The sequence below is a fragment of the Pelobates fuscus genome, chromosome 1, assembly GCF_036172605.1.
Source record: "Pelobates fuscus isolate aPelFus1 chromosome 1, aPelFus1.pri, whole genome shotgun sequence".
Classification (NCBI taxonomy): Eukaryota; Metazoa; Chordata; class Amphibia; order Anura; family Pelobatidae; genus Pelobates; species Pelobates fuscus.
In genome coordinates this window covers 329,633,880-329,705,968 of record NC_086317.1, presented here as the reverse complement: position 1 = coordinate 329,705,968, position 72,089 = coordinate 329,633,880, and the positions used below count along the sequence as shown (strand labels likewise).

The window sequence follows — 72,089 nt, the reverse complement described above, 5'->3', positions numbered from 1 at the left end:
TTATGTTATAATGTATATACCATTAAGCAGTATGTTATATATAGTATGTATACTGAGTGTGGGCCCACCGGACTCGCCCTATTGCCACACTGCTAGATATCTTTATTTTCTTGCCACTAATATCTTGCTAAATTATTATGCTGTAGTGCATCTCTATGTGTACACCACTGGTAACTATTTTGCTTTGCCTTATTGCCACACAGTTAGGCAGTTGTATATACATGTCACCAAGACCTTGCTCAGTAATCATACTGGTGTGTAACTGCATGCTTATACCACTGGTAGCTGCTTTGCCATTTGAAAATGCCTTTACCCCTGCCTCCTGTGTACAGAACTGCCCTGCAATCCGATCGGTTCACGATCGGCAGGTTGCCATGACAACGTGTAAACTAACACTGTCTCGCGTCCCGGCCGGTCACCATTGTAACGGCCGACGCACAGAGCGCACACAGCAGCAATCTGGACAGCTGCTGCATACATGATACGGAATCAATTTTGCCCGCGATTTTCTGGCGCCCAGGGAGATCGGTACACAGGCTGAGGGGTAACCACCAGGTGTTCCTTATGTACTGAAATTTTATTTTAATTTGATTAGAACTGTGTAATTTTGCTATATATTCTGTAACAATCACAATGCACTGTTATCCTGACGAAAGTCCTGACACAGGACTGAAACGTTGATTTTTCATGGCAGTTGCCGAATAAAGTTAAGTTATTTATTTTCAACATTGAAAGAAGTCCTTGGAGTGCTTTTCCTACATTTGATCTCTATGTATATTATCTAAGTACTTAATCAAAAAGAATAATCAAAAACAAAATTGAAAAAAATGAAAAAAAAGAAAATTTACAAAATAATAAAATTTCTCTATAACTGTATTTTGATATTAATATATATATATATATATTTAAATCAAAATACATTTAGAATTACGTTATAAATACATATATGTATCTATATATATATATATATATATATATATCTTTATATAAATAAAATAATATTTAAAAAAAATATATATATACATATTTATATATAAATATATATATATATATTTAAATTCTACATATATATTTCATTAATTACAATTTGAGGGACTTGCCTGACAACGCAGGCAGAAAGTCCAGAGAATATGGTTCACAAGCCCTATATTTTACCCTGTAACTTTCCAAGACACCATAAAACCTGTACATAAGGGGGTACGGTTTTATTTGAACACAAATATTAGTGTTTCAAAACCGTAAAACATATCACAACAATCATATTGTCTTTGAAAGTGCAGCTTTTTGCATTTTTCACACACAAGCAGCACTTTCACTGACAATCTAATTGTTGTGATAAGTTGTAATGTTTAGAAACACTAATATTTGTGTTCAGCGAAGTCTCTCGAGTATAACAGTAGCCACCATGTACAGGTCTTATGGTGTTATCCATTTTTTCATGTTAAAATTTGCCAGATTGGTTATGTTGCCTTTGAGACCGTATGGTAGCCCAGGAATGAGAATTACCCCCCCGATGGCATACCATTTGCAAGAGTAGGCAACCCAAGTTATTGCAAATGGGTTATGACCAGTTTTTTTTAGTAGCCACGTAGTCACAAACACTAGCCAAAATTATTGTTCAAACTTGTTGTTTGCATTTTTTACACACATACAAATTAGAATATGTGTATTTCACACATATACAAATTAGAATATGTGCATTTTATTGCAGTAACAGCTAGCAGTATTATGACATTCACAGTTAAAATGCCATGAAGTACTAAAGCAATAAAAAACTTAATATTTCACATATTTTTACATTTTATTCATATTAAATTATGTTTAATATATAAATATTTGATGTGACATGAAATTCCTGTTTCTCCTGAACAAAATGATATATAATAAGTGTGGATGCATTTAATATGAGAGATGAATTACGATTGGACAGACATATAGCGCAGATGCCAGGTTTTGTTTACGTTTTGTTTTGATCACAACTTGTACAACTGGCTCAGTCCTTAGGGGGTTAATTAGGCAGTTTTGGTGTATAGAACATGCCTTTGCAGTCTCACTGCTCAATTCACTGCCCTTTAGGAGCTAAATCACTTTGTATATGCAGTCCTAGTCACACATCCTGCATGTGACTTACACAGCCTTCCTAAACACTTCCTGTAAAGAGTCATCCAATGTTTACACTTCCTTTATTGCAAATTCTGTTTAATTTAGAATGTCTTATCTCTTGCTCTTTTCATAGCTTGTATAGACCATGCAGGAGCCTCTTTTATGTGTTTAAAGTTCATTTTAAAGAGCAGAAGATAAAAACCTTTAAAATAAGTTTACATGTGATTGAAAATAAAACCATTTTGTTTTCATACAAGCTATGTGAGTCACAGCCAGGGGAGGTGTGGCAATGGCTGCATAAATAAATAAACAGAAACAAAAGTAATTTAACTCTTAAATAGCAGAGAATTAAGCAGTTAGGCTGCAAGTGCATGATCTCTATGGTGGGAGACCTGTATGGTGGTAGAGGTTGACACAGTAAAGGATTTTAAACATGCGGGGGATAGGAATAAGGCTATCCTAGCTATAAGATAAGGCCGGGACTAATTAAAGTATTTAGAAAATTGGGCAGACTAGATGGGCCGAATGGTTCTTATCTGCCGTCACATTCTATGTTTCTATATTTCTATCTATACACCAAAACTGCTTCCTTAAACTAAAGTTGTTTAGTGACTATAGTGTCCCTTTAGGTATGAGAGCAGTAGCTTCGAACAGTGCCCCCCTCGCCCTCCATTTTGGACTACAACTACCATCATGCTCTGCAAGCCCTTTGGCTGTCTTGCAATAATGTAAGTTATAATCTAAAACTGGTTTGACGTTCGTGCATTAGAGCTAGATTTGTGGCATTAAAAGCCAGGCTTTCTGGCAGGAAGCTTGTGTTATCTGGAAAATGTTATATGTTAAATTATAATCATCAGCAGTGCCATTAAAAATAAATACTTGACAGGAATAAAAGAAACTGCTGCACGCACAGGTAACTCTCCCACAGGCAGTTATACTGCTAAACAGAGAGAAATATGGTGGAAGGGGAATGCCGGATGCATAATAGTAAATACTTATACTAATGCAGTCTCTTATGGTATTCCCAGACCATGAAAAATATAAGGTGAACTAGATATTTTTTTTACACTTTTATTAGTTTAAAAAATGTACAGTGTTCCAAGGTCTTGCTTACCTCGCTATCTGCTCTCAGTGGACACACTGCTGTTAATAAAAGTTAGCACCTTCCTGGTAGGCCAGCGTATAAGTTTGAAGACAGTATCATAGAACTGTACTATATTTTTTATTATTTATTAATAACAATCACATTATATTTAGTGGCAATCAATGTAATGCACATTTAGCTAATATTAATTAGCAGCTCTTTGAGTTTACAAACCGTCAGTGTATATTAAACCATATTAAAAAGAAACAAAATACATTGTATATAGTGTCGCTAAGGCCAATCGCAAGGTGAAGTATGCATGCATAGAGTGAGCTTTTTTTTACCATCAAGCAGGCCTAGCAATAATCAAAGTTTGAGCAAAAATAGCATCTGGTTTATACATGACCAAACTCCTCAAATGGCTCTATAATGTTAGTTAAAGGAAAAGTAAAGTCACGGGGACTCGGTCATGGAGGTGAACAGGTACAGGAGGAAAGGGGGATGGGGTATAGACACATGCATGACTGGGGGGTGGGAGAGACACATGGGTGGTGGGAGAAACACATGGGGGTGGGAGAAATACAAGGAGGGGTACATTAGGACCTCCCCATAGGAAAACATGTGTTAAGCTAATGTTGTTCTGGTTTTCAGTATCCCTTTAATTTGCAAATAATGTAATGTTCGCATTTAGCAAAAAAAGTGGGCTTGTAGTTGGAAAGAAGCTCTGGGTCTTTGCTCTCTTTCGGTGTGATTGTTAGGTGAACTAGGTGAACGAGGTAATGTTGGTGGATATTTGAGGGATATGGAGCTATTATTTATCACTTTGAAATGCAAGGTGATAGAAAGGAAGGAATGTGATGTTATCCCATCAAAGTCTATTCTTGGCCCATGCCCAAATAGATAATGAATTTCCTAATAACTTAATAGAAGGATGGTTAGTCTTCACTTGAGATCTCACATGCCTACACTCATCAGATAAGAGTAGCTTAGAGTAAAGTGGACCACTAGACTTAACTGTCTGGGAACAGATTAGCTTTGTAGCCTACTTCAAGGGTTATAAACTATGCAGTATGGTGTAATCAGAGTTTGTCGTTTTTATCTTGCTAGTACAGCAAGATGGGTCGGCAGGGAGCAATGACCTCTGTTATCCTGGTACTGTTATTCACTGCAATCAGATAAACAAGTCGGCCATATAGATAGAAATTTATTCAGAGGCATAGAGCCTAGGATTATTCAAAGGACATTTTACCAGTCAAGTTATTCAAAATCTATATCAAGGCAAATAAAATGAAACATACTAGGCAATAGATGGGTAGATTGCCTGAAAGCAGGCCTCAAGGGAGCTCCAGCGGAAGGAGAAGGGGGTAGAGGACAATTTGAGTCTAGGAATCTTTCATTATTCAGGGTACAAAAACATGTAAAGGAGGTGTGGTGGAATCTCGGTAAAAATAAATTTAGTAGGCCGAGATTACCACGTGGCATGTGTACGTGCATATGCTGACGTATCGATCAGTTGGTTGCACGAGGCAAGATACGATCAGTAGTGTACGGAGCATGTGCAAGAATACAGGATATAGTATTCCCCCTCCTCCATTGTGCTGGACAAGCCATGCGGTCAAACAGGAAGTTAATTCTTATTTGTGTTGATTGGTCAAGAGAATGTGCGGGTGGAGCTTAATATGGGAGGAGTTATATGCCTATATAAGGAGCCTGCACTATTGTCCGGGGCTCAGAATTTGCTGTATTTTGGTGACGCTAGTCCCTCTGAGTCCCGATCGGTGATCCAATAAAGAATCTCTTCCTTCCTGAAGAAACCTGTGTCCATCTCTCTGTGCTTGGCTTCCGTCAGTTTCTCCGGTATCATTTGGTGCATTGGCCGGGAAGCTCATCGTTCAACGGTAGCTGAGAGGCAGAGGCGTGAGACGGTCTATCTTTGCCCACGTTCTCTACGGCTGCACCCCTGAACTTCTGCGTGGACCTCCCTTCGTCTCGGCGCCACTGGTCTGTTGTCCAGGAGATCATCGGCCTCTACGTGAGAAGTGCTGGGGTGTCCCCGTCGATGAGTGTGAACTCAGGTTCAGGAACGAGGAGGTAAGACAACTGCTGTTTTAGACGGCAGGACCCACTAGGGGTATACCGATTGTGCGGTAGGCCCAAAGGGGTTTTGAATCTGTGTATCTGCCCCCTCTGTCGGAGGGAAGGAGCGAAGGCGCACCGCTCGATCGAACGCTCTTTAGTCAGACCGTTTGATTTGGTTAGTCAGGCGGGGCTCTGGTGTAAATAGCCCTAGCCGGACACCGGTGTCTTGTCTAGACTAGCGTTCTAGGGTGTATATTACGTTCGCTAGGTCGGAGGGACCGGGAGACTAAGCGGCGTCTGTGTAAATTCGGTTCGCTAGCTCTCATCCTATCTGGGCTAAGTGGGAAGGCGTGTAAATTTGGAACCCACTAGACTTTTGATAGTGCGACTAAGAGGCGTCTGTGTAAATTCGGTCCTCTAGCTCGCTGTATAGTGCGACTAAGAGGCGTCTGTGTAAATTCGGTTCTCTAGCTCGCTATATATATGTGGTGATTGGGCAGTGTGGCTAACCAAAACGTATGTAGATTGTTTTTAGGTAGTCCATTCAAGGTACTGGCCAATAGTTTAGTTGGGAATTGTAAATGTGTTAACGATTGTTTAGTAAAGTGTATATCTTGTTAGATAGCGCGAGCTCAGCCGTCTAGCGAGAGTGTTAATAGTGTGTTGCTGTATTATAGTGCACGGTACCATAACCCTGTATATTTACTGACATTGTATAATAAGTACTAATCATTGTCGTCCATTGCATGTTTAACACCATAACCACTAATAATTGTATTGTGACCTTAACTTGTGCTTTGACCTATGCTAACCGTACTGTAACCGCTATTTGTAAAAGACGATGTTACTGGGGTGTGTTATAGACGGGTAATTCGTATATAGAGAATTATAGCGTGGGTGACTGTATAGTTACGCCAAAGGGCATAATATTGATTATATAGTGACTGGTGTAGCAGCTGTGTGTGTACGGGAATTCCCTGAGTGTTTATTGTTATTGTGTACGTTTCACTTGGTAACCGTACCACGTGGTGCTGTTGCCAGAGGAAACGGGTGTGACTGTTGAATAGTACGCGTGTATAGTATTCGTTGTCGACGACGTTCCATTGTTAAGTATGGGTGCGTCGCAGTCAACGATTCCGGATCCCTTAGGTTGTATGGTGAAGAATTTTAAAAAGGGATTCAAAATTTGTGATTTTGGGGTTAAGATGTCTCCTGTACGTTTGGTCACTTTGTGTACTAGGGAGTGGCCTACTTTGGTTGCGGCATGGCCGCCACGTGGCAGTTTGGATCCAACTCTGGTACAGCGCTTACACGTGGCTGTATCAGGTAGGCCTGAACTTTACGGCCAGTTTCCTTATATTGACTGTTGGAGACAGGCCGTAAATGACTCGCCAAAATGGCTTCGGACATGCCACGAGGAGCAATGTCGCCTCATGGTAGCTAGGACTTGTTCGTCCACTAGGACTGGTGTTAGGCCCATTTTGGACACGCCCCCTGAGTCCGAGATCCCTTTGCCGCCCCCTTACTTTCCGTTAAGAGGAAGTGACGCAAATACAGGAAGTCCTGCAACCCTCCCCTCACTACCCCCATCCACTTCCGCTTCCTCCTCCAGTACAGGATCCATCCCCCCTCGTACTAAATCTCCCCTTCCGGAACCAGATAGACCAACCCCCATTAAAAACGAATATCCTGATTTGGCGCCACTTCAGACTTCGGTCAAGCTTCATCTAGCTCGGCTCGAAGTGTTTTATTTACCACCTTTTCCCAAAACCAAACTCCCACATCCCCACACCCTATTTCTCCCCGACTGGAACCTATGACTGACGCCCCTCCACGTAGCCCCATACAGACCCGACAGTTGACCGGTGCCCAACAATTAAGACACTATCAGATGCCTCTTCGTCTGAATCCCGGGTCAGCCTATATCGATGCCGCAGGCCAAATGGCACATGCTGACCCTGTCTTCGTATATGTCCCATTCACTACAACCGATCTTTTAAACTGGAAGACCCACAATTCCTCGTATACTGAGAAACCACAAGCTATGACTGATCTGTTCACCTCAATAGTACAGACACATAACCCGACATGGGCTGATTGCCAGCAGTTATTAATGACTTTATTTAACAATGAGGAAAGGACAAGAATAAATCAAGCAGCCATTAAAGCATTAGAAGATAAAGCCCGTACTTTGAACCAAGCTAATCCAGCAGCATGGGCCGCAACACATTATCCCAACACCGATCCCGATTGGAACGTAAATGGTGCTGATATGGTTCAACTCAGAGCCTATAGAGACGCTATAATTGCTGGCATGAAAGCCGGAGGAAAGAAAGCCATTAACATGTCGAAGACAGTTGAGGTGATTCAGAAAAGCGATGAAGCGCCCAGTGTCTTTTATGACCGATTATTGGAGGCGTACCGCTTGTACACCCCCTTTAATCCGGAAGACGCAGACAATTCCCGAATGGTGAACTCCGCCTTTGTCAGCCAAGCTTACGGAGATATTAAGCGCAAGCTACAAAAGTTAGAAGGGTTTGCAGGTATGTCAATCACCCAACTAATGGAGGTAGCGAATAAGGTTTATATGAATAGGGAAACAGAAAGCAAGAAAGAGGAAGAGCGCAAGATGCGTAAAAAGGCTGATATGCTAGCGGTAGCGATCGCAGGCGTAGATAGACGGGGCCCAGATAGAGGCGATAGTAGATGGAATGAGGAACCTCTAAGTAAAAATCAGTGCGCATACTGTAGGGAAGAAGGGCATTGGAGAAATGAGTGTCCTCGAAGAGAACAGTGTGAGAGAGACAGACCTAGGACAGGTTACGGAAACTTTAGAGGCAGAGCGAGAGGTAGAGGAGGCCCCGGAGGGAGTAATGGTTATAGAGGGAGTAATGGGAACAGAGGAAGTGTTAGGGAAGACAGGTATATTCCAGCAGCGCAAAGGTCCCGCGATAGAGAAGGTAGGGACTTCGTAGGATTGGCTGACACGGTCATGGAGGACTATTGATACCGACCGGGCTCCATCCCCCTTGGTCGAGCGGAGCCTATGGTCGATGTATCAATAGGGGGAAAAAGGAGTGCGTTCATGATCGACACTGGTGCTGAACATTCAGTGGTGACTAATCTAGTTGCTCCTCCATCTGGAAGGACTATTACTGTAATAGGAGCAACTGGAAGAAGTGCTGAAAAACCGGTTCTTAAAAGTCGACTCTGTACATTGGGAGGCCACGTAGTAAAACATCAATTCCTTTATATGCCTGAATGTCCAGCCCAATTGCTGGGACGTGATATGCTATCCAAATTACAAGCGCAGATTACGTTCCTACCAAATGGAACAACATCCTTAAAGTTTAATGGACCTTCAGGTATTATGACTTTATCCGTACCAAAGGAAGAAGAGTGGCGACTTTATACAGTGTTGACTAGCCAAAACCCTAGGAGTGATGAGACATTATTTAACATACCAGGAGTTTGGGCAGAGAACAACCCACCAGGACTGGCCCGCAATATTCCACCTATAAAAATTGAACTAAAACATGGGGTTTATCCAGTGAGCCTAAGACAATACCACATCCCGCAGAAGGCTAAGAAGAACATCCAATCCTATCTGGATAAGTTCATACGGTATGGTATCCTAAAATTCTGTACTTCCCCCTGGAACACCCCATTGCTGCCTGTTCAAAAGCCCGGTACAGATGAGTATCGACCTGTGCAGGACTTGAGAGCAGTCAATGATGCGGTTGTTAGTATACATCCAGTTGTACCCAATCCATATAACCTGCTTGCTTTAATTCCGGGCGGGGCTACTTACTTTACAGTCTTAGACCTCAAAGATGCCTTCTTTTGCCTCCGAATTGCCGCAGAAAGTCAATGTATTTTCGCTTTCCAATGGGAGAACGCTGTAACGGGCTCAAAACGCCAGATGACTTGGACAAGATTGCCCCAAGGGTTTAAAAATTCACCTACCCTATTTGGTTCAGCCCTAAGTCAAGATCTACTGGATTTCGAGTCCATCCCAGGAGAGTGTGTATTGTTACAATATGTGGATGACTTGTTGATAGCAGCAGTTACAAAAGAAATCTGTCAGCAAGCAACGCACGATCTACTACACATTCTCTGGAAGGCAGGATACAAGGTGTCTAGAAAGAAGGCTCAGTTGTGTTTGCCAACTGTCAAGTATCTGGGATTCCATATCTCTGAAGGTCAAAGAATTATGGGGCCAGAGAGAAAAGAAGCTGTCTGTCAAATACCAATACCCAAGAATAGAAGACAAGTGCGAGAATTCTTGGGGGCAGCAGGCTTCTGTAGGATATGGATTCCCAGCTATGCGATACTGGCAAAACCTCTGTACGCAGCTATCAAAGGTACAGAGCACGACCCCTTCTTATGGACCCAAGAACAGCAAACGGCATTTGAAGATGTGAAGAAGGCTTTGATGAGTGCCCCAGCATTAGGTCTACCTGATCACACACGACCATTCTACTTGTATGTACACGAGCAAAGAAGAATGGCTGTGGGAGTATTGACACAGTACTTGGGATCATGGCAAAGACCTGTTGCCTACATGTCTAAGCAATTGGATGCAGTGGCCAGCGGACTTCCACCTTGTCTAAGAGCCGTAGCTGTAGCCGCCCTGCTAGTAGCTGAAGCCGATAAACTCACTCTGGGTCAAGAACTCTATGTACGAGTCCCACATGCAGTACAGACGTTGTTGGATTACAAAGGAAATCATTGGTTTAGTAATAGTCGTATGACCAAGTATCAAGCAATGTTGTGTGAAAACCCAAGAGTGCATTTAGAGACTGTAAACACCTTAAATCCAGCTACCCTTTTGCCACAACCTACTGAAAGTCAACATGATTGTTTGGAAGTAATGGATGAAGTATTCTCAAGTAGACCAGATCTTCGTGATTTTCCCATCCAGAACCCCGATGTTCAATATTATACCGACGGCAGTAGTTATGTGAAAGAAGGGATCCGCTATGCAGGATATGCAGTAACAACCATAGACAAGGTGATAGAAGCTCGGCCACTGGCGAAAGGAACATCAGCACAAAAGGCAGAATTGATAGCACTGACACGAGCGTTACAATTGGCTGAAGGTTTAAGAGTGAATATCTATACGGACTCTAAGTATGCGTTTTTAACCACTCATGCCCACGGAGCTTTGTATAAAGAAAGAGGACTACTGAATTCAGAAGGCAAAGAAATCAAATACGCAGCTGAAATCCTACAACTATTGGAAGCAGTGTGGGAGCCGAAAGAAGTCGGTATTATTCATTGTCGAGCGCATCTGAGAGGAGATGGTGATGTAACCAAGGGAAATCGGATGGCAGATAGTGCAGCTAAGCGTGCTGCTGAATCAGGAAGACAGGAGTATGTGGGGCATATAGCTGCTCTTATACCAACTCCACTGTCCCAATGGACTCCAGTTTATACAGCTCAAGAAGAGGAGTGGTTAAAGACTGAACCGGGAAAGTATTTGGAGAACAAGTGGTATCAGCTAGAAGATGGAAGAATAGTCATACCAGCATCACTAGCGGTAGAAATTGTCCAAAATTATCATAACGGGACACATTCTGGGAGAGACAGTACTGAAGAATCTCTTAGAAAACATTTCTACATACCAAGATTGTCCAACTTGACTCAGGCCATTGTACGTAGATGTGTAACGTGTGCTAAAAATAATGCAAGACAAGGACCAGTAAAGCCACCAGGAGTCCAGTTTATGGGGGGACTCCCCATGTCCGATCTACAAATAGACTTTACAGTGATGCCTAAATCGGGTGGACATCGTTACCTGCTGGTAATTGTGTGCACTTATTCAGGCTGGGTAGAAGCATGTCCTACTCGTACAGAGAAAGCAGGAGAAGTTGTGAGATTCCTGCTACGAGAAATAATACCCCGATATGGACTACCCTGTTCTATAGGATCGGACAATGGTCCAGCTTTTGTTCATCAGTGCCTACAACAACTGACTCATATGCTTGGTATAAAGTGGAGGCTTCATACTGCATATAAACCCCAGAGTTCTGGTAAGGTAGAGAGAATGAATAGAACTATAAAGAACCAGTTGGCTAAAATGTGTCAGGAAACCCAACTTAAGTGGAACGTTCTCTTACCCATAGCTTTATTGCGAATCCGCAGTACCCCCACCAGAAGGATGGGCCTCTCTCCTTTTGAAATCATGTATGGGCGACCACCTCCCGTACTTGGTAACTTAAGGGGGGATTTGAGTCAGTTGGGAGAAGGAATTACCCGGCAGCAGGTTGTAGAGTTGGGTAAGACTATGGAGGAGGTACAGAAATGGGTACAAGATAGATTACCTGTGAATATTTATCCCCCTGTTCATAGTTATCATCCAGGAGATCAAGTGTGGATTAAAGAGTGGAATAATGTACCGTTAGGGCCCAAGTGGAGAGGTCCTTATGTTGTTCTTTTGTCTACCCCTACAGCGATAAAAGTAGCAGAAGTGACTCCGTGGATACATCACTCCAGGGTTAAACCAGCAGCAGTCGATTCTTGGCAAGTTACAGCAGATCCAGAGAATCCCTGCAAGATCCGGTTAAAACGCACTACTCAGTCGGAGTAACGAGGAATCGTGTGGATTACAAATTTTATTGTTACAGGGAGTGAGTGAGAAGGCCATAATAAAGCCTGTCCGCCCACCAACGTATAATTTATAAGCCAGGAAAGTCTCGAAGGGACACCTGTGAAGACGAGCAGAACTCCATTCCCTGCAGCCCTCACATCCTGGAAGCTGAGGCGCCTTCGCACGGACGAAGACTGAGGATGACGGCGAAAGATGTGCTTTTGATAGTGTTTATTTATATGTGTTTTTATATTCAGGAAGGTAGAGGTACCGACACTCCTAGCTGTGAGGTATGCATTAAGACTACGAGAACAGGTAACCATATTTCCCAAACCCTAATCTGGCATTCACAATACGAGTGTAAAGGAGATGTATCGAGATGTAGATACTTAAATATAGACTATAGTGTGTGCCATTTAGGAGTAGGAGAACCTAAGTGCTTCAGTCCGGAGTATCAACCTCGTACAATTTGGTTGACTCTCAGGAATGGAGATCCTCAGGGGACCCTAATTAATAAGACGGTGTTAGAATCCGTACATTCTTCGGGTGTTCTGCTATTTGATGCGTGTAAAGTGATATCGAGTGGTAGAAAGCCGTGGAATGTATGTGGGGATCTTAGATGGGAGAGGACGTATGGGTCTAATGATAAATATATTTGTCCCAGTAGTAAAAATAAATATGTGAGTCCTAGATGCCCAAATAAAGACTATAACTTTTGTCCATATTGGTCTTGTGTGGGGTGGGCGACTTGGGGACAGACAGTAGACAAAGACATGATAGTGACTAAGTTGCCGACTAGCCCATATTGTAAGTCTATGGAATGTAATCCCATCCATATACTTATAAATAACCCCGATAAGTTCTTAGACAAATATGGCAATTTATTTGGGTTTCAGATATACGGGACGGGTTTAGATCCTGGGACATTATTGTTTATAGGGATAGAGACTGATACGGTATCCTCCCAGACTCATCAAGTATACCATTCCTTTTATGAAGAGATGAGCATAGATAATAAGATCCCCCATAATGCTAAAAACCTGTTTATTGATTTAGCCGAAAGTATTGCCGGTAGTCTTAATGTTACCAACTGCTATGTGTGTGGAGGTACTAACATGGGAGACCAATGGCCTTGGGAAGCAAAGGAGGTAATGTCCGGTTCTGAGGCAGTTGACCAACTAATATCTACACAAGCCGATTATCATATGAGTGTTAGAGGTAAATCTGAGTGGAGATTAAAGACCTCCATTATAGGTTATGTTTGCATAGCAAGGAAAGGAATAATGTATAATACTTCTGTAGGAGAATTAACTTGTCTAGGGCAAAAAGCTTATGATGATGATACAAAGAATACAACTTGGTGGTCGGCTTCAAATGTCTCAGAACCATCTAACCCGTTTGCTAGATACGCCAATTTAAAGGATGTGTGGTTTGATCTATCCATCACATCTACCTGGAGAGCCCCAGCAAATTTGTACTGGATCTGTGGTAAGAAAGCCTATTCGGAGTTGCCACAGGATTGGGAAGGGGTATGTGTGTTGGGTATGCTCAAACCATCCTTCTTCTTGTTACCGATTGAAACAGGTGAGACTTTAGGTGTTAAAGTGTATGATGTGAATCATAGGAAGAAAAGGGGACCCATAGAGATAGGTACCTGGGAAGATAATGAATGGCCTCCCCAGCGTATCATAGATTATTATGGGCCGGCCACGTGGGCTGAGGATGGTACCTTTGGTTACAGAACCCCTATTTATATGCTCAACCGTATTATAAGATTACAGGCGGTGGTTGAGATTATTACTAACGAAACATCACAGGCGCTCAATCTTCTAGCGAAGCATAACACCAGGATGAGGACAGCAGTCTACCAAAATAGATTAGCCTTGGATTACCTTTTGGCAGTAGAGGGAGGTGTATGTGGGAAGTTTAACCTGAGCAATTGCTGTCTTCAAATAGATGATGAAGGGCAAGCAATAGCTGAGCTTACTAGCCATATGGTTAAACTAGCGCATGTGCCTACTCAGGTATGGAAAGGGTATAATCCAAGTAGTTGGTTTGGTAGCTGGTATGAGTGGTTTGGAGGGCTTAAGGCAGTGGTAGGTGGAGTCCTACTAGTTTTAATGTTGTGTCTACTCCTGCCGTGTCTTATACCCTTAGTAGTTAGGTCTGTGCAAAGCCTGATAGGAAATATAGCAGAGAGGAAGGCTGCTGCACAGATAATGGCGATTTATAAGTATAAGGCTTTAGATCAGGGAGAACCAATGCAGGAAGATGAGTGTTAAAAAGATTCACATCATAAGATAAGTCTGGTCTGGTTCAAGGTAACTTGTGGTGTAACCAAACCAAGGTTAAGTGATGCCTCAAGTAATTGTAAAATATCAAGAGGCATCAAAGGGGGGAATGTGGTGGAATCTCGGTAAAAATAAATTTAGTAGGCCGAGATTACCACGTGGCATGTGTACGTGCATATGCTGACGTATCGATCAGTTGGTTGCACGAGGCAAGATACGATCAGTAGTGTACGGAGCATGTGCAAGAATACAGGATATAGTATTCCCCCTCCTCCATTGTGCTGGACAAGCCATGCGGTCAAACAGGAAGTTAATTCTTATTTGTGTTGATTGGTCAAGAGAATGTGCGGGTGGAGCTTAATATGGGAGGAGTTATATGCCTATATAAGGAGCCTGCACTATTGTCCGGGGCTCAGAATTTGCTGTATTTTGGTGACGCTAGTCCCTCTGAGTCCCGATCGGTGATCCAATAAAGAATCTCTTCCTTCCTGAAGAAACCTGTGTCCATCTCTCTGTGCTTGGCTTCCGTCAGTTTCTCCGGTATCAGAGGTAGCTCCAATCTGATAATATACATCTCATGAACAGGTAACAAAAACTCTAACCCAGCCTGGTTCATCAAACCAGCATTTAGAGTTCAAGGCAGGGCCCCATTAGTAGGCCAGATCATCCCTTGAATTATAGAAACAACACAGCGAGGCTCATGTAAATATTTTAGCCTTCTTATATCAGATTTGTTGGGCCGTGGCTTTTATTCAATGGTGGAGGAAAGTAGCAATCAAGAGGCCCTGGCCAGGCATTTTGGGACTAGATATGTGAGCCTCTGATGAGAATCCTGCAATATCATTATTGTTTAATTTAATAACTCGTCTGATAACAGCCATAGTGCAGCTGCTATTAGTCTACTGACTCAAGCCATTGACTGTTCATGTGATGAATCATGTCTTGACTATATATTTTATTGTCACAGGGCAAAGAGGCAGACTCTTAGCAAATCACTGCAGTTATAAACAAATGTACGCAGGGAGGCTGGAAACTGAGACCTCCTTGTGTGGTAACCTGTGTAATTGGCATAGCTTCAAATCATGTTCTGAGTATCCTTTTAAAATATCAATATAACTACAAAAGATGATGCTGTCTTGCTGATATGGTAAGAGCACTTATGAAAAAAAAATCATCATTAGCTTCTTCATTAATGCAATGAGCAGTGTTTTTTTTTAATATCAAAAAATATTTTCAAACCAAGACAGTGTTCTCTGATAGAGAAAGTGTTAACATATTTGTGCCTCTGCAATATCTGAAATCCTCTTAAGAAAATATAATAATGTAAATGCAGCATATAAAATGTAAAACAGCTATCTGCATAATGCATATAAAATCCTGCATCCTGAGCAATCTTAGTATATTAAAAAAAATATACATATAACATGCAGTTACTGACACAAAGAGAGTCACTGGGTAATGCTCAATGCTCAGGATAACCCTTTTTTGCACGTGTTTGACATGCTCAGCTTTTCCGAGATATGAACAGCACATTGATATTCCTTTTAGTTTTTTTTCATTTAACAGCCCCTATCGAGTCTGACAGATGACTCTCTATTCATAACTGTGGCAGTAAATTCACATCTTGTCCTTGTTTGATAATTAATAGTGTCATGTCAACAGCGATGACAAAAATGCAGGTACCTTCCTTACTTATGCAATAAGAATGGCTTTAGCTATTAGTGATAGTTTTTATTGAGCAGGTTTTTTTTTTTGCTAATGCATTTGCCATTTAATGCAAGTTTTGACCCTTGTGGTTCATTTGGAGCGTTACGTCCTCTTTTTGAAAAGGATAAACAATTCTCTAGCTCGGGGGGGTCAAATATATTCCCTACTGTGCTTATGATTCTGTCCCTGAATGTGCTTTAACTGTTTTTAGATGTTTAGCTGTTTGGTTCTGTTCAGCATTGTTGGCACCACATCTCTCTCTTCCGTGTATTAGGCCCCATATTGAGCTGCTCTGTGTTTCTGCACTTCTGGCCTTCTCAACCTAACGTTCCTGTCAAAATGTCCAATAGTTTGTCTCATTTGTTATTAAACTAGCCCAATATAAGATTGTAAAGAGACATGCAATAAGTTTGGGCTATACAAATGCCACAAATATTAATAGTCATAATAATTCTGATGTTTTCAGACAATTTGTTTTTCGAATTCTGGCTGGGTTTAATGTCAGCCGTAAAGCAAGCATCTATTAAAGAAAAAAAGTGTGTGGATATCCTATTGTCTTCCTCCCTACTCCCACTAGTGGTAGTAATAATAAATAAGGGGACCTAGTATCCCACCAGCCCCACCCATATGCACGGGATGGGAGCTATAATAGAATATAGAAGGGGTGAACATGCAATCGTTGGTCCTTATCGTTTTCCTTTCCCTAATAATAGTAAGGAGGGCCCATTGAATCTAAATACCTGTAAAAAAAAATGTATACTTACCATCAGATGTCTTCTTTCTTCTTAAAGGGACACTATAGTCACCTGAACAACCTTAGCTTATTGAAGCAGTTTTGGTGTATAGAACATGCCCCTGCAGCCTCACTGCTCAATCCTCTGCCATTTAGGAGTTAAATCCCTTTGTTTATGAACCGTAGTCACACCTCCCTGCATTTGACTTGCACAGCCTTCCATAAACACTTCCTGTAAAGAGAGCCCTATTTAGGTTTTCTTTATTGCAAGTTCTGTTTAATTAAGATTGTCTTATCCCCTGCTATGTTAATAGCTTGCTAGACCCTGCAAGAGCCTCCTGTATGTGATTGTTCAATTTAGAGATTGAGATACAATTATTTAAGGTAAATTACATCTGTTTGAAAGTGAAAACAGTTTTTTTTTTCATGCAGGCTCTGTCAATCATAGTCAGGGGAGGTGTGGCTAGGGCTGCTTAAACAGAAACAAAGTGATTTAACTCCTAAATGACAGTGAATTGAGCAGTGAAATTGCAGGGGAATTATCTCTGCACTAAAACGGCTTTATTTAGCTAAAGTAATTTAGGTGACTATAGTGTTCCTTTAATTCTTCTTTTCAGCCCCAAAAAAGGCCATAAGACAAGTCCCAACAATAAATTTAATAAAATAACTTGATTCCCCAATAAAGCAACACAATAAAACAATCCATATGAGACCATTAAAGAAATACTGTAGTGCCTGGAATACAAAGCTGTATTCCTGGAACTACTGATCCCTGCCTCCCCCTTCTCTCGTGCCCTCCTCGGTAAATAAAGGGTTAAAAACCCTTTATTTACGGGGGCGGAGCCAAGAGCTTGAAGCGGATGGTCGCATGGCTGCAGTCCTCCGGGCCAGACAGCTAATAAATCGTGAAATAAGGGCTCTCACACCCAGCTTACACTCGCCAAGAGAACGCCTAAGACCTGCACGAACCAGATGGGTCGGAAAAATAAAAAGGCGAAACCCGACAGCCCTTGCCAGAACAGGGATATCGGGGAACTGTGGCGGCAAGCACACGAGGCGGCGGAGGCCAAGATGGCGTACTTACATGGCGGCTGCTCCGACTTCACGGAGGGCTCCTCAGACGACGAAGGGAGTACCCCCGCGGCAGGCAAGCTTGCCCCAGTGACCGCACAGGCGCAAATCCACAAGAAAACCCCTACTCCAGTAACCATGGAGGCGATCAGGGACCTAATGGCGACCCATCACGAGAAACTTGCGGCCGAGGTGGCCCTCATTAGAGGTGACATTCAGGGCATAACGACGAGGCTGAAAGCGGTGGAAGCCTCCTCCACTGATCACACCACCCAGCTAGCGGATCTCCAAACGGCAGTCCGGGCACTACAACAAAAATCCTGGCAGCAGAAGCAACAAATCTCTGCACAGGAAGACAAGAACCGCAGAAAGAACTTAAAACTCCGGGGTGTCACCGACTCAATGCCAGACGCAGAACTCCCGCACTTTGTCAGACGGCTCATCGCTGAGCTACTGACCCCTAAAGCGGCGAAAGCAATCACCCTGGAGGGCCTCTTCTGCACACCAAAACCACTGAAGGCCCCGCCGACTGCCCCGAGGGACCTAATAGTCCAATTTCAGTCCGTCAACGATAAGAGAGCGTGCAGGACGCCATTAGAAACCAAGCCACCTACCACTTCGAGGGGATGACCCTCTCCTTCTCTACGGACCTCTCTGGCGGGACATTAGCGTGGAGAAGATCGATGAACGCATTCACGGCCCTACTTCGGCTCCATCAAATCAGGTATCGCTGGGGACCCAGCCGCACCATACACATTGACAAAGGTGATGCCAAACACAGTATCAGGGACATGCAAGAAGCGGTGGCGATATTGGGCCTGCTCAACTTACCCACAGACTCGCTCACAACCACACCGTGCCCACCGGGCCGCACAGTCACACTAGGAAGAGATGCCTTGAATGCCCCGGAGTTTATCCCCAGGGAGAGGCATTCAGACCCGTACGCCAAGGCTACCACTTGAAGCTGGACTCCAACCCAAGTGCACACTTCTAAAATCACGCCAGACTGTAATGTGGCAACAGGACCGGTTTGAATACTACTGGCAATATAGCCACACATATGACACTTCTTATCACCGCATTGTTTCTTTTTCCTTTCGTTTTATTTTTCTCTTTCAAGCTATGTTAATTCGTTATTTTATGTTTTTTCCTTCCCAAAGTAACCTCACGATTGTAGACGGTTAATCTGCTTTCACTGTAAGCCCTAGTATTTGCCTGAAAAATGGAAGGCCAACCGAGCTTAAACACCACCTATGTAGTGGCACGGGCCTCGGGCCCCAGTTATTTGTTTCAGATTTTATGATGTGTAATCCGTAGCCTTAAATGCATGTTAGTCTACCTCCTGTGATGACTATGCCCCAACTCTGCACACCCCATGTATCCCTGGAGTATATAACTTATAGCCGTGATGCCCATAACGAGCTTGGCAGTAAATGCACACTCATTAGGTACAGCGGCACTATACATCGCACAGCGACACTTATGAGGCCGTGAGCCTCACCACCCATAACACTGCTACTACGAGCTCCTGATACTAACATAGCTCATGAATATTAGCTACACAACTAGCAGACTCATACGCGGGGTAATACCGCCGAGCCGAACGAATACCTAAGCCAACTTGTACAACGCACAACCCTCACATTACGTAAGTAACTACACCGAATACCATACGAAATCGCACTACATATAGGAGCGTAGGGCCACAAGCACTTAACCTAATTTACTAAGGGGGTCGGACAGATTAAGTATACTCATTTACAACAGTGCTGTATGTACTGTCACACCACACTGGCAGCATGTCATGAAAAATGCGTTTAGCAGCGTAGTCATGTCTGCCTGTTGCTCTCTCGAGCATAATAATAGGTTGCAATACTGTTCCCCAATTGTTAAACATTCATCTCTAGTTTATTTAAATGTTACCAGGCCTATAGGCATATACAGACCAACAGCCATGACGTACACTCACATATTCCAGCAACGCTTCGCATATATCTTTTATACTGTATAAAAAAATGTGCTGAACCAGCGAAACGAAGCAAGTGTTTCATTATGATGGTTAAAATTGTATGTACTCTGCTTCATAGTGTTGTATGCATGTCCTTGCACTCGTTATTGGGACTGTGCAGGACGACTTGTTCACTTTAGCACAATAAAAATAAAGAATTAAAAAAAAACAAAAAAAAAACCCTTTATTTACTTACCTGATTCCAGTGCCGATGCCCCTGGGCGCTGGGTCGAAGCTCCGCCTCCTCCTCCCCCATCAATGTCAGCCAGCAGGGGGGGCCTAATGCGCAGCGATCGAACACTCCTGTCGCGCATGCATTAGAACTGGAGGTCCTCATGCAGCAATGTAAGTTGAAGTTACAACATTGAAGTTCTTTGAGTAAATATTGAGTAAGATACAATATATATGATTTTGGTATTCCACCTGACAATACCAAGGCACCTTTAAAATAAATGAAAAGGAACAAGCTTTGTTTAAAGAAGCACTCCACTGCCCTCAAGGATTTTGTTTTTTTTAAATAGTAGATATTCTTCCAATGAATACATCCACCAGGATCGGAGCCACCGACAGGACTCGAAACCTACCAAACATACCAATAACCATTAACATAACCTTCCTACTGGGGAGCCTATTTCCTCTCCTAGCGCTCCCTATCCCGCCGCTGTGACAAAACAGGAACCCCACTATGGCCAAAACCCAGAGAGGGAGGGTGGGACAAACTCAGCCAGGTAGGCAAGTTAAAAGTGAATTTTCCAACATGTCTGCTTGCTTATATAGCCCAGCCCCTTAACCCTCCATTAACCAATACCATTAGCTTCCTTCTATGCCCGCCTCCTATCCCCTGTCAAGGCCCCTTTCCACTAAGCTGTGCTTTTGTTACATGGGGCTACATGAACTGCAGCCTTTGTAAGCCCTCCCTTTTTTCACTTCACAGATTAATAACTCATTGAGAAGCCTATGAATTCGCACATACTGGCTCGTTACGTGTGCGTCGGCTCGTGCGTGCGAGCACACTTCTGGTCTGAGTCTGAAGCTGGTCTGAGGTCTGTGAGAGGGAGGCAGGCACGCTCAAATAGAGCGTGTCTGCCACTTCCATTAGCTCAGGGGAGCTAACAGAAGTAGGAAGGAATCCTGCCTGACTGTTTGATTGACAGCCAGGGGGGAGTTCCTAGTTAATTTATAAAAGTGCTGATTTCTTAGAGAAACTACTTAACCCCTTAAGGACCAAACTTCTGGAATAAAAGGGAATCATGACATGTCACACATGTCATGTGTCTTTAAGGGGTTAAACTGGTGTTAAACCAGACTACTCCTCACCCATAAAGGACTTCAGCAAGCTGAAGTGCTTCTGTGGTGTGGAGTAGCCCTTTGAGCAGTCAATCACACCCTTGTGATAAATAATTCTTCAAGTAGGGAGCGCATTAATCTAAAACTGGCAATCATACAGAAAAATATTTTTTTTGTAAAAGGTGTTAAGTAGTTGCATAAAACTACAGGTATTATTATTAGTCAAATATAAAAAAAAGTGAAAAGCACATCCCATTAGCACACTGTGCATCCTTCACAAACTCTGGTTTGGAGAATGGCCTAGTGGAGTGCAGAGATACAGAGTAGTGTATTTGGAAGAACTAAATGGTTTGGTGTGTGTACTCCATGGTGAAATAGTTAGATGAATATTAATTTTAAAAATAAAATGCAAATTTTACTGTGATGGGAAAAATCCACAGGGACTAGTTTTCTGTAAAGAAAATTTCTGTGGTCATTCAGTTAGTCAAATTGATGCTATTTTAACTGCCCCCCCTTGATTCTTTACATAGGGATGGTTAGTGGAAACAAGCAAATTCATCCTTGCCTAACCCCTGGGCCCTAGACAGTCACTGTGTGGTTAATTCTGTTCTCTTTAGCCTCCAAAAAATATGAATGCGTATGTCAAACTTTTTTACTTTCAATTTTTTTCTGATTTCTCTTCCTTTTTGTAAACAATACGGTTTTTATAAATGCGCATGTTTAATTTTTGCTTATCATAAGCATATTCTTCTTGAAGCTGTGTGCTTTACACCAAGTAACTCCTGGCATACTATTTTAAGTCAGATTAGTGTTAATCGTGTATTCTTCAGTAACGGTACTTACATCATTTCTGACAGGTTGATGTAGGTTCTTAACATCATGAGGATCCTTACCATACACAAAATATGATCAGGCTCCTTGGCTACATCTTACAGTAAAATGAAATACATTTTTAGAAATACTAATCACAGAATGTCATGATTTATTAAGAAGGCATAATCGCCAAGCTCTGTGAGAGATTATGATTACATTTAAAACATGGACTGGAAGTCATGTTGGTGGAGAGGTCACATAGACATGCCTCCCAAACATTCCGATTGGAATTCCGACTGGAGGGACAGTCACGATTTTCAGGACTTGGTTTTTTGGGAACACCAGGAAACTTTTGTGAACATAAGGGAACTGTCCCCAACAAGCACAGCATGCGTGCATTATGAGATTGGCTTGTGCTATGTTTTGGGCACTATAACTCTGCACAGAGCACTGAAACAGTGCTCCCTGCAGGGTCTGCCTTCAGGGGACTGGCCTTGCATGATAGACAGGCTGTTTGGTGTTAATGCACACCAGGCTGATCTGCCAGTAAAAAGGCAGATCCACCCCCATTCTGGGCGCATCTGTCCTTTGGGGCAAGGCCATCGATGCAATCATGTCATTGGTCCTCTGCCCTCACGCCGGCATCACGATTTTATGGACTCGGGAGTTGGATAGAATGCTATAGAAGGATATTACTTCAGTCAATAGGGGATCGAGCTGAAATACCAGTTCAGTGTAGCCTATTTTTTGCTGTGGTTATATTATTTAGAGTCCCTTTAAATAATGCAAGGCAGAGATTTTCGAATGTAAAAAATGGATTTCAACGTAAAATCTTTTGTATTTTTTTTTATTAATATTAATATATGACGTGGCTGCTGCTTGTTTTTGACTAAAATAACAGATGTGGTCTCTATGTCAGCACTGCTCAGGGTTTTAAAAGGAAGGATAACTTTCAATCATAGCAATATTCTCAGTGAATAGATATATATGTTGCTTTTAAGTTGTTGCTATGTTTTACAAGAGCACCAGATGAAACTTCATGAACATATGTAGTTGTGCTGTAGCTCCTGTTCTTTACGTATAAATGCCTTAACAGGACGACATCCAGTGCTGTTAGTGTAGCCCACACAGCCAACTAAACCTTCTAGGCTCACATGCAGTCACCATTGATGTTACAAAAAAAAATATGAATGATTAATTGTATATTGTCAATTCCAAATGTCCCGATTTTTGACTTGGGGCTTCAGACAATCTATATTTACATTGCTGACACCAGACACTCAGAAAGAAGCAGTGGATTACCAGATAGTGGTGAATGTTCGGTATGTGTCCAATGCATCTGGAGAGTATGTGATTGCACAAAAGTCATTAGTAGCCAAGTAGTTTTTATGGCAATTCTAATATTTTTTTATTTAAGGGCGAGGGAGTAATCTAGAGCAGTATTTTAATTAACATTTTCCTTTAAAGGTTATCCTGCTTATCTTCCACTTTACTTTAGCGGTCACATTTTTATTCTGTGATTAAGGGCCCTGTGTTGCCAGTCATTATGTGGCCATAATGCAGCTGTGCGTATGAATATACCTGACCTACTTTAATTTAGAACTTTAGTTAATGCTGATCCAAGCACTCACAAGAACCCATCTACGCTATCAGACTCCTTTACAGCTTACTGTGAAGGATCCCGATCCATGGCTCATATCAGCTTAGGCAATGTTTCATTTATTTTATCTAATGGAACCGCTGCCAAGAGCTGGACAACATGTTTTCATTATTTACTTTGCACATTTGGAATGCATTATCTAAAGAAAACATTAAAAACTGGAGTCAACACCAGCTTGGCGTATCAGATCATCTTGATTTTCATGGTGTAACACCACTTCAAATATACTTTGTTTATACATATGTTTGACAAGCCAAATTTTCAAATCGGTAATGGAAGCAAAGATTTCATTAGTGGAGTGATAGACATTTACTAAAAATACAAATATTTAAACAATTAGGCTAATGGTCTGCCGATTTAAAGATTTTACCCAGTTCATCTTAATTTTGTCAGTTGTCACCTCACCACAGCTCATGTTTTAGTGAAAAGACCTATATATTATGTATAAATAACCATATTTCACCATTGTCAATCACACAAAGAAACCTATATGCACTTTCATTCAAGTCACTTAACCTGTTGAGTATTAAATGAACCCTGTTAGGATTACAAACACGTATTCCTAATGTTAGCGTGCTTTTACAGTTATTTACCTTATTTCCCCTGGCTCACAGTGACAGTTCCACTTTAAATTGCTGAGACTGCAGGGACAAACCCTTTAAACAACAGTAACACAACAGCTTAAGGGGACACTATAGGCACCAGACCACTTAATCTCTTTGAAGTGGTCTGGGTGCACCGTCTCTCTTTTAGAGAAACTGCAATGTTTTTATGTACTGTGCATGTGCATTAGGTTCCCTATCACTATCAATGACATTGAAGGAGGCAGCCAGCTTCAATGGGTAAATGGTTTTTTTTGTGTTTTTTTTAAATTAACCATTTGATTACCACAGGGGGGGCCACGGGACATTTTACTTGTTTACGTTAGGGTCCTTATAAGATCAGTTGTGATTGGTTGAAGATTATTACAGGACTTCACTATCTATCCATCTATTATGCTCTCCTATTTTAATATGTTTAATATCAAAAGTGTAGACCAAAATATCCTTATATTCTGCAGTCATGCAGTCTGACTAGTAATAAAAAGTTAGCTACAAAATATTAAAGAAATACTTTAACACGAGAGTATGCTAAATGCACCCTTTCTGGTTATAATATTCACACAATTGCATGCAGCATATTAGGGTGTGCATCCAGTTTTTATTTTATAAATGACAAACATTTTTGAATAGTAAACTATGAAGAATATTTCATTTAATCCATCAAGCTTTTGGGTTTTTTCTTCTCTAAAATTTACTTAAAAATTATTTAAAAATGCAAATAGAAATCCCCATTGACGTCAGGGTGTGCTACAGGGTCAGCCATCAATGTTCCAGTGCACATTTGTCTCACCACTAACACACACCTATGATCATTATCTACTATTATCATCATAATAACAAACAAAAAAAAATACAGAAATTCCATAGGAAAAAATATTTTATTTTTTAAGAACAAATTCAGTTTCAAACAGACGTGGAATGTGAAATTTCAGAGCATTGTTGTCTCGGCGGGAACAGGAAGGAGGACTAAATACAATGTGAAACGAAAGCAAAAATTGTAAACCTAGGAAAGGCTATTTTTTTTTTTAAAAAAAAGGAAACAAATATTTATAAACTCAGGCATAATACTGTGTTACTTACAAAATCGGACAAAAATTATTTTAAATAAATATTCATGGTACACAATTACGGCACATATATGCAGCAATTTGGCAACCTTTTAACTTTTTCTTCCTCATTACAGTGCAAAGGGAAGTGACACTGCCTTTAAACAAGCGGTAGCTAAATACATTGCAAAAATTCAATTTTATACAAAACATTTTGCTTAGACTTTGTAAAAAAATCCAACATTGCTCTATATACACAATCTGGTTAAGAAAATCCATTTTCGGTCTTTTTTCCCATGTGTAATTTTTCTCAATATTAATATTTAAAAAGCTGAATAAGGCTACGGACACACCCCAAATCCAGACACAGTTCTCAATATATTTACAGCATCTTCACTTTGACGTAATGGTGCAAATTCTTAAGTCAGATGACTAAGGATCAGATGATCTCACAAGCAAGGCATTTACAAAAAACGTTCCAAACCTGAACCAGCTTCTAAATAAAAGGGAACAGTTTGAAGATTGTCATTCAGCGTCACACATAAAACAGACAGAAAGTAAAAGGTTTGACACTGCTTGCAGGTTGCTTTGTTTTATCAATGGAACTGATTTCACAGCTTAATACAAAATGACATTGCCAACCAATGCGAAAAAAAAAAAATTAAAAAAATTACAAAAAAACACAAATATGTGTGCACCTTTTCCGCAATACAGAAGCCATTTTAGGTCTGAGGTACAGAATGGGTTAATCATTTCCAATTATCTTTCTTTCTTTTGTTGGGAGAAACAAAAAACATCTATATTTCCCCTCTCCCCTCCCTCCCCCCCCCCCCCCCCCCAATAAAAAATCTTCACGGAACATAAAGAAATGCCAAAGTACATAATGTGGGTGTTGTACAAGCTACGAAAGACTTGCCTTACACCCTGGAACTGGCCTTACAACTATGCATTCATGTCAACATCATTTTAAGGTTCAGGAAAATAGAGAGCAACCTTTCCTGTGACAATTTATATTTGCAGGTGCTCCTTAGAGATGCAAGAACCTCAAAATGCTGCTAATTTTTTTCTTTCCGATTCAGAGAGCAAAGTGTTACCATAGAAACAGGACTGTGTTGATGATATCTGTTTTGCATAGCACATAAATGTAGGAGAAAAGAGGGAGAGAAAGAGAAAAGAGGGAGAGGAAGAAAGAGAGAAAGAAAAGATATTGCGCTCTGTAACCTCCTGAATTCTCATAGCATTGTTGCATTAAGGCAAAAGGAAATTATAATGCAGAAAACAATTTGCAGAGCATCTTCTTGTCATTGTTAAATCCATGATGCAGTAACACTGATTTCCTGCTTTTTTGGGTTTGAACTTCCTAGTCTGCTCTTGTGCAAGACGCCTTTCAAGGGCTTTGTTGTTCCTACATTTTCTCACTGTTATTTTTGGAAATGTTTTATTTCTCCCCCAGAAGCAGGGTCAAATTCATTCGGCTCTGCAAAGGACTATTTAACTGCTGTATAATGGATTTCACATCTTCTGGAGGGGCAGGCTGTGCAATTTTAAATTATATATTAGTAAAATCTTTTTACTATATCCCCCGTGTGCTATACACCTATTAAATAATTTTTTATTTTTTTTTGCAATTTTTTTTACTTGTTTCCTGCTCTCCATATTAATAATTTATTTTATTCCTATGACTTATATGTGCTTTTCTTTAAAACAGAGCACCAGTGAATTGCCATGTTAGCCACTGCAAAAAAAAAAAAAATGTTGCAGTCCACTGGGATATCTTTACCACAAAGCAATGGTGTCCAAACACTCCTTATGTCAGATAAGATGGTTCTCCAAACAAATAGTAAAAAAAAAAAAAAAAATTAAAAATCTCTTTTTATCTAGTAACTAAAATGATTATTAAAAAAAAAAAAAAAAAAAACATGGAATAAACATCTGCTCTTTGACCATCGGTTCTTAAACCCATAGGTCGGATTTGGCTTTCTGCTATTATCATGAAAGCTTTCCCTATCTGAGGATTAATATGGTCAAGATAGCACCTGAGCCTGTCAATAAATTAATACACAACAGACTAGGAGTTTCATAGAACTTCCTTATGTTTATTGCCAGTATCTCCTCAACACAACATTGACAACTTACTTTTGTCCTTCTCTATCTGCTTATTCATTTGTCTAACAATACTTCTTTGTTCTACTGTAGTGAAGGTACTACGGATCGCTGCGTTCTGCTGTTGGATGTAAATTCTTTTGTTTAGCATAGTTCCACTGGTTCTATCTCTCGTCACTCGCAACAGAGATACCAAAGTGCTCTTCTGCCTATAAGATACTGTCTTAAGCTTAAGTCTAGAGACAGCATCATTGGACTGCATTCTGCAGTTTATACTGTGGACTCCTTGCCGTGCTGCCAGTCTAAGTTCTTGCTGGAAGGCTCTGTATTAGCAAACACAATTTCCATAATATATTACCCATTCAAGTGTGACTGCAGAAGGAATGGATGGAGCAGAGACTGCAAAGATTAATGTTCCATTAATGATAAAGGAGGTGGAGTGAAAAGGAATATGATTTACAGAATGGTAATGAAATCAAGACAACAGGTGAAAATGAATCAGTGATTGACTAACAGCAATAAAACATCTTTAAAGTCTTAGAAGAACAGGCCTCTGTGACAATTCCAGTATGCACTGAGAAAGCTGAGATTTCATGTGAATAGATTGCCTTTCCAGATAAATATCCTAAAGCATCTTTAATTTACCTAAAAATGACTAAGGTCCTTGAATTGCTCCATGGTAACCTGGCTTTAATGTATATGTTTGAACGTCTTGAGATCATGGCTTAAAGGAAGGTGAACATGACCAGGGTATAGCTATCAGAATGGGCATCTTTTATAAAGTCTTCCAGCTTGCAGTGAATATTTTTTTTCCTACCTACAGGAAACAGATTCCATAAGCTATCCAACTCATGGAGACTCTCTCTGAAGAAGGGTTTTCTCTTGTGCCTCTTCCTTATGCAAGTCCACTTTAATGCATAAAGAATCACCAAAAAAAACCATCAGAAAGCAATGGACCTTTAGTGTCCTCTACATGTCATAAGGTACCACATTTGTTCTTCAAACTTTGTAGTAAATATTTGCTGGACTCTGAGGTGGCATCTCCTGAACAATGTAAACAGGATGTCCATAATCTCCACTGACTTTTTCATAATGAGGGCAGAATACGCTGTCTGCAGTCCTTAGAGGGATGATAATGTCACTTGGTTCTGAACCATTATTGTTGCCACTACGCTTTGGTGTGGCTAATGTACTAAGTGACAAAGTGGTTGTGTGCTGAGGTGAATGCTTCCTGTGTCGTCTTCTATATTTCAACAAAAGCACCACCAGCGTGATGATGATGACAATGAAGATGATGCTTCCTGAAGCAATTCCAGAAAATAAGGCCACCTCGGATCCTAAGATGCTTGAATGTCCAGCATTTTTTCCTTGTGTGCTAGAACCTAGGCAAATGAAACAGAGGATACAGAATTAAAATAGCCCAAGCTGCCATCTTACATTTGCTGCAAAATTATTCTCTGCAGGATATAAAGAATTAACTATCTGGCAACTGATCTTTGACAAAGCAATTACCCTTTCAGGTAGTTGTTTTCAAACAATGGGAGTCAGCAATCAATATTAAACAAGGCTGTCTGGAAAAACTGGCACTATACCATGTTGTTCTTGCTATATATATCACCATCTATCAAGAAATTGTAACAAAGCTGTCAACCTAGACTTAACATTTATTAAGGCTCGAATCTATGTCCAGAGACAACTTTAAATGAGTAGCAAACGTCCTGATGAAGTCCATATTTAATTGTGTTTGCTAAACTTAGCTTAGCTTAGGTCGTAGAATTCAGCTACCATCGATCTGTAAGTAGCAATTCTACAAAAAATTCTGTAGTTCCGATAAGGTTGTTCATAATACTGATCAACACATTCATTGCACTAGGGGTATGCAGTACTATTGTCTTCTAGCCATAGCAATTGGTATCTCTGCATATTCATTAGTGCAATATCATTTTATGAACTCGATACAGCTTTCAAGACCGTATCAGCGCAGACTAGTAATTTATTTGCATTCATGAAAGCCAAAGTTCATTTGGGCAACATAGTAGAAATATTACTGATTCAGCATATTTAATACACAATTAACTAAACAAATGGAAGCACATCTGGTGTACAGTAAAAAAAAAAAAAGTGTCAGAGTGAACATTCTGATATTCAATGCTCTCAGCATGCTGTGAATTCATTAGAATAATAAGCATATATAATATTTTATGCTGTACACAACATTTACCAGTTTTTGTAACCTAGTATTCCACCATTTTGTAGTTGTCTAATATCTACAGGATAGACTGGTACTACCCTCTATGATTCCTTTTCACCAGACCTGCTGGTCGAGTGAAAAAGCTGTTTAGTTTAATAAGCACGTATACACTAACGCACAGTAAGCAACCTTATAGGAAGTTAATATTGACTAAGACTCCTCCCATTTGATGATAAGATATAGGCATCTGCCGCACAACACATTTTCCAAAAATGTAAGTTTTAGATGAAATGTTAATTAAAAATGAAAGTCAACTCGCTATGTGAAACTTTGTACTATGCCTCTTACTACTACCAAATGAAGGACGTTGTAAATGTGCTTTAAGGGACACGGTAGGCACTGTATCTGCTTAGTCTCATTAAACTGGTTCTAGTGTCTTCAATCCCCTGGTGCCATAATTTAATTCAGCATTAATCAGCTTTTAATGTTTTTATGTTTTAAAGCTAAACAAGAGACTCCAGAAGTCCATCCCCTCTGTGCTTCCTAATGAGGAAGTATAACCTGAGCAGCAATGGACAGCTGTGATTGGTTGAGAGTGTCAGCTGACTGTTTTTAGCCTATCAGAGCTCCAACTGACAGTATGAATGGGTATGACTATATGGAAGTGTGTTATATCTGCCTTAGCCACACCTCCAGAAAGGGCGGACTGTGGATTGCCAGGGACCCTTATTTAGTGTTAAACTGCTCTAAAATAGTTTAACATCAAATGGAGTGACAGCGCCAGGGCACTCCACCAACTGCACCCAATTAAATTAGATAAAATGGTTATAGTGACTACAGTGTCCCTTTAAAGTTATGTGTATATTATTCACGTAGTTGAACAATGTTACATATTATTTACACAGTATGCTGTGGGTGCAAAGAAAGCGATAGAGGATTAATTACTTAAGTTTTATAAACATCTAGAATGGTGATATGTCTGTTTAAAAAATAAATGTATGTACCTGCAGGATCTTTGACAAATGGACTAGTTGTGGAGCTTTTTCCATTTGTGCCTGATTCTTGATCTGGACGTCTGGTTGGCAATGCATCTTTACCGGAACCAGAGTCAGGATCTACAAAACAGAACAAATTAATAAATATATGGTTATACACTGTATTTTTTTTAAATTATGAGGGTTATTTATAAAGAACAATTGAAGGCAGATGTTTCAAACAGTGGAGTTGCCAGTAGGAACATCCCATTGACGTCCATGGCAATCACTTTGTCCTACAATTGCTCTTTATTAACAACCTTCATCAGGTTCTTATTTATGAAAGACAAGGTGGATTGTAGCTCATAAATGGTAGTAATAATAATAATAATAATAATAATAATAATAATAATAATAATAATAATAATAGAACAGTTCTTTAAGCTTGCTTCATTCTACCTCAAAAGAGATATTTGCAATTTGTCAACATTCTGTTGTGTTCAAAACTAAAGTATTGAGCCAAAGGTGATTCCTACCACTAATCAGAAACAATTATATATATATAACATGCACAAATGAAAGTGTGCCAGACAGCTATATCAAGTTCAAACAGGGACTTTTTTATCTGTGTACTTTAATAAGAATCAATGAGAGGTTTACTTTAAGAAAACATGTAATGCAAGTTATTTTAGACGTTGAGATTGCAAGACCATCTGCAGAAACTATGGGGATTCTCACAGTTGGCAAGCAAAGCTTTGCAGATGACATTTCAATTTAACGGAGCTAGTTGATTGACTACAAAACCAAGTTCTAATTAGAAATATATTTCATTTTTGACACATTGTTTATCAATAGTGTCGCCCATAAGTATTTGGACAGTAACTTTAAATACTTCCATGCTCAAGCAGGCCAGTCTGCATTATCTCACTACTCGTGTAAACATTTCAAAGGAAGGGTGCTGAAGTACAGTGCACACACATTAGCACATAGACGAGAGCATTAAAAATTGTCTCACCTTGCCCGACTTTCATGAGGATCTTCATGGCTTTAGTTACGCAGACTCCTCCCTCCTGGTTATCCACACCCTCTATGGAGCCATTTGATGTAGCTAGAAAAAAAAGAAACAAGGCGATTGTCAATACCTGTTACATGTTACTTCTACAATTATGACCATTTTGTCTCTAGGCTTGTTTTTGGCAACTTTGCTTTGGCAAATGACTTCAGGCAATTAGCTCGTGCATGCAAAACCATGAATACAATATGTCCAAATAATACCAGGAAATCACAATAATGGTGTAATGTATCAGTTAATTGCTGCCATTAACAGTAGTATAGTCTTCCCCTGTTACATTTTTTTTTCACATGCTTGTTTGATTTTACACTATGTAACACGCCTGCTTGAGGAGTACAGTTGTTTCCATAAGTGGTTTAGCATGAAATGGCAGATTTGTAAGGTGGACTATGGCAGGAAACCATATTAACCCTTTTTTCTTTTAATTCTGATATTCCTTAGAATTAGAACAATCAGATTCTTATATTTGTATATAAAGTTTATATACACTGATATAGATCTGCAGTGTGTATATTGTATACATGGAGCATTAGAACTTCATTTGGTACATTGCCTATTTAAAAACCCTCATGGAAATAGCTACTTCTCAAGCTTGCATTTAGCATCACATAACAGCTTATTTCTGAAGTAAGACCTTTGTGCAGCATCCAGCAATTGTCTGAACTCCTCATTTTCCCATTGTATGAGTATAAAGGTTTTGTAACACCCATCCATCTATTGTATGCAACTTTGTGCCTTTCACAGTAACCATACATCATTTACTTTTATTTATATATACACATCAAGTATCATATTCACTTATACAATGCATACATACATATATATATATATATATATATATATATATATATATATATACATATGCAGGCTCCTATTCAACTACCATAGCTCACTGATCGTACATGGACCTCTAAAGTTCACCTAGAAGACTTCTTTAGAGCTGCCCTGCTGACCATACTACCTTACCAGAATTCCCCTATTGTTAAGTCACTAAACATCCACACAAACTTATTGTACAACTCCACTCCATACTACACTGTACATATGTCTCATCTCATGCAGATTTTATTCCTAGTTTGTTTCACCCAAACTACTTATGCTACAGTAGCTACTTAAAGGGATACTATATTGCTAGGAATACAAATATGTCTATCCCTCTCTCACCACCACCCCTTCTTCGCTGCAATGGTTAAAAATCCTTGTAACACAGCCGCTACTAGAGTCTGTTTTAGTGAGGCAATGTAAACATTGCAGTTTCCCTAAAACTGCAATGTTTCACATTGCAGGATTAAAGGGGACAGGGCCATTGCACCCAGGCCACTTCAATGAGCTGAAGTGGTCTAGGCAACTATAGTGTCTCTTTAAAATAAAATACATAAAATATTTTTAAAAACAGATAGACCTGCCATCGCTCCTTCTCTTATGGATAAATCACTCTTTACATATGTTATTATACTGCACGTCATCTAGACAGTAATCATGGCCTTCCTCATGTCATATAACCATTCTGCTCAGTATGTGTTTGATTTGTTCATTATATCCACTGAACAGAACTAAGAAAAATGGTGGCACTAATTTTAAAGAATATGCATAAACATTCTGAGTGAAGATAAATATATATATATATATACACACACACACACACACACACACACACTGCAGACATTTGTTGGGACTTTCTCTTTAAAGTATTCATTTGTAGGTTTTACATTCCAATATATTTCTACAGTGTTGCTTTTCTAGAATCATTTTCTCAAACCCATTTTTATTTTAAATCCTTCTTAGAAAAAGAAAAAAAAAGAACAGAAAAAAAAACTAGCAATAGTAATCTAATCTATGAGTATATCTGACAGCGTGACACTAGAACACAAGACTCACAAAATAATGGAGACATCGTTTGTTTTTTTTTGTTTTTCTTTTTTTTGCGGAAACAAAAATCAATACCAAGCAGCAGCCCAAGACATAAATCAAATGTGTCTGTGTTTCTTACAACCTATTTGCGGATGTAAAGGCTAGCAAGATAGAGAAGAAATAGGTGCAGAAAACCTCAATACTGTGCTGTAACTGTAGATGAGACGGTTTTAATTTAATGAAAGCTGCATGGTGCCCCTACCCCAACAAATCCAATATATTTTACACATACATACATTATATATATATATAAACAAATAATGTGCCGCATTCACATATCGTAAGATTGTTTTTTCCCAACATTCACAAAATGCCATGAAAAAAGTGCATAAACATTAGTATAGTCTGCTAATTTATTGTCAGTTTATTTTTGATTATTTGTTTGGGGGTGGAGGGGGTGTTGGCTTTACCCAGATTATGAAATAAATTAACCAATGCCTATTTTTACTGCGATGGGAGTTTGAGGTTCATCAGCATGGCACTGGTGTGGGCCATGGTTGGATTACTGCAACCATTAATTTGTGGTGAGCAATAACGAACGAGCATGTCTACCAACAGCCCACTTTCGGGATCTTGTCCCGCTTTTTTTATTCCCTGGTGTCCTGCATTCGAGGTCCCCAGGCAACACAGCATGAGTGTATCAACAGACGTTCTCACACTGTGCAGCTAGCACTAGGATCATGCATGGAGCACTTTAGCAGCACTCTGCATATTCCTCTATGAAGGAAACTGAATCGAATACTGGTGTGTTTAGTGCAAGGCAAACATGCCAAACCAGTAGAGGTACTGTCTACTTTCTGGGTAGGCCCACCCATTTAGAGGCACCATTTAGGGGCATCACCAGTTAAACTAGATGTGTCACAGGTGACTCTCCCTCCAAAGGTCCGTCCCCTTCCAGATTCCAGCCGAGGCACAGTTAGGAGGTATGAACATGTTAGACACTTGGTATCACCACAATAGTATATAAATATACCCTTACACACAGCTAGCAGTCCTGTCTTCATTAACCCCATAAGGGGTTAATGTCACATCTGGAGCTAGAGCATCAATAGAACAGTTTATTACGCAGCCTTCACCATCTAATTCAAGGAAAAAGGTGTGTATAATAGAATGCCAATGTAAGTCTTTCTCAAAACAAGTAATGCTGATTTTAACAACCACATGTAATGAATCTTAAAAAAAACACTGTTCAAGTAAGCTTGCTGGACTTCTACAGATTTATATTCATTTCTTTCAGTAAATTATGAGAGCAGTTACATTTATACATTTGTTTGCCAAAGGAGATTTTATTTTTTTAACAAAGATAAAAAGAAAACCAACAAACAACAACAACAACAAAAATAATAATATATATATATAGTAGACCACAGTCCTTTCATTGGCACCTAAAACAGCTTTGGGCATTTCGAAGCTCATCTTCAAAATGAAGCTTCATCTTGTAGCATAGCGAAAGGCCAGAGACACATTACTCCCTTAATTAAAACTGACTACTTGTAACAACCTCGGTGGGGAAATTCAGAACACCAGTAATCTGGATGAATTCCTTTTTTCTTTTTATTCACGAGTACAAGAAAGACGTTTTATTAAGCAAACACACAAAATGACTTTGAGGCCTTTTCTGATTTTAAGGGGTAGTCTCTGTGGCCATTTTGTATTCTAAGTACCAGACAATGACATTTAAAGCAAAACCCTAAAATGGCTAGCTATATCACTATAGAAACTAGCACTGAGAACAATTGTCTGGCTGGTGTACAGCTTTTAAATGACATTTCAACATTAAATGAGCAGCAGAAGGAAAAAAGATAAACCTCTGTAAACAGCATATTATAATATTCAGCTATAAATGGGTGTGCTTTTCTATTTGTTAGTTGCTTTTACGGTTACCACAAATGATATGCAGCATTCTAGTTAACTGGTTGGGTCACCTTTAAAAATAAAAAAATGGAAAACTCAAATATATAATATCAGTTTGCCTATTTCATGTTCTCCAATGTTCTGTTTTTTAGGGACACAAAGAAACTGTCCCAGAAAGCAGTATGGACAAAAAAAGAACTAGGTGTGACGTCTGATGAGGTAGTTTTCAGGCAGTGTGATTTTAACAAATGTTTCCTGAAAGTAGCAGATAAAAAAAAGTTTCATATAATTTAATGACTTCATTCCACAGAATGCCACAGAGGAGTGACTCAGTGACTCATACAGGGGTTCTTGATCCAACATAATGGATGCCCGAAACTCCGAGTCATTTCTAGGCCTAGATATTGGGATGGTTGTTCTATGTACTTTTTTCTTCTTAGACAACAGCCATGATTAGAGGGGGTATAACTTTTTTGGACATTATGTACATATATGAAGGTTTACTATCCCAACATGTTCTAATTATATTATATTAAAAACACATTTTCTAATCAAAACAGAAATAGCTTGTTTGGTTTTCTCTATGGTACGCCTTAATAACACTGCATTTTAAGAAGTGAGTTACCCGTTTGGTGCTCAGGTTACAATGGATCAGTTCTGGTTCAGTCATAAAATCACAACATTAATTTCCTGCTATTTAAAAGGGAATTAATATTCCAAATGCTTTGTTTTTGCAAATGTTATAGCCAAGGAACCTTAAAACGCTGAGGCAAAGCTGGAAATGGAATGTGCAATTTACAATGCCTCGGGCTGAAAGCTGTTCCTACTTTAAGAGTATTTGCTTCAATTATTTTATCATTTGCTGTTGATTTTTGTTGTCCTAAGAACAAAGCACTACTGATTTTTTTATTTATTAAGCTTTGCTTGAACATTAACGCTTTTTAATATGTCTTCTGTTATCCTGGAACTTAAGATATCTTCTTTATTACTTAATTTCCCTTTCATTTAAAGTATGATTTCTGGATATTTTAATACATATAATATAAATTAGACTTATTGAATATTGTAGGCTGTATTTTATTTAACTGGTGTGCTGCTGACATGAAAATAACTAAAGTGTGTATGATTTCTGAGCTAGAACGACTGCCAATACATTTTCAGTGATTTAATACACATGGTTTGAAACATCCTGTGCAGAACCAATGCCATCATTGGCAACTCACAGGGATTTAACAGTTCAGAAGTTGGCTCTGGGTGTCCAAAACAAGGTTTGCTGGATACATTTTACATTAAACATGTTTAGTGTATGAAAATACTGAAATTTAAAGGGATACTTCAGGCTGGAGCTGATTTTCACTCGATCCTTTAACATAACAATAAGGCATTTGGCAAAACTTGGCTATAGAAGCAGCTGGAGGTACCTGTTCTGTCTTATTTTAATCAATAATACACCCAAGTGTAGACTTTAATTCTGATGCACACTGGTGCAAAATGAACTTTGCATAGATAGAGTTAAAAATTGACTCTTTTAGCAGCAGTAATTCATGTTATGTGATTGCTATGGTCAGTGATAGAACATAAACTAAAACACAGAATTAAACTCTGTTCTGTGTATGTATGTCAGCAAGGTATTCCTGAGTGTTTAGATATAATGAGGGTCCATTAAAAAGTGGCCAATGACTCTAAAGTAGAATTATTCATAAGTTAGGAGTAAGCATGCCATTTTAATGCTGTATCCATATAAAATATGGACAAAGAAGGCCCTCTAAAATTATTGATTTTTAGTTCATTGGTGGGGCAGCACCATTTGTGTTTTAGTGTTTGCAAAAATTCAGACACTGCACTAAACAGTCAGTAGCCGTTTCCTGCTTTAATTATAGTCGCCGTATAAATGATGGAATTCAGATTGAAATTTCAGCATTCTTAAGACGTAAGGTAAGCCGATTTGTTACTGATATCTAACAATGGATGGAGCTAGTCGTCGGCCCTATATAGAACTGAGAGATGTTCTAAAGTTCCCGTTACTAACAGATTACCTTTGCAGGCATGACTAATTCATAATTAAAAGGAAAATTGGAAGAAAAAAAATTGATAAAGCTTCCAAGTCAGTGGGGCTCACAGAAACACGCGTACAATATTGGAAAGAGTTTTACGACTGGCAACTGTTAAGCATTGGATTGTGGTGGCCAATAGAATGGTTTTTGGTGCCATAGTCCACTATGGTGCTAGGCTCCTGCTGTTCTGTTTCAATTTAATATATTTGAATTTGAAAAACAAAAGATTGCTAGAAAAGTGAAATTAAAAAACATTTCCACTTTATTCAGCTTCCAAAAATACATATAGTGAACCTGCTGAACAATAAATATAAGTGAAACCTTGAATATTCTTTCTAGTCTTTAAAAGATGTCTCCCAAAATGAAGAGAGAAAAAAAGACACTGAATCAGCAGTTGAGACAGGAGCAGCAAGCACAAGCTGTTTCTGGCTATGATTTTTATATAGTCCCCATGGAAGAAAGTAATATTACATTTTAATATGTCTTCATTTGATCGTTATTACGTTGCCTCCCAGGAGATTTAGCTGCTGCATAGATCTTGGCTGATTTCGGCCAATCAAGATAGTAACACAACACTAATCAGAGCGAGCATTAAGCTGCCTGAATTTCAGCCTGTACATATACTTATTCACACAGATTGAACGGAAAATAAATAAAATATTGCCACTAACGGAAAGAGAAAAACAAGTTTGGTCTTCAGGATCACAGTATTGTGCACAGTTTGAGTTCCAGCACAGGTTTAACTATTTACTGCCAGCATTACATTTTTGAAACTATATTCAATCTAAGTGGCAATGCAATCATTGTGTGAAATAAATGACATGGGATTTTTAAAGTTTAGTTAAACAAATATATATACACCGGTATCTATCTATCTATCTATATCTATCTATATATCTGCAGTCATATCCGTTTCTGCAGGAGAGAGAGCAAGATAGAGAGTGGGAAAAAGAGGAGGGAGAGAGGGGAAGAACGTAATATACATCTGTAGACTCTGTTAAAGAAATCCTTTCCACTCACTAACAAAAAGTGAAAGGCTTTGGAATCAAGCATTAATAAGAAGCAATCCTTAATGCAAGCTGTACTTGATCTAATGTCTGCTTCAAAGGATTATCAAGCTCACAGCGCTTTTATCAAAGAAAATCCTTTGGCGGCAAGACCATGTGAGCATGCTCTGGTTGCTCTCATTTGTCTGACACCCTTATAAAGTACCAGCAGGGCACACTGTTGGGTTTTTCAGCTTAATTAATGTGAAAGTAGTGACTCTCATTTCTAAAAATTGGAATGGAGAACAACAATATAAGCAAAACCAGCAGTCACAGGAGATTTACCACACTCTTAGTACAGGGTGGCCAAATTTCAGAACACTAGCTGTTGCCTATCTACCACTCCCATGATGCTTTTCCTTGTTTTGGCCAACCTGACATTTAAGTAGTACATGGTGACAATAAGTTGGGCATACATCACTGTAAACTATATTAAAATGTACATGACAAAATTACATAATTCATTTCTTTGTAGGGCTGTATTGTGAATGGTATTTATAAAACACAGCCCCGAATTTGGTATTTAAAGAGATCTTGCTATCCTCTATCCTATTCCCAATGAAAAAAACAAAAAGGCAAGAACACTGAAAGTGGACTAACAAAGCAAAATTAAAAAATAAAAAAACGGTGTCCAAAGTGTATTGTCTTCTCTGACACGGAAAGGGTTAAACTTTTTTTTTTTTTTTTTAAATAATTTGGTTTACCACACCTTGGGTGTATACATCTCTGAATGGATGGGTTGACAGGTGCAATGAAGATTTATGAGATCTACTCACTTAACAGTTAGTTTAGGTAAGTGGACAACTGACCTGCAAAAAGTATTCTGCTAAATTGATGAAAATTTTTACAATATGCTTTGCCAACACATGACGACTGTTTAGATAATAGATCCCCAAGTCTAATACTGTTTGTACATTCGTATGGAAAAAAAGACTTCCAAATGCCGGTACTCTGTTTACTGAGGTTTTAATACAGCTGTCTGTGTATAATTTAACTCTCTGAGTACCAGCAAATTACAAAAAAGTGACTGTTCAAACTCAGATCTACAATGCACAGTAGAACTGGGAAAGCAATAAGGATAAATATAGTCATAATAAGACTTAAAGAAAATATAATATATAGAAAAATAATTGCCCATTTTGCAGCCCAGTGGGTATCCATTACAGCTGGATAGGTTTTCATGAAAATACACTTTTCTTTTACACAGCAAGACAGGCAATATTTTTTGTTAATTAGGGAAACAAATGTAATATTACAAAAACTCACCCACTAAAAACCTTCATTAGTAATCATGCTCAGTCTCTACATTATTGAAATAATGTAGGATTCTAAGAGGTTAATTGTCAGAACCATTCGCTGAAATGTATAATTTTTTTATTGACAATGCTAGGTGTACGATGGCAAGTTCACATTTTTCCCTGTTCTTGACTAAGAGAAAAAAAATAGCATAACATTTTAAAACAAGGGATTTCTGAAATGCTTTTGAGAAAGATCAATGAAGCGTCACAGTTTATATCTCCAGATCTCATCTCATAATGGGGAATTCTTGTGCTGAAACAAAAGGCATAGTGGGAGCTTATGAATATTCCTGAGCGTAACCTAATCTCTCCTCCCATTAATTGTAATTGGAGCTGTATAATAAAGACATTTCTTTTGGGGGGTGGGGAGAAAAGCTGAATTTTCAACTCCTCCTTTTTGCCATCATAACCATTTCACAGAGCAAACGCAAAGAGACCATTATAATTATTTCTTGTGTACTGGCCTTTGAATAGCTACTAGAATCATTTTAAACCAGTGTCTTGATTTAATGAGCACAGATTTCTCAGGCCACAGCTGTCTTTGTGTTGTACCGCTCTTAGCATCCTTGCCGATAGCAAAGAAAGAGTAAGAGAGTGACAAGGACACAAGTACCTTCCCAGGCCGGAGCCCCATACGCCTGCATTTTCTCAAGAAGATCAAATAGTCCTAGCAGTAATAAATTGTTTCTCTTCTTCTACACTCAGCAAAGACGAGGGAGGTTTTCTTATTTAAACACATAATATCCAGCGGAGATTGGGGGAAATAGTGTCTTATTGCCATAGCGATCTAGTGCCTCGCTTGTTTCTAGATTAATATAGATTCTGTCATCCCACTAACTCACTGCGTGTAAACACTTGCTCAAATGCATCTTAGCAGCGAATATTAGGATGTCATTTTTTTATGCTAAACAGGTCACCAACGTTCAGTTACATCGAAATGTTGTAGGAAGGATAAATAAATAAGGAGTTCAAATAATTAACCCTTAAAGCACCACAGGTAGGCATTTATATGAAGATACATATGCTTTGTCACTGGACATGAAATAGCTAAAGTGGATTGATAGAAACAGATACAAACTAAGCACTGCTGGGAAATAACTAGTAAGTGGAAAAAATAAAACGTTATTGAAACTATTTCTCTTATTTATCAACGGAAGCATATTCCACGGCATTCTACAATGTGGAATTAAAATATACAGGTACATTTCAACAAACCAATGTAGTTGAAAGAGCCTTGCTCGAATAGGAACGGGGAAGCAGGATTAAACATATGTTGGGGGACAAGCTGTAGACAAACGAAGAATGCCATTAGAGTGGCATTTTTTGTTTGCTTTACTTTATTTACTAATATTGGACCTTTTTAAGTGCAGGTTAGTGTATAAATAACCATCTCTCGGTATTTATATAGCAGTTAAAAAGGGTAATGAACAAACTGGAGGGTCAGTAATGATTTTTTTTTATATCCTCTATTGTTGTAAAAGGGTCAGATAACCCCATTCCCTGAAGCCCTTCCATTCTTAAATCATAATCATGGTAAATACAAGAACTGTCTCACTGCTGTCCAATATGAAGATTTATGAAGTGCAAATATATTCTACAGCCACTATATAATCTATGTCAATGCAAGCTGGTAGATCTGAAATAGAAAACAGCATCTTATAATAAAGGAGTTAAACAAATGAACTTGTTCCAGACCGACCGTATCGGTGAAATGTTATTTGTTTCTACCCATGAGATGACCAACTGGAACTGAAATTAATCATTACCAATATTTTGGTATAAAAATATTCTTTCACAAATCCGGTGTGTCTTTAATAATTTGAATCTACCAGCTGAATTCCCTGGCTTACAAAGGTTCTTGGTAAGAGAAAAAACGAAAAAACACACGTGTGCTCTACTGGCTCTAATTGCACGCAATGATATTAATGACCTGGTAATTGATGTACAAGTGGCAGTGAAGTGGAAAACATCATTTTGAGGCAGAGTTCATCTCTTGGTGGGGAGATTTCACCACTGACTGAGTTAATGTTAACTGACAGTTTGGAATATAACACTACAGATTAGAAAATACTCCACTCTCATGGTATAATGGCTCAGATGGACGTGATGCTATGTGCTTTGACCGGGCATTGGCCTAATGGCGACTCCAATAAAAATTCACAGTAAGGCTTTGCCCCGGCGATGAACCTCATTTCTCCGAGGGGAGCTTTGCTATACAATAGCAATCTAGTGCAATTTTCTACATGCTTGGTCTAATGAAAAATAACTTCACCTTGTGATAGTCCTACATCAAAGCACTCAAAAGTATGAATTAGAGATAAGCACAAAACTACCCATTCTAAAGATATGTAACCCTGTGTCTTACTTGCTGGTAAGATGTACTGACACCAGGTCTTCTGGCTAAAATATAAATTCAAAGTAGGATTTGGAAATCTCACTATACGTATTATGGATCTAACTGAATCAGAAGGCAACTAATTTCCTTTCTTTTCGAGAATTCTAACGCAACAAGCTCATTATACAGAGAATTGTATGTTGCCATCTGCATTTCTAAATTAGAACAATGCAGAATAATTGGTAGTTCAACTGACCTCATTCTATGCTATCACTTACAACAGCGCCACCTAATGCTCAAAACATTCCTCCTAGTTTTTGGCCTATAAAAACACAACACTAAAAGCCCATCAAGAAAGGTTTTCACATTAAACAAAACTGAACTATCTGTATTAGAGACTCTTGTTCTAAAAGAGTAAAATAAACCACTTCACTTGGAACACTTGTAATCTACAGTAAATATGCAATCTATGGATCTGTATAACAAGTGCTCAACATTTTCTCTTTTTTAGATATTTCGGTTGGTGCCTAAGATACGTTCCATAATCAAGATCTAACCATCATCAAATCTAGCATAAGGTATTTGAATCGGGGATCTGGAACATTGACATAAATGGAGGAATAGTTCATTTTCAGATGTTTCAATAGGTATTGCATTCACGTACTTAAGCATGATAAGATGCATATTCACATGTCTCCAGTTAAGGTGAGATGGAATAGCTACTTTAAAAATGACATATGATGGTACATTTAATTGAAATTCCTACCATTTTGAGCTGCTGGAGTACACAATTGTATATCTATGTTTGATCACAAAATATATATTTTTTTTTTTTTTAAAGATCTGAATTAAAATATTTCTATGCAGAACATGTAACAAGCTTCAAGAACTAAACAGCAACATATGTGAGGAAGGCTGAACTTGATGGACACATGTCTCTTTTCAGCCTATGGTAACTATGGTAACTATGTAACTATACTCAAGGGTTCAAATCCTCGTAAATAATGTTGATGCATAAAATGAGAGGCACATTTCCAACGCTATTTTAAACAAATCCTTTTTGATGTCTCCTGTCTACTGTCATTGTGATATTGCACATGCTTTTTAGCCCCCTTAATTTTTTTCCACCACAAATCCCAGTCTTTAGCTATCAGAATAATCTTGTTCTTTCACTTGCTGCCCTTGGGAATTTAGAAGTGGCACTTAAATATTTCCTGCTGCAGTATCTGTTCCATTCTTTAAATAAGATAACCCGTCAGTATAGTCACAGTAATGGCACGGAATATGAGCAAAGGTCATTAATCTTACAGCCTCATGCTTCTCTACAAGATTTGTGTGGTCTGGGATGGAAATTCCCATATACCATGGCTCCATTAGGATGTGTTAAACCTATGGCATCAATACAAATGTAAACAAATTCATGGTGCCTGTGTGTTTAAAGCAATTCCACAGAAGCATATCTAATAAGCAGCTAGTTATAATGGGTTTACAGCAAATATACAGAATTAATATCCAAATGTAAAATACAATAAATTATTATAAGTCTAATTGGTTTTTTTTTCTTCAAGTTTATTAATTTGGCCTAACCTCCTCGAGTCAAATGATAATATACCATAACTATCTGCTCAGTGAATAGATGCCCATCTATTTCATAATTCTCAGCAAGAATCATAATATAGAACTGCAGGATGTATTTGGCACATTAGCATTGCAGGATCTGCTTGGCACATTCTCATTAGGCAAAAGTTCCAGCTGAAAGGATAAGCAGGTAACTATTCACATTTTTCGAGATTTCTAAGGATGCTCGAAAAAATAACTGTAATGCATATTATTGTGAAAAGTTTTCATTTTATAGGCACTTTTAAAGATAATCTATCCTTTATTATTTTTTGTGAACTTTTCTTGTTAAATCAAAAATATTTATAAATTTAAGACACATTTTTTTAAAGCTGGTTTAAACAGGTTTCTGTATTCCAAGGGCCTATGTTAATGTGACTATAGTTATCTCGCGAGCTCGACTCTACTTTCCCAAATCTAAGTAGGCTTACTGCTGTAAACAAAAGTCAATGGTGACACTAAACAGTTTCTTTGTGGTCTGTGCTGATGGCGTTACCAGTTCATTACAAAATTCCATTGCACTGGATTTTTTTCCAATACATCAAAGAATTCTCAAACAGATTTTCTTTTATAGGAGACGAAAGTCGATGGCAAATAAAAATATAACTCATGTGCTCTAAAAATGATGGCTACAACGGTGTCTTTTATTATAACAGTGATTTTACTTAGAAGCTATTTCTTTCATCTGAGAGTAGCAGTCCCCCTTTCTGCAATTGCACTTAGTTACTTTTGGAGACATGCACTCAAAAGCAGGCTAGGAGATCGGAACTTAAAACTACGGAAGAGTCTGGTGGCGTTAACTTGAGCTTCACAGATGCAACATTTCACCGTGAGCCAAAGGTATTTATTATATAGGGGAACATTTTCCTTCTTGCTCACATCCTGAATTTATTATGTTTTAAAGAGCAGAAATCTATATATATAGATAAACAGTACGACCGGTATTACCTATAAATACATAGATTAAATATTTGAGTGACAGAGTGTTATTGTACTTGCCTATGAGCAGTGTGATAAACACACAGAATTTTTTTACATTTTGCAAGACAGTTGGCAATTCGCCATGTCACTGTAGTGAAAAAGCCCCATATTAAAGAGAAAAAAAAAGGATTTTACTTACAACTTACTCCAAATAGACAAATATCCTGAACATCAATTATGCTATGTTTTAATCCAAAGCAATATAATGACCAATTATTAAACGTTTAAAACAAAAATCTAATTTCAAGAAATCAAAATGCATTTTTTTTTTTACAGGGGCGGTGCACAAATCATTACATTTCATTAACAATTTTAATCTTGTGGGCAACCTTGCATGAGGAAACTCTGTCTGAGCAGGCTGCATTCCACATTAGGAATCAGGTTTGGAATTAGATTGTTAGCACTGAGGCAAGAGAGCAATTAAAACCTCTATTTGATATAGAAAACTAATTCGGACAAAACATTTAGGGAAACCTACTTATTTTAGTTTGTTCATGTCAAAGCAGATGATCATCTGACTTTAAGCTGAACTAATGAGGTCCGCATGCACGCTGAAGGTTTTCAATCAAGTGTTTCCCAAGGCATTTCTTTTACCCACTTCACAGGTCATAAAAGATGTTAGTAAGCCGAAAAATGATTATATTTCATGATAGTCTGGGCAGTACTTTCAAAAAGGTTAGCAACTAGGCTTTGAGGTCTGGGAACTCAAAGTGTGTCTCTTTAGAATCTTTGATCAGATCTCAGCTAGCATATAATGCAGCTAAATAACCGCATAACAGAGGTATGATAACTTTACACGTTCAACATTTTAACTATTTCTATAACACAAAAGTGACACTATCTGCACCTATAACAAAAGGTCTGTGTATTATATCTACCATGTTTTTCATCTTGCAACAATGTCAGAATGTTTTTAATTGCAGAAAGTCAATGCACTGTACACATCCTGCTAGTGCTGTTAAGAGTTAAAGGAAAACTATAGTGTAAGGAGTACAAAAGTGCCCACAACCCCCCGGCAAAAAAAAAGGGTTAAAAACAAAACCTTTTTACACTTACCCTGTTCCAACTCTGATGTCCCCGTCTCCTCCTCCACCAAATCAGCCGAAGGTGGAGGACCTAGTGCCTTCCCCATAGGAAAGCATTGCCTAGATTTTCTAGACGCTGGATGTCCTCATACACAGCGTGAAGACATCCAGCAGAATTTTAGTCAAACTCCGTGAAACTGCAGGAAGCACCTCTAGTGACTGTTTTACATTGCAGGACTAAGGGGAACAGGGACACTGCACCTAAACCACTGCAATGAGATGAAGTGGTCTGGGTGCCTATAGTGTCCCATTAAAATACTGATTGCATGCACCTCACCCAATAACTGGTAATAGAAAGCATAGATGGACTATGCCTGGCTTGAACAAAAATATGTAGAAATAAGGAAAGCATAGTAAGATCTACTGCAGCTGGAAGCCAGACAATTCCTGAAAAAAAGGCTGAAGAAGATAGCTCGTCGTCATCAATGTCACATACAAAAAAAGTAGGCTTACATGAAAGAAATATATTAAAGAAGTTTTACTTACATATGATGTAATAATCTTTTTTCCTTTGGAATTCCAGTCCCCAGAGATTTGGGCTAAACTCTTGAAATTTGATGGTAAATTTCACATCTTGATCAGGCTTTGCACAGTTCAGTAAAGGCGTTCTGTCCTTTATAGTACAACTGTCTGCTTGCTCTTTATCTACCAGATAAACTTTGTAATATTCATATTGGCCAACAGATTTGGAGTCCATTTTGGGGCAAATAATATCCAGTTTATCTCCTATTTGTGGATATAGTACAAGCCCTTGTCCAGGAACGAACCTAAAACACAAAATACGAGAATTTAAAATTAAGTATTTAAACAGATTGTCAAATCAATATATATTAACTGAATAGGCAAGTAGATTATAAAACAAACAAAAAAACACTTAAGAGTGTGATCCAAAAGTGATCTCAAAGCCAAAAAAAAAAAAATGTTTGTGTTAATATAAGACAAAAAAAAGTTATTGCATTTTCTGCTACTTTAAAAAATAGTATGTGATATGATTACGTCTTTAACTGTTTCATTTTCCATTACACAAGATAGGTGCAGTGATCCATTTCAAATTAAATGTTAAGGAATCTACTTAACACTTCTGGCTCCAACTGGGTGGGCAATATATTGCAATGCAGAACACTAAACGGATAGTAAAATAACATGTTTCTCCTTTAGATCAACAGTTACAGCTTTGGTTTCTGCCCCCTATATTTATCTTTTACTTCAAAAGAGTTCAAAGTATTCCTTTTTAATGCTACCTACTGATGGAGGGGGGCATTCATCTTACCAAAAGGTTGAAACCAAAGTTTATGAAAATGTCATGACAGGTAATAGTGAGAGTGACTAGTTTATAAAGGGCAAAAGTCATGCCTTAAACATCCTCTGTTTCACAGCACTATTTATAGCCACATTGAGAATTGGACTGTGAATTCTTGTGGCTATTTTGAAGCTGTTGGGTCATCGTTTTAGCACATGGATTGCTAGAGTAAGCAAAACCATGTTACTCAACAAGCCTTTAACTTAAAGCTCACAAGTTTGCCTATATAAAAAAAAACAAAAAAAACGAATATACAGATTGTGTGTCTGTGCTTATATTTCTAATGACAACTGCCAGCATTTGTATATCTATAAACATTTCTACAAGGTCGACCAACAGGGTTATTTTATCAAATGAGAATTGCAGAGAATTTAGAGCAAATTTAATATTAGGCCAAAATAGCAGAAATTGAAAATATATGCAAATCAGCTATGTATCCAGTTCAGCTACTTGGTCTTAAATTTGAAATTCACTCTGAATTTACTTTAAAATCCAATCAACTGTACCTTTTTTGAATAACCCTGTAAGACAGCTTTAGCAAACAAAAGTTGCATGGTATAAAAATTGCTTTTCCAAGGCACTGCTTTATTTGATTCTGCATAACACTTCACAGTTTGGCTTTACAGCAAATAGAAGCCGTCTGTATTGAAAAAAACAAATTATTTGCACTACACAAGTAAGTAGGTCTTTAATGTTTTCAGGAGTTCTGCCGTAGCTCATGAAATGGTTATCGTCAGCATCCTTGGATCTAAGCTGCTCCCTTATATTGCTCACGGCAGATTGCCTGTGGGAAATTGAAACATGAGATTTCTAATCAACAACCTTTGCGGAGCTGAAACATTAAACACCACACTTGGAAATCCCTACTCATTTATAAGCAGCCAAGCCTGCAGGCTCATTAAAATATTAAAGGCTGAGAACAAAGCCTTAAGCCAGGGATCCCTTCATATTAAACCTAGAAAGGCCACCAGGTAAGTTTATTAATTGCTAAATCAATTCTCGTGTCAGCCACTATGTTTGGTTTTCCACTTCCAGTTCTATGTCATATCCAAATCCGTCTGATCTTCTGTCTTTATAGTGACAGCGTTTTGTAAGTGAACATTATGAGTAATCAGAGACAAGCATTAGCGTTGCATATTTTAATTCAGCTTTAATGCCAAGTTTAGCTGTCACCATGAACCTTATCTTGGTATTAAAGAGCAACAAAATGTGTCAAATTGCTGGTCCTGGTAATTAAGGGTTAAATTGGCATTTTCTCTTGCAAAATATTTCATGTTTAGATGAAAAGACTGGTTTCATTTTAAAGAAATCTACTTTTATTATTATTATAAAAAAAAATTTAGAGTTATACATCACATTTTGGTCTATTTAAGCACAGGAGCTACTTAACATTCTGACAGGGAAGACTGTTGGCTGACCTCAGGTTGACTTCAACACATAATCCACTTACACAGCAGGGGAAGACAATAAACATAAAGATAGGGGAATCAGAAAGTGATACCCATACATTTATTGACAAATGGTAAGAATTTCATTAAAGTGTGTGTGTGGGGGGGGGGGGGGGGGGGGAGGGGTAATTTATTTAAAAAGCAAAACTTGAAAAATAGGTAGGTTTGCTGAGGTAAAGAATCAAAATCCCTTTTTTGCTATTATTGTTTTTGGAAGGCTTGAAGGTACTTCAAGCCTTCTGCTTGGTATTATTAACCCCATCATTAACCAAACAAGTGGTTAACAAGGGAGGGTCAGCATGCCTGATTAAAGGGGGTCCTGGGCACACACAAATTAAACATAACTGTTGGGTAAAAGAAAAGGAAGTACTACCTGGAGAGTCTCAAAGGATTAATAAATCCACACCAGTTTTACTTTATTTTTTGCCATGTACCCATGTGCTGCTTGATTGTATTTCTAATCTTGAGTAATATAAAATAAAAAAAACAACACACAAAATACCATTTTCTCCTTTTTCATCACTCAATTTGAATTTACCATTTAGCTTAAGTGTTAACGTGGTCTGCCAAGCTTATATATACTTCACAGTCATTGACACACAAAACCGAAAGACAGTGGACTTCCCAGGTCTGCTTGCAATGATGTCACCTAAAGACTCATTTGAAAGAATAACAGGTTTCCCAGCACATATTTTAGGGAGGACGTATTTAGCTGTAGAGACTTCCGTAAATATAACGAAAATGGTGCTTCAGTTTCTTCCATAAACATGCACCACTAGTTATCTAATTATTTTTATTGGAGACAAAGTACATTTCTGTTTTCCATAATGCTGAGTCTGTTAGAGATTGTGTAACTGCAGGCAGTCAGCGAGTATCTGTCAGCCTGGCTGTGTATTTCCTAGTGTGACTTCATCCTGTATGTATGTGTCACTGTATCAGTTTCTACCACCACCCCAATAAATGAACCGGGGCTGTGTGCATTATAAGCAGATTTGCTAAGTGATCGCTGAACATTTTGCAAGCATAATACAAGTGGCAGAAGTAAAGCCAAAGTAATATTCAATGGAATCTTGAACAAGAAGTTATGTTAGCCCTTCACACGTGTAAAAATTAAAAAATAAAAAATATCAACCATATGTGCGACAGCTCTGAATTACTGGATTTCAGCAAGCCTCCCAGAATGCCCTACAAAATACTTCTCTCCTCCCCCCTTTATGAAATACTCATATCGACTGTGTTGGAATTTTAAAAAAATTCAATGAAATACCGAGCCAGTCAAAAGATATACTGAGGCGTGAGAATACAGCAATGACTTCGGCTCTTAGTGTTAAAGTACCAGGAGCAGATAAGATATGGCCGGAAAAAGATGGCCGCCCCAGCGAGGGACAGGTTCACGTAAGTTCAACTCACCTTTGCTTGCACCCCCTCGCCCCTGGCCACCGAACCCCCAGCGGTAATGTCACCGTTGGGGGTCATTGCAAACTGTGCAAAGTTGGAAGCACATTCATATTCATGGCCTCTTTATAAAACACAGCAAGACGCAATCTGTGATGGAGATCCTAACCGTTGCTTTCGATTAAAAAGCATGCATGTATCATAGATATTAAGGACCCTCAGGGAAGTGTTTGCTGGCATTTTAAGGCGGGACAGTGCTGTCTACGCATACTTGTATTGCATTCTGGGTGCAATGCAAATTTTCAGTCATTTGCCATCGTCCATCGTATTTGATTTATGATATTCATTTGTTAAACTTCCGTGTATTTTAGAAATATGTGTGTGTATTTATCTAGGAGAGAAAAAAACAAAAAAACTTTTTTGGTTTTCTGTTTGGCTGTTCATATCCTGAACTAAAAAGCTCTTGAAAAAGATAACAATTTGATTGTGCTGGGCCACTGTGGTGTTTGAATGCACAAGCAATCTTTGGTGCTATGTAATTAGTTGCTCTTTCTGGTTACTCTTGATAAATGATGCTTTCTGCTGTGGTTGAGGGCTAGCTCTTGACCCATGACACAGCTACACACTTCACTACTTCAGCTCTGCATCACACAATCTTAAGAGGCCGACTGTCACTTTGCAAAAGGGGGTTTTCAACCCCATGGGGGACCCCTTTTGTCCTTTTCAGTATTTCCTAACTCACAATCACATATTTCAACTACATGCTGGGAAAAAAAAAACCTCAGGCATTCCATAGTCATTAAACATCAGTAAACAAAACATGGGCGAGGTACATTAAATGCAACTCTGCCTGGTGACAACATTTTGTATAAACACTTTTCCTGGATAAAGAAAATACTTTAAACAACACAAGCCAAAGCAAAAATAAAAAACATTACATGAATAGCATTTTTCTAGTGTGATTCTTGATGTATTGAACCTTACATGTTTTAGCTACATTGTGCTGCCCATTTTACAATGTCTTGGGAGGCAGCAAAATTAGTTTGTCCCTAACAGAAATGTTCTTCCCTAGTTTCATTATAGTGGCAAATGTGTCTATACAGTTAATATAATAACAGAAACTTTAATAAAGCATTATGTCTACTGCTGCCTGTTCTATAAACCTAGTCAGTCAGTAAAACAAGACAATTTATTTGCTATTCACACAATGTAGCGTGGTAACCAGGAGCCACCACTAGGGGCAGAGTTGCTTACTTGCTAACACAGATAGCTTGTCTCCATTTTGCTAGTAACAGATTTTAAAATTAAATTTGATTGAAGCACGCAAGGCCGGAAAAAGGTTAACAGCCATAGCATTATTAGATTAAATGTGTGGGTATAAATTATTTTTCTTTTAATCCCAAACTTCACAGTCTCCATTGGGATTTACATTTTTCATTTATAGGAACTGGAAATAAAATAAGCTCATCCAGCATCACAAGTATCTACCGAACAATCGATAAATAAAGATAGAGATATATATACACACACAAATACAAAAAACTTATTTTAATGCTAACAGTGCTAAGGGAGCTGTTGTGATCTCATAATTGTCTGTGTTGAGGCTGACAAAAAAATGTGTTGTTGTGTACACTTTTATTCAATTTCTTATCAACTTTCCTCAGACATCTAACAATTACTTCAGGATACAACAATAATATTAGATTTCACAGCCAAAGGACTGCACAATTGAACCTCAATTCTAATGTAAGCTGACCCTCTTTGATCCAGTTAACAGTGTTAACCCCTAACCAATCAGCTAAAATCTACACAGATGGAAGACAGGTTTCGCCTCACCCTTCATAAGTATGCAGCCCTGATAAGTGTCAGTTTTCTGCATACTCTGCCTGACAGATCTAGTGTTAGACAGGCCCTGGGGCATGATTGGGAAGTGTTAAGGGGCATTCTAAGTATTTAAATAACAGTTAAAACAAGAGTGTTACTATTTTCAATGAAGTCTTTGATATCTATTAACAAAGTAACAAACCAGTAATCAAGAACAAAGGGTTATCTATGTCATCTTTTGTTAAGTTGCACCTAATTAACCCTTAAATCACAGTAAAATACTTTTTGGGTTAAAAAAAATTTAGTTGCACACTGTTAATGATAATAATATCAATTTACAGAGGGAATCAATGTAAAAAAAATACTATGGGGGCAGGGGGCAGAGCCGGCGCCCAAACGAGCTGGACGCGTCTCGGAGCTGCTCCGCTACTCAGCCCGAGAAAAGGTCAGCAAAACCCGAGAATCCCTCGCAACCAGACTCCACTGGAAGCTGCCTGAACCCCGACAGTATGGGGTAAAAAAAACAAGAAGCTGCGTCCGGACCCGGGCTCGGGTTCTCAAGATATCGGCACTTACATGCGGACTGCAGCGAGGCCGACACACACCAAGATGGCGCCCGCGGAGGCTTACACGCATCTGTCCTCGGACGAGGATAGCAGCACAGCCGACCTCTCCCCTCCACCGAGGCGACGAATGGAGCCACTGGCGACCACAGCGCATGGGGACTCAGCCCCAGCCACGAGGGCAGATATTAAAGCCCTGGTAGCAGAGATTCAAGCCATGTTCAATGCAGATTTGGCACCAATATGGGAGGAGGTATCCACGCTCAATACCCGCATGCACACAATGGAGGAAGGTATGGCAGGCCACAAGCTCGCTCAGACAGCCACAGATACCGCCATAGGAGCGCTGCAGAAACAATGCGCAGATCACCAAGCCCAACTAGCTAACTTGGAGGACAAAGCCAGGGCACGCAACCTACGAATAAAAGGCATTCCGGATACTATAACAGACACAGAACTCCCCCACTACTGCAGGAGGCTCCTTGCCACCCTTCTAATGCCCAAGCACTCCAAACAGATAGTGGTGGACTCCTGCTACAGACTTAATAAAACGGCTACTGCAACCCAGGAGACGCCTAAGGAAGTTCTGCTCAAACTGGTACGTGACGCTGACCGTGGCATTATTATGGGGGCAGTAAGGGGTACTCCAACGGTGCCCTTTGAGGGTGATCAGCTTGCATTTTATCGAGACTTTTCCAGATATACCCTGTCCTGGCGACGCTCTCTCAAGCCCATAACCCAAGGAGAAGTCCATTACCTACAAGTGGGGCCCCCGCAGACTACTTGCCAACAAGGCAGGGAAAACACACGCTATCTCGCACCCTGCTGAAGCCTCAACCTTCCTGCAAGCCCTCGGTCTACCGACAGCACAGCCACAGATTACAACCCACCCAGCCTGGAATGTAGCAGACGTCACCCCATTCGTGCCAAGAGGAAGCGCACCCACGACAGCGGCACAGCCACCCTGAACTTTGGGACTGAGTTTTGCCTGTGCACTACCATATGCACGCTACCCCTTACAAATCCTATAACTGTTGCCCTTTTTATTCTATTTAAAAGGGATCGAAAGTTGACCATGTTTATATATGTCTCTATATTTTATATCTGTTATGTTATGTTATGTTGCTGGCTCCGTAAGCCTTAGACCTAGCTCAGTATCAAAGCACCCCCCCCCCCCCCCCAAGCGCCACCAAGCGACACGCCAGCGCAAAACATGCCCAAAACATAACCCCTGCCTTCAGTTACAGCATAACAAAACGGGAACTCACACCCGGCTTCGAGGGCGCACATACCCAATAATACCAATACCATAACTATGTGCCTCACTCCTGCATAGGTATCAGGGCGTACTTTACACTGGCCACAAGGCACATACGGCCCAAGTTTACCGCCCTACCCAGTCACAAGCTCGAGGACCACTGACAGGGAAACCTGGGTAAACCCGCATATACTAAAAATAAAATTGAGTAGACTAAGCTAGGTGGCGAAAGTATCCATGTACTGTAAAAATGTTTTACCTGCTGATCACGAAATCTGTTATATTGTTAGCCAATACTCGCAAAAATAAAGAATTAAAAAAAAAAATACTATGGGGGATATTTATCAAAGTGGTGCAATCACCATGGAAACCGATAGAATTAGTTGGAACATTCCACTGGTGAGTGCTCGTTTACAACTTTACGCCACTTTTTACAATACAGAAATGTCATGAATATCATCTTATGTCTTTCATAAGAGGACAGGCCTCAGTAGTTAATGATAATACAGTTTTAAAAAAAAAGTGCCTACCTAGGCACTGGAATTTTGGTTAACCAAGACCAGATGGCACCTGTAAAATAACTGCCTCTGTAGAGATATCACAGTACACAAGATAAAAGATGATTGACAAACAATTGGGGAAGAATATAAGTCGTTTGGCTTCACCAAGCTGCATAATCAGTAAAGCTAATCAACTCTCCGCCCTATAACAACAGAATAACCCAGAGTATCCTATCAATTAATTTATACCTGTACAGTCAGGTTCCCCTGCAGCAATGCTCAAAGCCCAGACAGTGATGGAGGAGGGTGGGGCCTGTCTTGCTATGCAAAGGCGAGGCGGCGTTGGACAAACAGTGACAAAGCCAGTAAAATAATGCAGGTTGATTTTATATATTTTACCTGACACATATCCATAGAAAACTGGTTTTAAAATATAATGGATTTGCATTGTCCCAGTGAATAAAGCAGTGTTTATTTGTAATTATCTACTTTTAGTAGATTCTAAGACAACCGTTCACAGGTAGTAGCATACACCACAGTGCGTCTTAAAGCACTATACTGAATATTTCTACTAGGCAGACAATGATCTGTCTGTTCATTCAACAAGCGAATCATATTTTAAAATATATATAATTATAACACTGTTGGTTAAAGCACAGTTTGACTGACAGCTGTGACCTATTTTTCAGGGCAACTCAGTGCCCTGCCTGAGATTAATGGGAGTTGCATTGTGGGAAACAGTTGCCGCCATTAATTTGGCTTAAGAACAGCATAAAAGCGATATTTGTACAGAATCAGGCCCACCAGCCTATTTCGCTTTTTTTTTTTTTTCAACGAAGCAGGGTACAAAGACCATATATTAACTCTCTGTGACATATCTATCATTGTTTAAATTACCACTCCCTGACCCACTTTCTTTTCCCAGACAATTGGCAGTCTCTGCAAACCCACACCCATTTATACAGAGAAAGTAATTTGCTGCATAGAGGTGATAGAAGTTGTAGTACTAAATGAATAAAGTAGTGCAGGTTACACGTGATGGCTGTGGGTAAGGAAGGTTAACCTAAAGTAATAATAATTCTGCTGTATATGTTTCTGTCTTTCTTGTATATGTACAATTGGGTTAACACAAGCACTTGCTGCCTTAAGGAAAGGTACAGTATAATTGCTGCATTTACATATAAATGAATGGGGATCAAAGGGCTAGTGAAATATTCACAGAAGTGGGCTTTGGTTCAAGTGATATAATCTGATATGATGCAAATCCATTTGTTGCGAGGCCATAGTTTTCAGCAATTTTCAAGTCAGTCTACAGTGTTTTTTTTATTTCAATGTTTAATGTGTTCCTCTACAACACAGGCAAAAAAAAAAGACCTTCACCTTGCTTCCAGCAGTCATTCTAAAATTAATGTTTAAGGAAATGATAAAGAAAATACAAGCATGAACTTCAGGTTTGTATGAAGCTGTGATTGCAAAATGGCCACGTAGCTTCATGTTCTGTCTCTTATTATCAACAGAACAAGCAGGCATTGTTAGGCCACAGGCCTTAGCAGCCACACAGCAAGGATGACCTCTCTATCGTCCTAAAGCACTAGGATAGGAGACTAAATGAATGTCTTTTGAAATATGTATTGAGCTGCCTCGCAATCTAATCACAGCATGATTTCTTTAGAAGTCTAATAGAAACAAAGATAAAGATCAGGATTGAGGTGGCTAAAAGGTGTTAAAATTGGCATATTTTGAGTATTTGAGCAGGTTTCTTAAAATGCTCTTTAAATTATTGTTTTCCATGGAACATTTGTGTTGACAAAGGTATTTGAATAAGGGTATAGAACAGAGGGTTCCCAAAAGGAAGACCCAACATGTTGTAGAACTACAACTCCCATGATGCTTTGCATGCCTATAGAATGCTTTTAGAATGACAAAGCATCATGGAAGCTGTAGTTTTAAAACACTTGGGGATCTACCTTTTGAGTATCCCTAGTATAGAATGAATAAGCATTGAGAGATGGTAAGATTGAATACATGTATTAAATGCCATGGTATGTGTGCATGTCTAGCTGAAGCAGAAGTTATGACATTACGGCCTAGCAGTAAATATCTAATATGTGTGCACTAACCAAGATTGCTTATAAAAACATATATCACATACAGAGAAACACTTTTTAAATACATTTCCACAAGTATCAGGACATCTAATAAGCCTTAAGCAGGCTTTATTCCATTCTGTGGTAAAAACTGGGCATGATAGGCCTTTCAAAGTCAAATAAGAAAGAAAGCTGGCCAGATTTCCCAAACCAAAAATGGCATTTACTAGTGAGTACATGCTAAGTAAATAAGAAAGTCATCTCTTCTATACGGCTTAATTGCACACCTAAGCTTAAACCAGACTGATCTGCTGACATCATTGCTCCAGCTATCTGCGGGAGAAGGCAGCTCACAGTGAGCGCGTGATTAAAGCCCCTCACTGAGACATCATAATACCTACTGCTATTATATATTCAATCTGCAAATCTTGAGAGATCTGCATTAGTTGCAGGCGTGTATGCCAAAAATAGCTTCATTTCTCCAGACTTACTTAGTGTCAGTTTCAATAAAATGTATTTCAGCAACATACACGTTTACACTGCTTCTCTGTCCCACTGTATTTTCTAACATTTTGTTAATTCAGAAGGGGTTTACTGAAGTAATCATTTGTATATCGGATTCCTCTTTAATACCTCCACCAGTCAGGGATGTATATTGGTTAGCCTGCTGTAGAATACATTATAAGTAATATATACAAAAAAAAGGGGTTTGAGAAAACAAGTGATATGGCTATTTACTAAACTGGGAATTGTGTTGAATTGACCAGAGAATTTAAAAAGTTTAGGCTCCAATAAACTAGCTATTTTTAAACTGGGCTATTTTAGCCTAAACTGTGCAGCTCCCTAGTCAATTCTGAATCATTTCCAGTTTAGTGAATAAACGTTTGCTTATTAACCTTTTCAAGTTAACCACAGCATCTCCTTTCATATCTCCTAGAGCAGGCATAGGCAACCTTTGGCACTCCAGATGTTTTGGACTAAAACTCCCATGATGCCTTCCCAGCATTATGGGTGTAAGAACATTATGGGGATGTAGTCCACAACATCTGGAGTGCTGAAGGTTGCCTCCCCCTGTCCTAGAGCAGGGTTCTCCAAACTCTGGCCCTGCAGATGTTGCTAAAACTACAACTCCCATGATTCGCTTGCTATCTGTTTCATTCAAGAATCATGGGCCTTGTAATTCAGCAACATCTGGGGGACCAGAGTTTGGAAAAACCTGTAGAATGTAGGCTCCTTCGATCACGGCCTTCATCACCGGTGTCTGTCAGCGTTATTATGGTCTGCCAAATTGTGTTAAATAGCCCCAAACTTTAATTGTAAAGCACTGCGGAAAATTTTGGAGCCGTATAAATGCTAATAATAATAATAACACTTGGAAAAATATGACATGATAACTTGGGAATTCAAAGCCGAGTTGGAAATTGATGTTTATTACGTAGCTTACATCAGCTGCTTTGTAATTAACAGGTATAAACGGTAGAGAAATCCATTGAGTGGGTTGGTCACAGCTGCCAGAAATGAAAAGGTTTTGCACTTTGGAACCGATGCTCAAACTGTTCACAAACAAACAAAAACAAATCCCTGGTTACTAGCACATACTAGAATGCAAATATCTAAAGATTGCTATGTCAGAGATAACCTGGGTTATTGAAATAAAGTAGTGAATAGTGAATCACAATAAACACAGACAAGATCCTATCAAAAGACAATTCAGTTACTTCCACCTTTTGCTATAACAGATGTCACCATACTATTGTGAAAACGACGACATTTTAACAAAAGGATAAAAAAGGATCTTCAGTTGCCACATGAATTTGACAAGATAATGTTCTCTATGCAACCATCTATCCCTGTTCCTCAGATATTTTTTTTTGTTAAATCTCATCATTGAAGCATCAGAAAAGCATGCTCATTAATGAAAGCTTCATTACAGCTATCAACCTCTAATTTTGTTCAAAGGGTGATTGATGTCATATGTTCTTCTTCCCTTGTTAAGGATTTCATCTACATTTTTCTATGCTTGAAAACGCAAGAATGCAGTTTTACTAGCTGCCAGGTCTTATGGATTGTACGAAGCTGTAAATGAATGCAGACAAGTGAGTAACATGGTATATCGGCTTGCTTCTGATTCACTGTAGAGAATACATAAAAAGGATTGCCAAGCACCTAATAACTAAAATTATGTGTTTTTTTCACTAAACAGTGATTTGTAGTGCATTGACAAAAAACTGGCAAAAGTAAAATGTTAAAAGCTTAGGTGGTTAAAAATATCCAATTAGGCAAAATAAGATCATTTTTACATCACTGCTTTTTTGGCCTAAACGTTGTCTACATACAACCACAGTTAATCTTACTGGACCAAAAATTTGTATTTTTAAGCACATATTGCTGATGTGATGTCAGAAAAATGCAAACTCAAAAGCCACTCGAGGAAATGAGAGGACCTTTCATTACATCAATGCTTGACGTACAGTAAAGTGTTTGATAGACCTACGCATGGGGCAAAGCAATAAAGTTTAGTCTTTTGTTACATGACTACCATAAATGTGCAGCAGTGTGCATTTCAAAGGCCAAAATAGGCATCAATACATGTAGAATTCTCTGTTCTCTATGCCCCATAAATACTATAAGTGACTGGCCGCATGTTGAACCTTAGTAAGCCGCAAGGCACAGACATAGAAGTACAAAATAGAAATTATAGAATATATCATTACCAAGTGACTCAAACATATATATTTTTTAAATGATTTCCTTTCTTAACTGTAGTCTAGGTTTACAAACAAAAAAGTGTATATATTTTGGGTTAATGCAAAAAAAACGTCAGAATAGTACAGGGAGTGATCGATCAGAATTCAAATGCTAATGAAAACATATTGGAAATGTAAAAATAAATAAGTATAGTACCATCCATGATTTATTTATTTTTTAATTAATTCAATCAATTAGAAGGGATGATGTATTTTTTATCTTGACACCAATAAAGGCTATGTAAGCTTTAGCTTAGTGCATTCCTTTATTTTGATCACACTCTTTACTGAAGATATAGTTAAACATTTAAAAAAAAAAAAAAAAATTAAAAAATAAATGTACTCACTAAACAACAAACTGGAAACGTTAACCCCTTAAGGACACATGACACATGTCATGATTCCCTTTTATTCCTGAAGTTTGGTCCTTAAAAGCGCAAATTAATCCCAGAACTGGCTGTTTTGGCCTACATTCAGCAATTTCACCCCAGTACTCCTTAATTCCCAGTTCAATAAATAAAATCCAATATTTCAGCTGGCATCATCAATACGTGTGCTCAGTGTATTTAAAACGTGAGTGCCAGGCACTCAATGTAGCGAAAGTGTTTTAAGAAAAAACTACCTTATACATGTTAAGGAATGGTGACAAATTGTCTAATTCTTTTTTATAAACTGAAGGGACAGAGGAATCGTACATGTCCCCTTAAAAGTAACTTCATTGAAGCTCTCTCACAATGCACAATAACAGGGGCAATATTAAAATATGTTAAAATGCTGGGTATCTGTTCTTCAATTCCCAGTAACAAAGAGAGATGTAAAAAAGCTTCAAAGTTATCCAAGTCACCCTGCCAAGAAACATGATTTAATGAAATCATCTGAGACGCACTTAATCAAAAAAGTGTGTTTAGGATTATTCGTGCAGACAGAACAGTAAGTGTTGGCTTCTGTGTTTTTTTTCTGAGTCTGAGCTATCCTTCCATCATAAAGAATTCAGTTCTCCTAGCACACAAGCAATAAAACAACTACTCTTTATATCTCCTGCACCTGTAAGACCAAAGCTCAGCATGAGGTTTAAAAATCTCTTTAGTGTCATTTCTTCATGTATCTTGTGTCTACAGTGTCTGTGTGGAGAAACAAAAAGTGAAACAGTTTTACCCCGATTTTACTGCACTGTTTTCAGAGGAGCAAAAGTCAGGAAATCACCTCTTTTTATTGCATTACAGCATGACATAGCTAGAACAAAGAAATGTCTGATGCATTTAAAGGCACATTAAGTGCTGTATATTCACCAGTGAGTACCTCCCCTTTTATTCCAGCTGGCAAAAAAGATCCAGCTATCTCTCTAGCTATCTCTATTGAAATATGTATTGTCTTTATTCCTAATTAGTCTTAAAACAAAGTTTTGTTTATTTCTTCTAAACGGGTATGAGACTCAAAGTGGTGTATTTATTAGTAACTCCAACTGCGCTGTGCGATATGCAAAATTTGGCTCCACGTTTGAAATCGAGATTTTGTTTGTGTGAAATCTAATTTATTTTTCTATTCAGATAACCCCTATACCTGCCCACCCTGTATGAAGATGTCTCCCTGTCTCCAAAAGTTCATTAAATTAGACCGACGGAAACTGAGACGCTATAAAGAATCACAAACAAACCAGGGTCTGTAAGTGCAAGCGTTGTGTGTGACGCATGCGTTTGAGGCATTGCTCGTTCAGTGGAATGATGATGATGATGATGATGATGAACACTTTACGGCTGCTGTTGTATAACTATGAGCTAACAAGGCTTTCTCTCATGCTGTTTAATCCGTACTCCCAAGTTGTGTGTACTCCTCGCACAATACCTAACAGCCCCAAGCCAGGCCTTTAGTTCCTCCAGCACGCTTTTTAAAAATGTGTCACATCCAACATTAAGCTAATCTATACGTTGCCATGGTTTCAACTCTTCATCTTTTTTTACATTTTTAGGTACTGCACAGATTTACCATATTTTCTTCTCACATGGAAGACAGAAGTAAATGGCTTTTTTATTGCCATACAATCGGATTACTGCTGTTGGTTTCTCTATGGCTCTTTTCCACATTTCAATCAAAAGGGATCGGTTTATTTAGACGTTGTCCTTGATTTACATTACCCCTTTATAGATAGAGTCTGGGTTGTAATCCTTATTAACTATGACCATGGGCTAATTTGCTTAAAAATAAAAGCAAATTGTGTCAACTTTGTTTTTTAAAATAAAAGTTAAAAAAAATAATGTATTACTATATTTTTATATTTTTTTTTAGAGATTTCACACCATTAGCATGGTACTGAATGTAAAATTAGAATTAAACAAGTCCAACAGAAAAGCTTTTTAAAAGGTTTACATTTTCCACCATGAGAGAAGGGGTTTGATTTTGTTCACATCTTTTGTCTTCATGAGCTTTAAAGAGACAATGAAGCCACGGGGGTTTTTCAAGCTGTTCGAATACTGACCACTTCCTTTATATTATATACCATAAGGGAAGGAGGGGAAAAAAATCATGCAAGTAAAATGTGGAAAGAAGTCTATGGTTCACATATTTGATTCAAAATATTTTAAACACTTGAACACACCCATTTTAGTCCACAGAAGAAAAAAAAAACATACAAAGAATGAACTCATAAGCAAGTCTGCAAAACTGTACCATAGATATCCTGAAAAACAGGTTTTTACTTATGTCAGCCACCAAGGAAGGAAAAGATTAGGCCTACATGAATAATTTAAGAACTTGCTTTCTTGAAGGAAAGTTTCTTCTAATTTTCAAATAGGCAACTCAGCTCTTACACATAATTGGCAGGAACAATGCCCCTAGTTCAAGTGTGGTATAGAACAATATACACATATGTTTAAAAATAATCACAATCGCACAAAGAAATATATACAAAGCTCCTCATACACAGCTATGTTTGAGTGTTGCGTAACTGTTCTCTCTTTTTTTTTTAAATCCAACATTAGCAGACATAGTAGCAGGCCGAATACCGGGTTTATTAACTAAAACGTATTTTGCGGCAAGCCTACAGCTAAAACGTAAACCAAAATAGATTATTTAAAAAAAAACTCTCTAGCGTCATTGAGTTTTACATTGGTTCTAAGTTGTCTATTTACAGCTGAGTGAACTAAAAAGTCACTATTCAGTGAGTAGACCCCTAGGTACATTCTCATGACTAACTAGAGAGGAGTAAATATCAAAATGTATTCACTCCTCTCTAGTTAGATTCAAAAAGCAGAAATGGCTGTTTTTAACTTAATCACATGTTGTTGCTTACGCATTTAGACACATATCCATATATATTGTGTTCATTTTACACTCTTCCTTGTTTTCTCTGCAATTATGACCACTTTATTAGTCAAGCATGAATAGGCTTTGCATCTGCAATTAGTGCATATTAAGAAGGCTAAATACTCATTTATAGTAGATGAGTAGGTCTCTGAATTTAGTTCCTGTACACCTATTACACCCTTGGTCTGCAAACTGTTTTTCGTATTAAAACTTAACAAGACATTTTAGCAAATGTGGAAGAGTTGGGAATAAAACGTGTCATAAAACTCATTTAGTGTTAGCTAGGTCATGCTATATTAGTATAGCTTGCATCAAGTCTAACGATACTCTAATTTTAGCTGCATCAAATGACACCAGACTAAACTGATATTGTAATGATTCTTCTACACCTCTGCCCACTGTACAGTGCTACACACTATAGTTGTTGTCTCTTTATAAATAATAATATCTGTATTAACAACTTCTCTTGTTCATTTCTTCCATCTTTGTGGATTAGATCTAAAATGTACATAGATTTCATCACCATAATGGATTAAAATCTTTCCTTGCATCCTGATAAATCATGTATTGTCTGTGTATTAAAGTATCCCTTTTGACAAAACTACACCATCTGGTGAGTAGAACGACTTTCTTTTTATGTTCTGCTTTTCTCTGCAGCATTTGATACTTCTGCATAATGTTTAAAAAAAAAATCAATTTTTGAAATTGCTACTGTGAGATGCAGAGTTATTGTAGCATGTACCCTTAGTGTAATTGACTTTTTTTTTGTTTTGTTTTCCTGATATATGAAAACATTTAAAGTTAGTCTGTGGCCTATTCCCGAAACAGCTAGCTTACGTGGTGTGAGAACAGACTTAAGGCTAAAATAGAAAGAATATATATATATATATATATATATATACGGTTCAGGCCAGTTGAACATGTTTTTCTGTCTCTGCTATTCCAGCTTTACTTTTATAATTGAGTTGTTGAGGTACTAGATACTACAGTTGGGGCACCAACTACCTATGTTATCTCACCAGCTAATGCATTAATCTCACCAGCTAATGTATGTATCAATCATAAATTACTTATTATTATTATTATTATTATTATTATTTTATTATTTATATAGTGCCAGCAAATTTTGTAGTGCTGTAAAATATCTATGTGATTAACATTCAAATTATAGTAAAAACAAACAAACAAAAAGCTTTTTTAAAAAAAAATCAGCAATTAAAAAGATTTTAAAAAGATAGAGAGTTTATGATATTTAGGAAAGTTGCTGAACAGCAGTATTTTGACTAGAACCAGTTAAACAAACAGATCGATATCTATGGTGAGTAAGGCCTGTGAATTACCCAGGAATTCTCCATCAATCATGACAGGTAGGCTCCACCCTACCAGTGTCGCATCTTGCCGAAACATAATCAATAGCTATTAAAAGTGATTTTAAAGTAATTGGATAGTAAGGTAAACAGAATCAAAAAAATATATACTAAAATTAGGGGAAGAAAATAAAATGCCTTTGAAGATTCTTTATTTCAAGGCGTACTGAATATTCCAAACTAGAAAAAAGTTTCGGACAAAGCCCAGGAGCATAAAAGACATAAAAATATAGAAAATTCTGCAGTTCTGACTGTCAATAGTTATAATAATAATATAAAGACAATTACAGAACTAAACAAAGTGCTTTACCTGACTGAGGCATTGAGATAAGAGCTTTGGAGATAATTGGTAAAGCTAAAGTAACAATTAAACCCTAGATGAACCTTACCATAAAAGATGAAGAGGATCTGAATACCTAAATCTCAACTATTGAGTGTCTTGAATGTCAGTAATTTACCTGTGATAATTCCGAGTTTAGGTGATAGATTTGTGTGAAAGAATAATATTAAAAAGAGTGTTGCTTTAGTTAATTAAGTGGTATCAGCAACATTCTTGGTGCTCCGGAATTAGAGACAAGTGCTTAGCAAATCACCTAAGCTTCTTCTCTTGTTTCTTTAGATTTAAGCTTTAATTGTGAGGGTTAAAATGGCCATCCCAAGGGAAAGGATTCCTAAAGAAATTCTTGTCTACAGCAGTTTAACATTGACTAAGATATGGTTTCAGCGGGCACTTTGTTCAAGGGCTGGCTCAGTTGTCCCTTACCAACAAGGGCCAATAGCTCCAGTTTATCATCCTGACAAAATGAGAGGAATGTGCGTGTAAAAGTGCTCAAAATTCCACCTCCTGGTGTGTCCCCTTTTCTTTCCCTTCTATATTAAAACCGACAAGATTAACCTAAATGCAATCTGTAGGCTAAAGTTCAAGGGGGTATTCACATAGAAATGAATGTGCATTTGTTTATGTACAAAATCCCAGCTCTTAAATACAACAAAGAGCATACTAAAACATACATAGAGCCAAGGACTTTCCTTTAGTGGACGTAACCAGACTGTTATATAATATTACTAACAAACCCTTTCCCTGGTGTAAACAACACATTTTACATTCTTTAATAATACCCTTGAAAATTCTTTATAACCAGCTTTCTGAAAAACCGATCAAATTATTAATTAAGCTGGGAACTGTTGGCAAATGACCAGGGTATTGCAAATTTCAAGTGAAAATAGCTAAAACTTAAAAAAAAACATTACCCTACTCAGCTTTTTTTGCCGCATGAATATATTGGCCTACTATTTCCACTTATTGGATCAATTCCTAACAATTCCTGGTTTGGCCAATAAACCTATGAAAAAAAAGTGTTTGTAAGATTTGTAACTAATTTGTTAAACTTATTTAATGTAGATTAACCAAAAACTAAAGTCGCGTTGGCCCACAACTAGATTACAACTATTTTAAACATTAAAATGCACATTATTATTTTTTTTCCTAAAACGCCTTCTAAAATAGTTTTAGGATTCAGCAACAAAAGAGGTATCTGGGAAACTATATACAATGTAAATTTTATATTGTGCAGCCTATCAACCGCAGCACTGTTTAGCTGTGAGTACATTGCATATCCATAATATTGGTTTCAAGGGCTAGACGGAAACATAAAAGCAACTCAGAGCAGGCGCTCAATCATCTAATTATATACAAGAGCAAAGGCATAATTTTATAAGTAGAAATGATCTGCGTTATCATCTTTTTATATTTCCTAGTCATATTAAATACTCTACAAGAAACCACTGTAGTGAAAAGCAATGATATTCATATTTAATCAGTAACGCCAAAGTAGAAAATGACATTTATTATTAAACGATATATTCCACTAAAATCGGCCTAATGCAAACAAGCGACAGCACATTTTAACTCCCTATTGACTGATTTTATGGCTTCTCTTATAGCCTGGTATAATTAATGCAAATAATCAGCAAGCCATCCGGATCACAGATCAAAAAGGTGAAGACCTGATGTCAAAGGAGTATCTCTACTAGATAAGTATGGGTTCTCATACTCTTTGGGGCCTAACAAAATAAAATGTCACACAATCAATCAGCCTAGGATAAGTCTCAACGTAAACACACAAGAAAATAAGACTCGTGAACAACCAGAAGCAAAACAAATCTGGGAGAATTCTAATTTAATGGAATAGAGAAAACTAAGGGAATATTAAATAATTGAGATTAATTTGGAGTATTCACAAAACTGACATTTTCTAATGGATTCCTTAAAGGGTTCGTAAACATGCAAAACAGCCTTATAACAAAAATAAATAACAAATGACCCCAAATATGATGAGATGATATAACAATTGGATGTGAAAGGTTGAAATGCAAGTGTAGCAAGCCCAAAATCTATTTCTAACAATGTGTATTGGTAGGGTGACCTCTGTAGGTCTAAACTGATCAGTGTTTTTACTTCCTCCATTTAGTCTAACCAAAGCTTTTGGAAAAAGGGGATTTACACAGATAAACACATTCAGTTCTGCAAATACTAATAGATTAGAAGATATTTACAAAACAACCAGATCATGTAGAGGACAATTCAGAATGCAACATAGATGTTTTAAAGGTCTATTAAATCTCAGTCAGCTTGTTCTTTGTTGAAAGGGGGCAGCACACGTTATAGTCCTATATAATAACCCTTTATGTGAGGGAAGCATCTATGGATTATGAAATCTTAAAATCATAGTTTATCTATAATTACAACTTTACAGTCTGATACATCAGATGCCAAACTACCAAGAGTAGGACTCTCCTATACATGCCTTGCTAATCTGTGTTGTCCTTGTGGGTGGGCAGAGAATGACAACTGTAAAATATTTCTAATAAAAAAAAAATAGAATCATTATGCTAAAATAAATCAGTTAAGTAATTCCAGGCTTTCAAGAGCTGGATTCTAAGCAGATATGTTTTATTTTGACATAATAAGCTATTCAGTTCATGCATGATTCTGCTCATTTTCTCAACGAGTGAAACATGAAGCTTTAAATAAATAAAAAGCAGAATCCTCATAAGGATCCATGCACGCCTTGCCTTGTACCGAAGAGGATAAAAACCCTGTCACTAATCTGCCCACATTAACTTTCTCTCTCAGAGGGTTCATTGCATTTTCTTCACCAAACCTGGGTTCACCTTGTGTTTGCATTCACTTATCTCTGCTTCTACGAGCAAAGAGAGCTGTAACTACTAACCGATGCTGATATAGAAAGGTATAAATGTGTATACGCACACACACACGCATATACACACACATTCATGTATCCACATTCCTATCCATATACACAAATCCATTAAAATACATGGGCCTCCTGCACTCAGGCTAGCAATACCCCAGGGTTTAACGAGGCTAAAAAAAAAAGACAAAGAGTGAGTAACACTCACATGTATCCCTAAATATCAGTATCGATGTGTGCAGTGTATTACTCAGTGTTTCAGTGGCAACATGTAACTTTTCAGGACCACAGAAAGTTCTGTTGTATCCGCAACGTTAACCCATATATAAACGGTACTGCTATTATAAATATAAAATGTTAGCCATTATATTTGTTTTGCCTGTTTCATGCTGAGTGTATTTATACAGGCCCACAATGATACTGAGTGATCTGTATAAGGTACACAACACATATAGATAGCTATATCTACATGATGTATACGCAACTATAGATATAGTCAGTATACACAATTTTAAACGAGAGAAATCTCAATGCATCATTCTGGTGAAACCATTTCTATATAAATATGTAAAAAATAAATAAAAATAATAATAATAAAAAAATTTTTTATTTGATTATGAGTATTAGTTAGTCTGTAGTGCTTCTGTTTTATAGAATGGGGTGTAAAGTGCAGGGTGTCCCTAACATCTTGCAAGCTCTGAGAGAAGAAAGTCACATCAGAGAACACAAGACCAAGTAGAGATCGACCTCCTCTACCTGGGATTGTATTATACAGAGACTAATCGGGGACTCTCCCGGCACATCCAGCCCTCAGACTGCCTACTACAAGCCTGTATTCAGAGCCCATGGAAGTAAGCCATGTCTGAATGGGTTGCCGTATATCAGAGTCATTGGCTGCCAAGTGGAGTCCCCAGCCTGGAACTGATTAATGGCCTTCAGCTTGCTCGCTGGGAAAGCTTCAAGTCAACTAGTTGAACGTGTGATGGGAGGTCTGAAGGGGAATCTAACATAAAACGTAATAAAAGCACACTGTTTTTAGGGGTTTTGCTTATGAGAAACCACAAGATGACCACAGAGGTGTCCACTGGACCTGACTAGAGGGCAACCCCCTAATATCAATGTTAAACAGGGTGTCCAAACTGCGTAATACATGTCACTGAGCTCTGCAGCGGTAGCTGCTGATATAAGAAGATCACCTACCGCTGTCTGAGGTTACCCCAGATCATTTTCCTTACTCCCCCCCCCCCCCCTCCCCTTTCAAGGTCTGGACATAGGGGAGCAGTGGACATATCTAGGTGCAATGCGGCTCCTGCTCTGTCCCTTAACGTCCTGTAACCCAGGGCCCTCAGACTGCAGAAGGTGGCAAGGTGTCTTCTTCTCGGGTATTTATTGGAGCTTCCCATCCATCCAAAATGGTAGTATGAGCAAATCCACACCCTGGTAAGCGCTTCGGGGTTGGTGGGTCGGTTAGTGCCCAGCATCCCGCCACTCCCTGTGCCCAGCGCTGCCCTCACTATAGGACATCCAACCCGACACCAGCCTCCTAATTGGCTCCTGGCTGGTAAAATAACATGTAACACTAATTTCCAATGAGAAAGCAAAATTCCACCCAAATCCAATACGGGGGGCCGTAAACCTTGTCTTTGCACGGGTTGGGGGTTCATACAGTATTTAGGCATCAGATCCCCCTGTATGGGATCCATCACTGACAGCTAGAAGGAAATAAGAAGAATTCACACAGACTGGGGAGAGGAGCACTTACTTGGGGTTGGAGGAATTCCAGTATATAGGCTCTAACACTAAGGATCTGGAGATAGCAGTCCTGATCAACAGGATCCAAACTCCCATGCTGTACTTCCATAGAGAGTCCCTGCTGAACGCCATGCTGAGGGCTCACCCGATCCTGGGACCCTACACCCAGGAATGTGACGTGCAAAGCTGCTTCTAGCTCCTCTCAAACTCTCAGTAGAAGCAAAGGGGACGAGGAGAGAAAAAAAAACCACAGAGGGTGACAGTGAGTCCTGCACCGGTAGTGAAGGAGATCCAAAGGACAGTCCTTACTCCTGCTTGGTGTGTGGGTACTCCGGCTGGTGCAAGAAGAAAAACAAAATTAACTCCAAACTGAACACTCCTCTGCTTGGATACACTGTATCCTAAGGCATCCGAAAAAGCCACACGACGAGAAGAACATGGGGATCCAGCATCCGGCAGCAATCCCTTATTGCTCTGTAGGTGCCTGTTGGTCACCAAGATGATCCTCAGGAAACCAGCCCAGGATGGCAGAAAATCTGGATCAGAACCTGTGCTGAAGAATCAAACAGTCCATTGAGATGTGCATAGATCCCAGGCGAAACTCTGGGTTAAATCCCACGGGTGGTGCTGCTCCTGGCAGTATGCAGTATGTGATGTGACTTGCAGAGCATGTATTGTACACACAGCCCGGATAGTGAGACTCACAGCAGCTCCAGATCCTCCCGCAACTCGCTACTGAAACAAAGTAACAGCGGCTAGCACAACGTTCTATGCATATAAACCTGTCCCGCCCTCTCCGATCCGCGACTCTCATTGGCTGCCTCTAACAGAGGCGCGTCTGATAGGCTGTGCTCCACGTCAGTCACACAGTGCAGGCAGAGATTGTCTGTTCTAGGGTAGAATATTGTGTGTGACAGGTATAGACCTCCCATACAATATAGCACCCTGAATGCTCTTCATTAATATTCATTACGTGACCCAATGACATCCACAACTTGTACAGAAACCCCATCGTCTAAACTAAACACACATAAATGCTTTACTTTGTGGCTTGTACTCTCATTCCATCTGATAGAAACGTTTATTCAGAGTAACAAGATTTCTAACGGTGACATAAAAAGGAATTAGGGAGATAAACTCAACTTCTGATTTACCGTTTATCTGATGGTTTTAATTAAATCTCTATGGGACACAATGTGTCATTGTTCTTGTTTGTTAAGGACTGAGTGTTAGAGGACATTGTATGTTCTATGTGATATTCACTTATTTAAAAAAAATAGAAAAACTACATTTATTGCAAACGTATACTAATGTACATTAAATATGCAATGTATCCACAAGATATACATATTATTGCATACAGAGAGAGCGGATAAAGGCACAATATATTTTATAGAATATTATAGAACATAAATATTGTAACTATTATATTTCTTATTAACTCTCTCTTTCTATCTATATTTTATATATACTGTATAACACACGCGCGAATACCCAGACATTCATGTACAAATATCTATAATTCTCGCATGTACGCAATTCATGGTGTATTCAGTGGATATTGACTTGTGGGTTTAAAATGTGTGAAACTTTTGGGTTGATTTTTTTTTTTTAATTTAAAAGCAAATTTTAACTAAGTTGCATTTACTAAAACGGGAACAGTCCAGAATTAACAATTAAATTGATAATTTTATACCAACATTTGAAAGAAATCCAAACCAGCCACGTTTGCTTCTTTGCTACAAATTTCTAATATTTGAAATTATCTAGAAAACTTTACACAATCCTCAGTTTGTTAAATAAACCCCCGAAATCTTCAACTCGGCCGAGCGGGGGATTGCTTCCATAATACATTTTTGAATAGGTACATTCTGAATGATTCACAATGTTTTGATGAGTTAGAAATAAATCGGTTGCCAACTCATCACAAGTTGCTGAATAGTGAAATTAACTTGTAATTTTTTTATAACACCCACTAGCATTTTAAAATGACATATTCTGATTGTATGGGAACATATGAAGACCTGAATCACATATGTAAGTTAAAAAAAAAACCAACACTATAAAAAAGGCCTGGATAGAACAGACATAAATAGGGAATTACAAAAAAAAAATTATATATATATATATTTATTGAATACGAATTATCCGCAATCATCATGTCCAGACAATGCTCCCGTCTCCCTCTAATTTTATTTACACAATACTTTATCTGATGTGTCTCTGTGTGAATACTGCAGATCTAGATTTAAGGCAGCCAGGCTCCATGACCCTACAGGACTGACTAATAGCAGATAAATAGAGTCACGTCTCACACAGTCCAGCCAGAGATTGCAGTGAGTCCATCACATCCCAATGAATCTGGGTCTGGAGCTGCTCTGACCCCTCCACCCCACATTTCTTCTCACATTGGGCTATAAAACTTTATTTTGTCAGAAAATAACCACCCTCTCTGGATAAATATGAGCTGAGGAAGTTAAGGTAATTTAAAAAGAGATCAGGATCCTCTGTGGATTGCCAAGGGAGGCCTAGATGGAAGTGTATCTAAAATATACATTGACGCCAAGAGAGCAAGCCCTCCTTTAAACTAAATCGCCTTATAATGAGACTCTATTATGATAGGTGTGTTATTGTAAAATGGGATTTTGCTCCACTTAGTATAAACACTTTACAAAGAACTCTGCGGGTGCCTAATATGTACATCCTATCCCTTCCAGCACAATAAAATGCAACTACAGTATTCTCATTTGAAGCCCCCTTTTGATTTTATAAACAAATCACACTTTAGTGTCCACATAGCCCTCAGACACATAAAAGCTGGCGATCTGAGTAAACATGTAATAAATACTAATATTAAAGCTGTCACTAAGTAGTTTGTAGGTCAGGATCTTTGGGAAATAGACTATTTTCCAGAAAGGTCAGGATGCATACAGTGGGGCACCAGGTGTTAAAACAGGGGCCAAAAAACGTCTCTTCATTTTGCCAGTGAAGCTTATTGCTTGTTCTGTGGCTGGGCTAATAGAGAACGTGTATGTGGAGCCCAAATCCTCCTATGTTTAACCTTCCTCTCGGGTTAGACAATCCAATATACAGTGGGATGAGGGGATAAAGGGATTGCAAGATTGAACAGAAAACATTCTATCTTTTCAGTCTTCACCTGGAAAAGTCACGATTCTTTACTAACATTGCAGGAGTGACAGAGAGAACGTTTGAAACGAGAACTTCGTAAAAAAAAAACCTAATGGAGAATTGTATTTGAACTTTTTTTTTTGCTAAATATAGTCATGAAGTAATACAATAATACAATATACATTATATAACAGTCTCAGGATATCAACTTCATATTTAACCCCTCACCTCCCTTAAATGGAGTGAAACAGGAGCCTTCTTTCTTGTGGTTAACTGGGGACCATATATATATATATATTTATTTATTTTAATTAATTAATTATTATTTTTTATTCATTATTCATTTATTTTAAAAAATATATATATTATTTTGTTTTATTATTATTATTATTTTAGAACTCCAAATTAAAAAAAACCGTATATTTACTCAAGTATGGGAAGGCCTGAGGTGCCCTTGTTATGAGAGAGCCCCGACTGTCTGTCTACCTAGCAGACAAGTTTCCCAGTTACCCCCCATGCCTCCCCCGGCCCTCGCCCATCCCCTGGGGCCTGTTTAATTTACACAGCGCAGTGCAGCCCAGGTCTGCACATTATCACACATAGCAGT

At 38.5% G+C, this 72,089-nt stretch overlaps 1 protein-coding gene across 1 annotated transcript; it reads right to left on the bottom strand.

Annotated features, from left to right (window-relative positions):
• Nucleotides 1–25,905: 25,905 nt before the first annotated feature.
• EFNB2 (ephrin B2) lies at nucleotides 25,906–69,086 on the bottom strand. The gene is made up of 5 exons (XM_063459945.1): nucleotides 68,364–69,086; nucleotides 46,084–46,364; nucleotides 31,360–31,452; nucleotides 30,375–30,485; nucleotides 25,906–28,561 (listed from the first exon to the last, which is right to left on the bottom strand). The coding sequence occupies exons 1-5, from the start codon at nucleotides 68,483–68,485 to the stop codon at nucleotides 28,179–28,181; spliced, it is 990 nt and encodes a 329-aa protein (XP_063316015.1). The 5' UTR covers nucleotides 68,486–69,086; the 3' UTR covers nucleotides 25,906–28,178.
• Between the last annotated feature and the right edge of the window lie 3,003 nt (nucleotides 69,087–72,089).

What these genes read in the sequence shown, in the direction of transcription:
- EFNB2 (XM_063459945.1), bottom strand. Translation starts at nt 68,485, where the DNA reads ATGGCGTTCAGCAGGGACTCTCTATGGAAGTACAGCATGGGAGTTTGG. An exon ending in CCTCATGAAAGTCGGGCAAG is followed by an intron (nt 30,486 to 31,359) that starts GTGAGACAATTT and finishes TCTGTTTTGTAG; the next exon opens with ATCCTGACTCTGGTTCCGGT. An exon ending in ATTTGTCAAAGATCCTGCAG is followed by an intron (nt 28,562 to 30,374) that starts GTACATACATTT and finishes TCATTTGCCTAG; the next exon opens with GTTCTAGCACACAAGGAAAA.